This window comes from Sarcophilus harrisii, chromosome 3 (assembly GCF_902635505.1).
Source record: "Sarcophilus harrisii chromosome 3, mSarHar1.11, whole genome shotgun sequence".
In the NCBI taxonomy this organism is placed as follows: Eukaryota; Metazoa; Chordata; class Mammalia; order Dasyuromorphia; family Dasyuridae; genus Sarcophilus; species Sarcophilus harrisii.
This window is the reverse complement of record NC_045428.1, coordinates 126,710,826-126,782,914: the sequence shown is the minus strand read 5'-3', so window position 1 is coordinate 126,782,914 and position 72,089 is coordinate 126,710,826. Positions and strand designations below refer to the sequence as shown.

Below are 72,089 nucleotides of genomic sequence, written 5' to 3'. Positions count from 1 at the left end.
GGAAAGTGAAAGCCTAGATTACTTTAAACCACAGAAAATCTTGAAAATATGCAAATTATTCACCCAAGTATGCAAATAAGGCAATTCTTTTGTTGAAATAGTTTCTCCTAGTAAATAACTCCCTGATTCTTTAAGTTCACTTGTAAATTACATTTACTTTTTTTAGATTACTAGGTTATCTATGTTTTTTTTTTAAATAACATCTTATAATGCCATAGCTTCTATTTGATTTGAAACTAATTTGATCATTTAGTGAATGTAGATGTATCAAAACTAAAAAATGCTGCTTTAAGTGATTATGAATTATGTTCTTCAGTAGTTTAGGTTCCATGAATATGCAAAGAATGGTTCTGGCCAATTGAACTTTGATGGTCTCAGCTTCCCAAAGGAAATCTGTACTGAAAAAATTCTCTCTTTTTTGATTCCCAAGTAGTAGCATTATTTGGATTTGTACTGCATATTTTCATTGACATGGAACCAATTGCCATATTTCCCATAGATACTGAATTCTTTGAATAGTATGAATCTGAATAATATAACCACTTCACAGAATTAATTATTCACACTAATTTGGACTTCCTGTAATCAAAAGCACTAACTCTGTAGTCTAGCAATTGCTATTCTCTAAACCAAGTTATCTGACCATCTGGCCACTTAACCAGTTATTATACTTCTTGAGTTCAGAGATCATTCACACTGCAGTTCCTAATTAGCTCTTTCTCTCCTGGAGAGACATAACTAGGTTAGAGTAACTAGGGTGGAGCAATTGAGATTTGTCACAAGGAACAAAAATGTAATGGGCAATGGAAACAATTACATTTCCTCTGAAGCAGAGGAAAAATCAAGCTTTGCATCTTGTTAGTAAGAATAATTACCTTAAAATAGGAAGCTACCAGATGGCATTATTCTTTTGCCAGACTGATATCCACCTGGTGAACTCCATTTCTTTGGTAGAAGAGGAGTATCTTTGCTACATCCTCAATCCAACTGGAGACTATTAAAAATCAATTATAATATGTGTTTACCTGGGCAAGGGTGCTACAAATATTGCCTTAAGCATAAAAACTACTGACTACAATTTTGCTCTCTTTTATATTATATTTGGTACCACATGGAAAGAATTGTCTAGGATGCGCTGAAAGCCTCAGATTTTAGTTCCAGATCTAAGGACTTTTCCCTAACACACTCTTAAATCAATATGACAGTAAAGTGAACTAAGGAAGCAACCACATTATACTGAATAGATTATTTTAGAAATAGAATTCTGGTGACCTTTATAATTATATATACTTCAATATATTTTTACTCTTTCCTTTGTTTAAGAAATTCTATAAAAATCATATTTTTGGTAAAGAGCAAAGACTCTAAAAGAAAAGAATACTTTCTTTTGTGGGTTGCAGGCAGGGCACCACAGGATAATAACAATGCCTAATAAAGGGAACCTAAAGGTAAAATAAGATCTGCTTTCCTAAAAAGAATGATCTTTTAATGACCAAAAATATAATGAAATGAATAGTGTAGTAGAGCTAGAAAAAAGCTTAGAGTTTGGAACATAGCAGATAAAACTCTTCTGCAACATCTCTAAGAAATGGTCTATCAGAAAGTCATTATAGCTTGAGACATCCTAACTATAAAGATAAAGGCTTTAAGTTTAAGGACTGGGAGTTGGGGAGAGTTTTATTTAAAAGAGAAAGAAGAAAAGTAACCCTTATTTTAGTTCCTTTCTCTTAAATCCAATGTCAATTCCAATTCTGTTTTCCTTTTCTCTAGGAATTTTTTTTTTTTTTATCTCTTATAGTAACAGAATAGCAAAGATAAACAGATAACTCTATACCTTTGATGGACAAACATGACAATTTGTGAATCTATCAATAGCCGTTAGCTATTTTTTTAAAAGGAAAAGAAAAAAAGAGAGAAATAAGCCTTCTTACATGAGATGGAAATAAATATAAAGGACAGCTTGAAAAAGAGCTTCCTCCTAGCACCAAATCAGTATCACCTTTCACATAGTCATTACAAGTTGCAAAGAAACACCATTCCCTCCGCACGCATTCTAAGCACAAGTCTCCAAATTTAAAATAAAATGAGCTCAGTGAGCTTTCTGAGCCTTGAGCATGATGTATGTCATTAACAGGTGAAGTTCAAACATCAAATTATGAGCGCTACTGCAAATCTCTGCTGGCAAGAACAAAATTTAGAAGCTTAAACATGTGTGGAATGGAAAAGATAAGAGTTCTTCCCTACAGAGACATCTTTCTGAATGTAGAAATATGTGAATAATCTGCTGGAAGTATAGTACTGTTGCTTTAAGCTAGTAGTCTCATGCTGTCTGCATTTAGATGTGCCAAACACAGCTGTCAGGGTAAATAAATGAATATTTTAAAAAGCAACAATAAAGAGGGGCAGTACCCATTTCTTACACATATTAATAAGAATTTGGAATGTGAAGGTAGAACACTGTAAATGTGAACCTATCAACCATATCTTTAACTGGTCCAATCCAAATACCTTTACCTATACCTATCATTCCCAATAAAGAAAGCACATAAAATTAAAAAGGAAAAATAAAACAACAATACCTAAATAAAGAATGCTAGCACATTTCTTTGTTTCTACCTCGGAGCTTTATCAGGGTTAGAGTCACAATGTACTTCCCAAAATCAAATCTTTTTCCAGGCATCCTTCCCAATTTGGGTGGCAGTGATGTCAGCAATAGAAGAATAAAGAAGGTAGAATAACTCTAGAGTAGCCTGAGGGGAGAAAAATGTAACTCAAGGTTTGATTGGCAGATGAAAGACAAATAAAGAAAAAAGATAAGGGCCTCAGGCAACTCTTTGATGAGTTAATAGCCTCTCAAAGAACATTTTGTTTCCCCAATAGACCAAATTTCTGTGGGACCACTGCTTTTTACCAGATCAACAATTCAGAGGATTGCTACCAAAGCAGAATTCTTAGCAAATAGTTGAATGGGCTAACAATTTTTCTTAGTGAGCAAGTTTTATGAACAGATTTCTTCTCCATCAAAGAGTTTATAATCTAAGGGTAAATACAGATACACAGACACACATGATTGATCAGGAAAGTTAAAAAGAGAGTTTTTTTTTTTCCTTCTTGATTCCTTGCCCAATCTCTTATCCCCCAACCTTTGAAAAATGAAATAACATATTCAATCAAAATGATTTTGTAGAATGAAAGGAGGAAAATACATTAAAGCGGAGTAAACTTTTTTCTTTTATTGATAGCATACTAAAGCAGTTTTGTATGTGTCAATGTCAGCTCAGGCATTCATGCATTAAAGGATAAAAACAAGAAAATATCAATTAATAGCTTTCATTTTGTACATACAAAGGGATGGCTGTTTTTTATAAATTTATTGTAAGATTAGCGAAATAGTCAAAAAGGGGAGGTAATCATCATAGTGTCAGTGACTTTTTAGCCCAATCATGGAATACTTTTCTTAAACTAAATCTCATAGAAAGGAAAACTGTATTGATATGAATTGTGTGCATATGGGCTCTGACTAATAACCATTTATAAATCAACATAGATTTTATATATCAAATTTGGGAATCTATATTTGGATTTTCTCAGTAAATCATTTTCTATGGGTTTGATACACTTTTTTAAAGGATATTCAGGAGATAGTAGCAAACAGAAAATACTGAGTAAATTAATGGCTTTTTATTTTTTAAAAAGTATAGCCTTCACCCTATAGGATATTGATGTGATCCACGGTGTGAGGTTTGTAACCAAATGATGGCAAGCACCAACATTTGGGGTTTTGTCATGTGAAGAATTCACAATGGCCATTCTTTTTGACAAAAGGTAGGTTTATTTAGTAGAATTGGTTACAGACAAAATGAAGGGATACAATAGACACTAAGAATGGTAAATATGAAATAGAATTGGGGGAGTATTTGAAAGACAAGTTCCTCAGTGGAATTACCTCACAATTACCAGTAGAAAGAAAGCACCCATGAGATCCCTTAGCTGAAAGGGACTTTGCATCCTAAAAACATTAAATAGATGTAAGAAAAAGAAGTGGGGTTGGAAAGCATAGGGAAGATACCATGTGGCAGGGGAGAAAGGGAATGACACCACAAAGCAGTGTGGCAAACTGACTCAAAGGAAGAGAGCAGCTATGGGATGGCCCACAAGTAGGTTTTTCAGGAAACACTTAACCTCAGGGACATGACTGGGATTTCTATAGAGGGTGGGTCTCAGGAATTTGACATAGCTTGGATTTCATATTGGACCACCTACCCAAGATATCTCCATTATGAGAACCCTCTTTCTGCTTACCTAAGTAATTAATTTTTATCAATTCCTCTGCTAAGCATATTTAACATTGAAGACTTCATCAATGTAACAAATATCCATTGTGTTAAGTAAGGATTTTTTATTACTTTTAATAAAATGGATAGCCATGATATTGAATAACTATATTATTGAAATTTTAATAATAGATTCATTATATGTTGGATCTGGAAACTATTCTGTTCTATCCCTTTTTATGCTTTTCTTATCATTATGTATAAGGATGATATTTACCAGTATATTAGGAAGCAGAGAGAGATTAAGCTTCAGAAGCAGGATATTTTTTGTGTTACTTTAATGCAAAATCACTAGCAATACATTACCAATGTGTGTCATGACAATTCCAATTTGTTCTTTAAAGTAAAGAGAAAAAATTGAGAAGACTTTCATTTAAAAAACTTCTACTTCACTTTCCAAGTAAACACAGGAAATAAACAGGCTCTGAAATAGTGTTTTTAAATAAAGTTAATGCCCTGGGTTGTTTCTGATGCAATCAGTGATGGCAAGATTTTCTGACACAGTGAAGAAATAATCACGTTTAATAAAAGCTATTAGAATTACATGGGATGGTTTTCAAATTTCATTCAAAATGAAATCAAATCATAACTCCAGTAACTGAAATCTTATCTTGTCTCTTTCCCATATGTATTTACACAGTGCATTTTTACGGTATATTACCTAAAACTCCAAATGGTTATAACTTCAGTTTACTAAATTATGCTATTTCACCAATATAAGACTCAAACATTTACTGACAATTTAACCTTCACTATATTCAGACAGTTAAAATTTTTCTATATTATCAGCCATCCATGAATGATTATAGGTAAATTGGATTTTATTCTAAATTTGCAAGGATTCCTAGCAACAATATAGAATGTTGAGTCTCATATGATTTGTGAAATTTTGGCATTATACCTAATGTATAGAAATATAGTGAATCCAGAATTCTAAGGAAAATAGTTTTGCTGAAGAAAAAAAAAAATAAGCACAGCTATATGAAACTAAATGAAGGAGTACTAAAAGTTAATAATAGAATCTAAAGATAATTAAAATTAATATATATGTACATATCTTTCTCTGTCTCTCTTTATATATATACATATATACATACATATATAAATGTCAATTATCTAGATATCCTACCTTCAAGGTTCCTCAATCCCTTATCTCCATTTTACCTCAAGCATCCAACTATATGAACACACTTCAAATGGTTTTTCCCTCAGAACAATTCTAATCACAAGTTTTTAAATTCTGTAATTTCCTGCCCTTTATTGCATTTTTTAACTTTGAACTACACCCATTCTGAGGATAGAATTTTGTTAGGTGATGGAAAATCCATACTTATTTCACTTTACATTACAGTGTGTGTGTGTGTGTGTGTGTGTGTGTGTGTGTGTGTGTGTAAGTTAGAAGGAAAAAGTGGAAATCAAACAGCTAAATTCTATGACATAATATAGGTAGGGAACCATATGCCAAAATGTTCTTGAGAGGGTCCCTAATAGTCTTAGTGTAAACCTGAGATCAATCCACAGAGCATGGATGAATATAGCCCAAATTTGCCTATACATGCTCAAATGAAATCAACAGTGGTAGAAGACTCCTAAGCAAGAGAGGATCATAGACCAGCTAAAGCCTAGATAAATTTAGCAAAAGATAAGAGTCTGTTAAACATGGGCTTGAGTAAATTTATTGTATATGGAATTTGAAATTACTTTATTCAATAATAGTATTATCAAATTTTATATAATTTATTTCTTATTAAAATATGATCTGAAGGGACTTCAGAAGTTATGTAATAACTAGCATATGCATGGTGATTTAAGGAAAATTCTGTAAACACAACAAAAATTTCCATAATATTATTTCATTTTATTCCCAGGACAGCCCTGGGAGAATTAGGTGCTCTTATCCCACTTCATATAAGAGGAAATTGGCAGGCCAAGGCTCTGTGACATCCCCAGAGTCACATAGTTAGAATGTCTATAAGGCTAGATTTGAATCAAAATTTTCTTGACTTCCAGGTCTAGTGCTCTATATGCTATACCACTTAGCTGTCTAAAAACAGTATTGCAAGTTAACAAAAGGTTTATCTGTATTTGGAATTCATGGAATTTATCAAAGGCAAAGATAACATCCTCCTTTCATTTTCCCTCCTTTAGCAACAAAAGAAATAATTTTTTTTAGAAACAAAACAAAACAATCCAATTATGTAATTTATTATCTAAAGCCAAAATTCAAGAACAAAATTCAGTAGTTAAGTGGCCTGGCTTTTTTTCTTTCTGAAAGACACAAAGGAAATGATCCAACCATTCTGGAGAGCAGTTTGGAACTATGCTCAAAGGATTATCAAACTGGGCATACTCTTTGATCCAGCAGTGTCTGTACTGGGCCTGTGTCCCAAAAGAGATCATAAAAAAGGGAAAAGGTCCCACATGTACAAAAATGTTTGTATAGCCTTTTTGTAGTAGCAAGGAACTGGAATCTGAGTGAATTCCCATTGGTTGGGGAATGGCTGGATAAGTTGTGGTATATGAATGTAATGGAATATTATTGTTCTGTAAAAAAGGATCAACAGGTTGATTTAAGATATACTTAGAGAAATGAGCAGGACCAGGAGATCATTATATACTTCAATAACAATACTATATGATGACCAGTTCTGATGGACCTGGGCATTCTCAGCAATGAGATCAACCAAATCATTTCCAATGGAGCAGTAATGAACTGAATCAGTTACACTCAGAGAAAGAACTCTGGGAGATGACTAAAAACCATTACATTGAATTCCCAATCCCTATATTTATGCCCACCTGCATTTTTGATTTCCTTCACAAGCTAATTGTACAATATTTCAGAGTCTGATTCTTTTTGTACAGCAAAATAACGGTTTGGTCATGTAAAAAAAAATAAAGAAATACTTAGAGAGACTACATGAACTGATGATGCTAAGTGAAGTGAGCAGAAACAAGAGGATATTATACACAGCAACAAGATTATATGATGATCAATCATGATGGATTTGGCTCTTTTTAACAATGAGATGATTCAAAACAATTTCAATAGATTTGTGATGGAAAGAGTTCTTGTCATCTAGAGAAAAAATTATGGAGACTGAATGAATATGAACTGAACAATAGTATTTTCTGTTGTTGCTTGTTTGGTTGTTTTTTGTTTTTTTTTCTGTCTTAGGGAAGAAAGAGATAAGAAAGAGAAGGAGGAAAACTTGGAATACAAAGTTTTACAAAAATGAATGTTGAAAACTATCTTTGGATGCATTTGGAAAAATAAAATACCATTAAAAAAGAAAGAAAGAAGGACACAGGACACTGTGTATAAGCACTTCCAATTGGGTATATGTTCTGTCAGAATTTAGTAGGAAGGGCACGAGACTATCTTTGAAATCGGGGTAACTAGATGACCATCCTCAGCAACGAGATCAACCAAATCATTTCCAATGGAGCAGTAATGAACTGAACCAGGTATGCCCAGAGAAAGAACTCTGGGAGATGACTAAAAACCATTACATTGAATTCCCAATCCCTATATTTATGCCCACATGCATTTTTGATTTCCTTCACAAGCTAATTGTACAATATTTCAGAGTCTGATTCCTTTTGTACAGCAAAATAACGTTTTGGTCATGTATACTTATTGCGTATCTAATTTATATTTTAATGTACTTAACATCTACTGGTCATCCTGCCATCTAGAGGAGGGGGTGGGAGGGTAAGAGGTGAAAAATTGGAACAAGAGGTTTGGCAATTGTTAATGCTGTAAAGTTACCCATGCATATATCCTGTAAATAAATAAAAGGCTATTAAATAAAAAAAAAAATCGGGGTAACTAGATATCCCAATACTACATTGATTTTTTTTTCTACTCTCCATGGTCCTAATCCCAAATTAGTATCTTTACTAGGTACTTGCTTTATCCTCAAATTGTTTTTAGTGTCTGTATTTTAAGCAGGGAAAGTACCTTGAATTCAGTAAATGCTCAATAATTATTTGATTTAGAAAATTGACTAGTTAAAATTGAAATATTGCTTAGACAGATTTTCTTTTAGTCATTGTAAAAAACCTGAAATAATTTATGCCATCCCACTATTGCCAGGAGAGAAATTAATACTGACAGAGAAGTTTTACCTAGCCATTGTGACAGAGCACTGAATGCAACTGGTCATTCTTTACTTACTCTCTTGAGGAAAATACATTTGTAAAAAATATTCTCATGAGGGTAAATGGAAAGCGAATTCAAGTTTGGAACTGATTATAGTCTCCTTCAAATTAACTCCATATTTCCTGATTATTCATTATTTCAACACACTTAGAATTATGTTCATCATTAAAGTACTAGAACATGGAAACAGAACATTATATGAATGTCATTGGATTATAGGAAATCATGATGGACTTAATAGAAGAAACAGTTACTGTAATACTTCAAGGATTGACTAAGATGGCACCCTTTATAACTTACTAGATGGACTTTTAGAGTTATTGTAGTCCAAAAAGTCTTCTCTCTCTAGTCAATCTGATGATGAATTTTTCCAAACTTAACTGGGCTAGTTCCCAGATAAAAGCTATATCATCTATTTTGAAGCCACTACAATAAACTCCTATTCTAACATCTCAGCTTATTGTGAAGGAGACCTTGGACTCAAAAGTTTTGACAGAAAAATGTGAAGATGTGGAAGGTCATATAATACCCAAGTGAAAATTCTGTAAACACAGCAAAAGTATAGTATTATAGGTCTACACAGGATTCTAGAATTCATTATCTGTCCTGTGAGAAATGGTTCACTTGGATTCTTACTGTATTCCAATGTGTATTAATTAGTTTAACATCTTACACAAATTGTATAAGGATAATTAAATAAAATAGGTTCTTACAGAAAGCATTTATAATAGACCTCAAACTTCAATGTATTATTCACTGTTTATCATTATGAAGTTCATCTGCACAATCACAATAATGCTGAGAAAGATATGTCTGTCCTAAACCCACTTCCAAACCTATCATGGGTGGGATGCCTTGATACTTTGGAACTTCCCCCAACTTATTTTTGTACTTTTGAACCATTCTCTTTTGTCTAACATGAGCAGGTAGCTATCCTATGACCACTTAGAGCAGATTTCCCTTGTTTCATGCAACCCATGGTCCCTTTGCTGTTATGTCATTTTTGGCCCTGAAGAGCAAGATCTATCAACAAATGAGATTCTGTATTTTACTATGTCTTTTTTGCATATTTGGGTAATAGAGCCTATAAAAACAAGGGAGACCTAGGACATCTCAGACTGCAACAAGGTCTGGGGTTCAACAGGAGACCATGGACTTTTTAATAAACTACCACTGGCTCAGAAATCTGCCTCAGTGGTCTTTCTTGTAGATTGGGAAATTATAATTCCCCAAATCCTCTAGCTTCAAAGTAAATCAGAGTTTTAATTAATTTACTCAAAAAAGTGTCTCTTTTTAGCTACAGTGGCCTCCAGAAAAACAGACTTCATTGTTTTCTTCAGTGACTTAAGCCCAATGCTGCACAATCAACAATTCAAAACTGTTCAGTGGTTCTCAAAGTATGGTCTAGAGAATCCTGGTGATCTCTGAAACCCTTTTAGAGGGTCAACAAATTCAAAAATAGTTTTTATTTCCAATATGGTAAATGTCTATAAATATAATCCAGATAAACAAAAACTCTTTGGAGAGATCCTCAATAATTTTTAATAGGATAAAGATACTGAAAACAAAAGTTTGAGAACCACTACTAGTTAATACCATTGTAATAGCAATGAAAATGGAGAGGGCTTAGTCATGCTTACAATTCAGGCATAAAAATAACCAAAAGATAAGGCAGCAAAAGTGGGCAAAGGAAATATAAAATTAAGGGTAAGGGGGAGAGAGGAAAATGTTGGACTGAGGTGAAGAGGGAAATTTGGAATTTAGATTTCTGAAGAATAATAAATTTCAGGCAATTCTCTAATGATCATTATTATTATCTATACCCTTCTTGGACTCTCAGCTTCCCGATAAATTTAAGATAGGACTTAAAGTTTTTTTCAACACCTCTTTGAATACCCTACTTCTCAATTCTTCATTATCTTCAGGGCAGCTGGTTGTTAATCATCCATTTGTTCTTTCCTATGTAAGGACCATACTAAATTGTATAATCTATCACAAATTGTATCTTTGTCCAGAAATAGAATCTTTCAGGTATCAATCAATCAAATCTTTCCATTCTGGACCCAATTTACTTGATAATTTCCACCTTCATCTTTTCCATTTCTTTCTCATTAAAGCATTTTAATTACCATTACTTTAAAGGTTTTAATCAAAGTAGCAACAAAAGCATCAACATGTATTTTTGAAAGATTTGTCATACCATGCACATGCAAAGTCTTAATCTACCTTTTTGATGACAGTGCTAGACTTGGAATTAGGAAGAGCTGAGTTCAAATCCGGTCTCAGATGCTTGTTAGCTATCGACCCCAAGGAAGTAATTTATCCTTTGTCTGCCCCAGTTTCCTCAATTGTAAAATACTAACACTTATCCAACTTCAATTCAAATTTATATAATCCACAGGCAAGGGCAGAGTAAAGTACTCAGTATGTACTGACAAAGGCAGTAACTGTTAGGCATCCTACACCTATCGCTGATTTCAACTTTGCTGGCTCTGTGTGAATGACCTGAATCACCTGTGTTGATCACCTGAAATCAGTGTGCCCATTGATATATATCTCTTTCCCTTTAGGGTTGCAAAAGAGCCTGTTAGGCTATCTCTAAAAAAGAGTTATCTTTGATCAGATAATAAAATATTTCTAAAGCAAAATTCCAAAGGAGAAATAAAAAGACTACTTGGCTCCTGATTACCACTGACCCTCCTTTTTTCTATGAATTCTTTTGTATCTTTCTCCACTATTCTGTCACCTGAATAATTGTTTGAACCAAAGTATATTCAATACTACCCAGAAATGACACACCCACTACAATCTTATTAGATTTAATTCATTGTTCTATCCTACCAAGATCTTTTTTGGATTCTGACTTTGAACTAACATATTAGCTATCCAACTCATTTTTGTCTAATCTGAGAACTTGATATAGATGCCATTCTTCATTACCTCATGTCACTGTTAAAAATATCTAATAGAATAGGAATAACAAAGGACTGATCTTTGCTTAGAACAGTGCCTCAAACATAGTAGGCATTTAATAAATACTTGTGATGTTGTGCCACAGTTCTCTTTTATTTTTCTGCCTCAGTTTCCTGAACTGCTCTGCCTAGAGATTATAAATTGTCAATGTGTAAATTCAAAAAGGGGAAGTCCAGACTTTTTGGCTCTAGCCAGACACTTTCTTACCTCCCCATTAGTAAGAATGTATGGTCCTACCCCTCAACTTGTCAGAACTGAATTAATGGTTTCTGCCTGGAGATTCCTACTCACCAGAATTTGGACACCACCCCCCGACTTTGTTTACCTACTGTGTACAAATTTGTCATGGAGAACTCACATTGGCTGCTGAATGCTGGATTCTTGGAAATGATAACCTCATTCAGCCCTGAGACCAAACTATGGATCCATTTGGCCCTAGTAAATCTCTCCCTTTTTTATTTATTTATTTATTTATTTATTTAATAGCCTTTTATTTACAGGATATATACATGGGTAACTTTACAGCATTAACAATTGCCAAACCTCTTGTTCCAATTTTTCACCTCTTACCCACCCCACCCCCTCCCCTAGATGGCAGGATGACCAGTAGATGTTAAATATATTAAAATATAAAATAGATACACAATAAGTATACCTGACCAAAACGTTATTTTGCTGTAGAGAAAGAATCAGACTCTGAAATATTGTACAATTAGCTTGTGAAGGAAATCAAAAATGCAGGTGTGCAAATATAGGGATTGGGAATTCAATGTAATGGTTTTTAGTCATCTCCCAGAGTTCTTTTTCTGGGCATAGCTAGTTCAGTTCATTACTGCTCCATTGGAAATGATTTGGTTGATCTCGTTGCTGAGGATGGCCTGATCCATCAGAACTGGTCATCATCTAGTATTGTTGTTGAAGTATATAATGATCTCCTGGTCCTGCTCATTTCACTCAGCATCAGTTCATGTAAGTCTCTCCAGGCCTTTCTGAAATTATCCTGTTGGTCATTTCTTACAGAACAGTAATATTCCATAATTTTCATATACCACAATTTATTCAGCCATTCTCCAACTGATGGACATCCATTCAGTTTCCAGTTTCTAGCCACTACAAAAAGGGCTGCCACAAACATTCGTGCACATACAGGTCCCTTTCCCTTCTTTATAATCTCTTTGGGATATAATCCCAGTAGTAACACTGCTGGATCAAAGGGTATGCACAGTTTGCTAACTTTTTGAGCATAGTTCCAAACTACTCTCCAAAATGGTTGGATTCGTTCACAACTCCACCAACAATGCATCAATGTCCCAGTTTTCCCGCATCCCCTCCAACAATCATCATTATTTTTTCCTGTCATCTTAGCCAATCTGACAGGTGTGTAGTGGTATCTTAGAGTTGTCTTAATTTGCATTTCTCTGATTAATAATGACTTGGAGCATCTTTTCATATGACTAGAAATAGTTTCAATTTCTTCATCTGAGAATTGTCTGTTCATATCCTTTGACCATTTTTCAATTGGAGAATGGCTTGATTTTTTATAAATTAGAGTTAATTCTCTATATATTTTGGAAATGAGGCCTTTATCAGAACCTTTGACTGTAAAAATATTTTCCCAGTTTATTGCTTCCCTTCTAATCTTGTCTGCATTAGTTTTGTTTGTACAAAAACTTTTCAGTTTGGTATAATCGAAATTTTCTATTTTGTGATCAGTAATGATCTCTAGTTCTGCTTTGGTCATAAAGACCTTCCCCTTCCACAGGTCTGAGAGGTAAACTATCCTATGTTCCTCTAATTTATTAATAATTTCATTCTTTATGCCTAGGTCATGAACCCATTTTGACCTTATCTTGGTGTACGGCGTTAAGTATGGATCAATGCCTAGTTTCTGCCATATTAGTTTCCAATTTTCCCAGCAATTTTTATCAAACAGTAAGTTCTTATCCCAAAAGCTGGGATCTTTGGGTTTGTCAAAGACTAGGTTGCTATATTTGTTGACTGTTTTATCCCTTGAACCTAATCTATTCCACTGATCAACTAATCTATTCCTTAGCCAATACCAAATAGTTTTGGTAACTGCTGCTCTATAATATAATTTTAGATCTGGTACAGCTAAGCCACCTTCATTTGATTTTTTTTTCATTAATTCCCTTGAAATTCTTGACCTTTTGTTTTTCCATATGAACTTTGTTGTTATTTTTTCTAGGTCATTAAAATAGTTTTTTGGGAGTCTGATTGGTATAGCGCTAAATAAATAGATTAGTTTAGGTAATATTGTCATCTTTATTATATTTGCTCGCCCTATCCAAGAGCATTTAATATTTTTCCAATTGGTTAGATCAGACTTAATTTGTGTGAAAAGTGGTCTGTAATTTTGCTCATAAAGTTTCTGATTTTCCCTTGGCAGATAGATTCCTAAATATTTTATATTATCAGTAGTTACTTTAAATGGAATTTCTCTTTGTAACTCTGACTGTTGGATTTTGTTAGTGATATATAAGAATGCTGATGACTTATGTGGGTTTATTTTATAACCAGCAACTTTGCTAAAGTTGTGGATTATTTCTAATAACTTTTTAGCAGAATCTCTGGGGTTCTCTAAGTATACCATCATGTCATCGGCAAAGAGTGATAATTTGGCTTCCTCATTGCCTATTCTTATTCCTTTAATCTCTTTCTCAGCTCTTATTGCTATAGCTAGCGTTTCTAATACAATATTAAATAGTAACGGTGATAGTGGGCAACCTTGTTTCACTCCAGATCTTATTGGGAATGGTTGCAGTTTGTCTCCATTACATATGATGCTTACTGATGGTTTTAAATAGATGCTGCTGATTATTTTAAGGAAAAGTCCATTTATTCCTATACTCTCAAGTGTTTTTAATAGGAATGGATGTTGGATTTTATCAAATGCTTTTTCTGCATCTATTGAGATGATCATATGGTTTTTGTTAATTTGGTTATTAACATGGCCAATTATATTGATAGTTTTCCTAATATTGAACCAGCCCTGCATTCCTGGTATAAATCCTACTTGATCATAGTGTATTATCTTGGAGATGATTTTCTGTAGTCTTTTTGCTAATATCTTATTTAAGATTTTAGCATCAATATTCATTAGGGAGATTGGTCTATAATTTTCTTTCTCTGTTTTCAGCCTACCTGGTTTAGGTATCAGTACCATGTCTGTGTCATAGAAGGAATTTGGTAGGACTCCTTCATTCCCTATTTTATCAAATAATTTATATAGCATTGGGGCCAATTGTTCTTTAAATGTTTGGTAAAATTCACATGTAAATCCATCTGGTCCTGGGGATTTTTTCTTAGGGAGTTGTTTAATTGCCTGTTCTATTTCTTTTTCTGAAATGGGACTATTCAAGCAATTTACTTCCTCCTCTGTTAGTCTGGGAAGTCTATATTTTTGGAGGTAGTCATCCATTTCACTTAGGTTATCAAATTTATTGGCATAAAGTTGAGCAAAATAACTCCTTATTATTTCTCTAATTTCCTCTTCATTGGTGGAAAGTTCTCCCTTTTCATTTTTAAGACTACTAATTTCATTTTCCTCCCTCCTTTTTCTAATCAGATTTACCAAAGGCTTATCTATTTTATTGGCTTTTTCATAGAACCAACTCTTAGTTTTATTAATTAGTTCAATAGTTTTTTTACTTTCAATATTTTTAATTTCTCCTTTTAATTTTAGAATTTCCAATTTAGTATTTGATTGGGGGTTTTTAATTTGGTCTTTTTTTAGTTTTTTTAGTTGCAAGCCCAATTCATTAATCTTTTCTTTCTCTGTTTTATTCAAGTAAGCCTCTAAGGATATAAAATTCCCTCTTATTACCGCTTTGGCTGCATCCCACAAATTTTGGTATGATGTCTCATCATTGTCATTATCTTGAGTGAAATTATTAATTGTATCTATAATTTGCTGCTTCACCCAATCATTCTTTAAGATGAGATTGTTTAGTTTCCAATTACTTTTTGGTCTATTTCCCCCTAACTTTTTGTTGAATGTAGTTTTTATTGCATCATGATCTGAAAAGAAAGCATTTACTATTTCTGCTTTCTTGCATTTAATTTTGAGGTCTTTATGTCCTAATATATGGTCAATTTTTGAATAGGTTCCATGAACTGCTGAGAAGAAAGTATATTCCCTTCTATCTCCATTCAATTTTCTCCAAAGATCCAACATACCTAATTTTTCTAATATTCTATTTACTTCTTTAATTTCTTTCTTATTTGTTTTGTGGTTTGATTTGTCTAATTCTGAGAGTGCAAGGTTGAGATCTCCTACTATTACAGTTTTGTTGTCTATTTCTTCTTGCAACTCTCTTAACTTCTCCTTTAGGAAGTTGAGTGCCATACCACTTGGTGCATATATGTTTAATATTGATATTGCTTCGTTGTTTATGCTACCCTTTAGCAGGATGTAGTTTCCTTCCTTATCTCTTTTAATTAGATCAATTTTTACTTTTGCTTGATCTGAGATAAGGATGGCTACCCCTGCTTTTTTGACTTCACCTGAAGCATAATAGATTTTGCTCCAGCCTTTTACCTTTACTCTATATGTATCCCCCTGCTTTAAATGTGTTTCTTGTAAACAACATATTGTAGGGTTCTGACTTTTGATCCAGTCTGCTATCTGCCTCCTCTTTATGGGGGAGTTCATCCCATTCACATTTACGGTTAGAATTACTAAATCTGTATTTCCTGCCATCCTAATAACCCCAGATTGTGCTTTACTTATTCTTGCCTCCCCCAACCCTCTTTCCCCCTTTTAAACTTATGTACCCCTCTTGTATCACGATACTTATCCTCTTTATAATCCCTCCCTCCCCCCCTTTGAGTCTTTCCCCCTTCCTTCCCTTATTACTCTTTTTCTTTTCCCTTTTCCTCTCCCCCGTTTTTAATGAGGCGAGAGAGAATTTTCTCTAAAACAAATGTCAATTATTTTTTCTTTGAGCCAACTCTGATGAGAGTAAGATTCACACAATGTTCCTCCCCCTCTCTAAATTCCCTCAGATATGATAAGTTTCCTTAGCCTCTTTGTGGGATGTGGTTTCCCTCTTTTTATCCCTCCTTCCCACCTTATTCTGCCATCATCCCTTTTCCATATCTACTTCCCTTTTTTATGTTATATCAGTACAATCAAATTATACATGTATTCTTTTTGTATATCCACAACAGAAATACAATTCTCAAGAGTTATTTTTACCTTTTCTGCATCTCTTGAGTTCTATTCTTGGAGATCAAATTTTTTGTTTAGTTCTGGTTTTTTCTTCAGAAACAAATGGAATTCATTTGTTTCATTAAATGTCCATCTTCTTCCCTGGAAGAAAATGCTCAGCTTAGCTGGGTAGTTTATTCTTGGCTGCATCTCAAGTTCTTGTGCCTTTCGGAATATCATATTCCAGGCCCTTCTTTCCTTTAATGTAGAGGCAGCCAGATCTTGGGTGATCCTTATTGTGGCACCTCGGTATTTAAATGGTTTTTTTTTGGCTGCTTGTAAAATTTTTTCCTTAATCTGATAGTTCTGAAATTTTGCCACAATATTCCTTGGGGTTTTTATTTTAGGGTTTCTTTCAGAAGGTGTTCGATGAATTCTTTCAATGCCTATTTTACCTTCTGATTCTATTACATCTGGGCAGTTCTCTTTGATGATTTCTTGTAAAATAGTATCTAGGCTCTTTTTTTCATCATAGTTTTCAGAAAGTCCAATAATCCTCAGATTATCTCTCCTAGATCTATTTTCCAAGTCTGTCGTTTTTGCAAGTAGATAATTCATGGTTTTTTCCAGTTTGTCATTTTTTTGTTTTTGCTTGACTGATTCTTGCTGTCTCAATGAATCATTAGTTTCTATTTGTTCAGTTCTAATTTTTAAAGAATTATTTTCTTCATTAGCTTTTTTTACTTCTTTCTGTATATGTCCAATTGAGTTTTTGAATGTATTGTTTTGGTCTGTGGAATTTTTTTCCATTTCACTAATTTTTTTTTTTAGTGAATTATTTTCTTTTGCCAATTCACAGATCCTACTTTCTTACGTGTTCTTTGTCTTTTCCAATTCACGGATCCTGCTTTCTAGTGAATTCTTTATGTTTTCCAATTCACAAATCCTACTTTCTAGTGAATTCTTTATTTTTTCCAATTCACAATTCTTACTTTCCTGTGATTTTTTTATTTTTTCCAATTCACCAATTTGCACTTCCTGGGAATTTTTTAACTTTTCCAATTCGTATTTCAGGAAGTTGTTGCTCTCTTGTAAGGCTTCTCTTTCCTTTCCCCATTTATCTTCTAACTCTCTTTTGAGACTTTTAATGGTTTCTTCTATGAGAGCATTATGTAAAGGAGGACAGTCTGATGCATTTTTGCTGTTTGCTGTCTCTTCAGGTTTGCTGTCCTGCTCTTTTTCTGCATAGAAGCTGTCGATGGTTCTTTTCATCTTTTTATTCATGTTTTAAAGCCTTTAGGGTAGGTCTCCTAGGCAAGGGGGTTACCAGCTTCCTCTGCAGAGCAGGGAAAGATGTAAACCGATTTCCGGCTCCGAGGTATGGGAGTGCTCTGAGTGAGAGTTTTCCCTTCCCCCAACAGGAAGTGGATTCAGCACTGGCTGAGCTATCAAACTGCTTAGTAGGGCTGAGTGGGTTAGCGATTGCCCTTGGCTAGAGACTAAGGGGTGAAAGTGTCACTGCCCCAGGCAGTGCCTCTTGTGGGACTGTGAGTATTAGCAGCTGACAGCAGACCACAGACCGCAGACCGCAGACCGCAGACAGCAGACCGCCAGGAACTCTGCCCCAGTGTCTCTGCCCAATGCAAATCGGCCCTGGAAAAGCTCTATGGCCCCAAGCCGAGCTCCCCACTGCGCAGAGGCTAACCCGGGCTGCGTCCTCCTGCCGTGCAGGATCACAACTGCCCCAAGGAAAAGCCCGAACTGCGGGTTGGGGCTGCGTGCTTGTGCTGAGATCTGTGCCTTCACCCTCGGTTTGAGACTCTCCTTGGAACCTATTTTCTCTCCCAGTCTGTGCCGATCTCCCCCCTGGCCCCGGAACCAACCTTTTTTGGCGAGACTGCAGATTTTCTTCGGCCAGTGAGTTGTTCTGCTTCTTATCTTTACGAATTGTAGCAGTCAAGACTATTTTTGAGGCTCGATATAATATTGATAAAGAGGGTAAGAGAAGAGCTTAGAAAGTCGCGTGTGTCTTCTCCGCCATCTTGGCTCCGCCCAATCTCTCTCTTTCAAATAAAATATTAAAAACTCTCTAATCTCTATCTTGCCTCAGTTTCTCCAGCATTACAGTGAACTTGACTTGATAATCTTTGAGTAAACTATTATAGAGTTTCTTGACCCATTCATCACTATTCTTCAACCACGATCATTCTAACAGTTACTAAACAATATACATTTATTGCTATCTGCTCCATATTCCTTCTACCTTGTCAACAAAGCTATAGTGAGATACTGCCAAATAACAAAAAAATTTGAGTTTTGTAAATTTTTATTTTGGCATTCTAAATAGATATCATTCTGAAATGATGACAAGAATAGAACAGGAGAAAGAAATCAATGGGTCATATGTACTCATAAACATATGCATATACAAAGTATTTTTATGACAAGCTTTTTCCACATGGCCTATTATTATACTTATGTATCCATGTCTATGACTACATGGTACCACACAGACATTGTATATGCCAAACTGAACCAATCCCCATACTTCCAGGCTATTTTTCCTTTCCTATTTTTTTCTTAATGGCATAATCATTTTCTCACTCAATCATGACTAAAACTAGGGAGTTACACTTGATTCTTCTCTGTGACTCATGCATTTATCTTGTTACTGAACTCTCAATCATTTATTTCTCCATTACCCAACCAACCTAATTTAATTTAATTATTACATCTGGCTTTAAATATTGCAAAAGAGTACTAACTTCTCTTTCTTCCTACTTTCTGTCCCACTTCTAATCCATTCCATGGAATACTGTCGGTTTAATCTTTCTAATGTATAGGCTTATCATATCCTATTACTTTTCAAAACATCTAATGACTTCCTATTGTTATATGTCAGATTTAATCCACACCCCACAAATTAGCATTCAAAGCCTACAATTTCACTTGCTTACCTTTTCAGCTTAATTCCCTTATATCCTTTTATTTATCTCACCTGAACTTCCACCAAAAAGACCTTTCCCTAACTGTGTATATTGTTCTCCCATCTGTTTTTTCTACATAATTTATGAGAGACAGTTTACACTAAATGATGCTCCCAAGTCTTTTTATTTATTTCTTACCTAACCTTCAAGACCCAACTGAAATTTGATTTCTCTCTGAAGACTTCTGTAAGTCACATTCCTCCTTCCCCACTAATAAACAAGTACATAGAATGACCCTTACCTTTCAATTCTTACAACACATTTCACCTCTCTTAAATAGTTCTTCAAATCATATTTCCCTCTTCTATTTGATAACTCGGGCCCTTGGAGGAAGAACTCATTCCGTGTGTTCCTCTTTGCACCAATTTCACTTGCTTACCTTTTCAGCTTAATTCCCTTATATCCTTTTATTTATCTCACCTGAACTTCCACCAAAAAGACCTTTCCCTAACTGTGTATATTGTTCTCCCATCTGTTTTTTCTACATAATTTATGAGAGACAGTTTACACTAAATGATGCTCCCAAGTCTTTTTATTTATTTCTTACCTAACCTTCAAGACCCAACTGAAATTTGATTTCTCTCTGAAGACTTCTGTAAGTCACATTCCTCCTTCCCCACTAATAAACAAGTACATAGAATGACCCTTACCTTTCAATTCTTACAACACATTTCACCACTCTTAAATAGTTCTTCAAATCATATTTCCCTCTTCTATTTGATAACTCGGGCCCTTGGAGGAAGAACTCATTCCATGTGTTCCTCTTTGCACCTAGTGCCTTTGGTAAAGTTCATATTTAATGTTTTATCTTTGTAGATACATTTTAGCCTAATGTTAAATAAAGAAGATTGGAATAAAAAACCTTCATTTTTATTCCAAAGTCTGGAATTAAATGACTAGTAGAATCTGAATATTTTAATTGAGAACTTTGAAATGAGAACATTTTCTATTATTTTATTTAGATCATTGGCTTATGGAATTTCAGTTCTAATTCAGGAATAATAAAAGAAAAGAAGAAATACAGAACCTAGCACATTGTGGTTGCTTATCCCAGGAATGTTATATGCTATCTGGAACAAACTGGGTTTGGCTCTTTATGTTCACAGTTTAATTGAATGACTCTTAGGTGATTTGGGTCACAGATTGATTTGGGGTCTGAGCTTTCAATATGAATTCATAGTCTTTTGTAACTATGTGTTAAATTTGTCTTTTCCTATCTTGATAAATTTTTTTCCTATTTTTTCAATGTTAACACTGCCAAATCAACACAAACAGCAGATTAATTACTAATATTGTGATTTTTTTCTTCTGAACCTTCTGCATGAAGAACGAAACACTAAGAACATCAGCTTTTTATGTTTAATTTATTACTGAGACCTATATATTTATGGGTGTATATATAATATACATATGTCATTATCAAAACCTCATAGTCAGTGAGAGAAGTCATTAATTAAGGTAGTACAAAAATATTTGTATTCTTTTAAGCTTTCCTAGATTAGAACTGCACAAAGACTTTTTGGATACTCTGTATGTTATAAGCAAGATATGAATCTACTCCTTCTTTACTCTGAAATCAATTGTCATCCAGCTTCTTTCTGTCCATCATCATCACCATCATCATCTTAACAAAAACAATGACAAGAATAGACTTTAACATAATGTTTTCAATTTTGGCAAAAAAAAAATTATCCTATGTAATTTTGTATCTTTGTAAATGAGAATCAGAAAACAACAACAGCATTCAATTTCATGCTCTGCTTCTTATTATGTATATGACTTTATGATTTGTTGTTTTATCACTCATTCTTTATGGTTAGATTATTTAGTTTTCAATTAATTTTTGGTCTATTTTCCCTGGTATTTTATTACATGTAATTTTATTGCATCTTGATCTGAAAAAGATGCATTTACTATAATTACCTTTCTGCATTTGATTTTGAAGTTTTTATTCCCTAATAGATGATCAGTTTTTTTGTAGATTCCATGTACTGCCAAGAAAATAGTATATTCTTTTTTCCTTCCCTTTTTACCTTGTTATGTTTCTCTTGAGTTCTGTATTTGAAGATCAAATTTTCTGTTCAGCTTGGGTCTTTTCATCTAAAACAAATGAAAATTCCTTATTTCATTGAATGTCCATTTTTTTTCCTGAAAGATAATGCTTAATTTCACTGGCTAGTTGATTCTTGGCTGCAGTCCAAGTTTCTTTGACCTCTGGAATATTATATTCCAGGTCTTTGATCCTTTAAAATGGAAGCTGCTAGATCATAGGCAATTATGGCTTCTGAACCAGGACAGAAAAGCAAATGCTGCTTTATTTTGACTAAGAGTCTCCCCCCAGATTCTCCCAGCATGTGAGAGGCAAGGGAAGCCTCTCAACCTTGGGTCTCTTTTCACTGAACTGCTCCTGCCCTGGCCTGCAACTGTCCCAATTGACATAGACATTTTCTGAAGTTTTTCCAAAATATTTTCTGCTGGACATTTGTTACATTCCAAATATTTGTGTCACTCCAAAACCTATTCAGATACTTGATCTGGTGTTGGTATGAGGGAAGTCAGGAAGAGCTCGAAGATCTATCTACTCTCCACCATCTTGGCTCAAACCCTTAACTTATATATGACTTTAGACAAGAAATTTTCTCTCTATTACTCTATTTTTTAAATAAAAGGTTTGAACAAAGTGTTCAAGGTCCCTTCTGTGTCTAAGTCCTATAATTGTATTTTAAAATTATCTCTTCAAAACTCACTAGAGGTATTATTTTCATTGTTTTTATGTGAGAAGAAGTCCACAGAAGCCAAAGGACTTGCCCATGTTCACTGAGCCTGTATATATTTAGAGATGATAGTCAGTTCTTCCTAACTCCACGGCCAACAGTCTATTTGCTATTGCCTTTCAAAAGTGAGAAAGAGAAAAAACCTCAGTAAAATAGTTGAGTCATTAAATACTGAAAATTGTTGGTAAGCATAAAGATGAAGCTAAAATTGAAAATTCATCAGGACCCCAAGGAGATACTAAAGAAGGGAAAGGGACCCGTATGTGCCAAAATGTTTGTGGCAGTCCTATTTGTAGTGGCTAGAAGCTGGAAACTGAGTGGCTGCCCATCAATTGGAGAATGGTTGGGTAAATTGTGGCATATGAATGTTATGGAATATTATTGTTCTGTAAGAAATGACCAGCAAGATGAATACAGAGAAGCTTGGAGAGAATTACATGAACTGATGCTAAGTGAAATGAGCAGAACCAAGAGATCATTATATACGTCAACAACGATACTGTATGAAGATGTAATCTGATGGAAGCGGATTTCTTTGACAAAGAGACCTAATTCAGTTTCAATTGATCAATGATGGACAGAAGCAGCTACACCCAAAGAAAAAAACACTGGGAAATGAATGTAAACTGTTTGCATTTTTGTTTTTCTTCCTGGGTTATTTCTACCTTCTGAATCCAATTCTCCCTGTGCAACAAGAAAACTGTTTGGATCTGCACACATACATTGTATCTAGGATATACTAGGACATATTCAACATATATAGGACTGCTTGCCATCTAGGGGAGGGGGTGGAGGGTGGGAGGGAAAAATTGGAACAGAAGTGAGTGCAAGGGATAATGTTGTAAAAAAAAATTACCCTGGCATGGATTCTGTCAATAAAAAGTTACTATAATAAAAAAAAAATCATCAGGAAGAAAGTAACTTCAGTTAAGTTCCAAGGTGCTCATGTCTAACAGAATTACAATTAGTAGAAAGCAAAAAAAAAAAAAAAAAAAACTTAATGAATTTAATGAATTTAGGCTTTCCTTACATATCAGAGAAAAATTTTGTATGTTTCATATCTGCCATTGCCTTAGGTTTAGTATACTTTGCTACAAAACCAAAATAATGAATTCAATTCCTCAGGGATTTAGTTAACTTTTTTACCTCTATTACAAGAATACAGACTATGTTATTAACCCAGGCAGCTGTCTTCACAACATGTGCTGTGGGTTACAAAAATAAAACAACAAAGTGATAAAATTGGGAGAGATTAATACAAATTCATCAACACATTTGTTAAGGGTAAAGAGGAGAGCCAACTCAAAATATACGAGTGGATTGACAACATTACAATTTTGTAAATGACAGCTGTTTTTCATTTTTGTTAATCCACCATAGACAGACAGACATTGCTATCACTAGTATGGCTTTTAATTATTAAGTGCACAGTCACAGCTCAAGAAATTGTCACTTAGAAGTCCAAAAGAAAGGAAAGTCATTTTTATCCTGTTAATTTTAGTTCAAAAGCAAAAATGTAAGACAAAATATTGTTTTTATTTTCTTGTTTTATATATTTTGAGAGGCACTCCCATTATATTGGTAGGGTAGGTAGCTGCTTACATGGTATATCTCAAAGGTCAGTTAGCACAAAAGGTCTCCTTGTACCCCTTCTGCCTACATAGTCCCTTGCACATAGAAAGAATTAAATATTTGATGAATTTAATTTAGTTTTTTACCAATAGTCATATTTTAAAGCCTTGATATAAAAAAATCTTAAGAGCACTAACATAAAGGCTCAAATATCATCTGATAGTAGCAGGATCCTTTTGTTATTTCACTTAGCATATTAGCACCTATTGAACTAACCAGAAAAAACATTTTGTCATCTGCAAAGTTGATAAGTGCATGTGGAATGGAGAACAGGCTCAGCCTTGCTCCTAACATATGCTGGCTATGTGGACAAATCTATTCTAAGGTTACCTTCCTTTTACCTTTTATTTGCCTTGTGTTTTCTCATTCATTATATACTATTGCTTCTTTTAGAACCTAAATTCTTTGAGGAAAGAGGTTTTTTAAAATATCTTCAGGACTTAGCAGAGTACTTAGAACATAGCTAAGAACTCAAGGGACAGTTAGGTGGCACAGTGGATAGAGCACAAGCCCTGAAATCAGGAGGATCTGAGTTTTCAAATCTGGCCTCAGACACTTAATAATTCCTAGTTGTGTGATTCTGGGCAAGTCACTTCACCCCAATTTGCCTCAGGGAAAAAAAAAAAGAACTTAATGAATTTTTGTTTATTGACTTATTGACAACCTCCCAGTAGTCCAGGAAACTTTTTAAGACTAATTTGAAGAGAAAGTTTTTAGCACATTGGTAAAAGAGAATTTTTTCATCTGGAAATTCCCTAACACAATGAAATCACAAATCCAGTCTATATCTCCCCCATCCAAGCCATTATCTAAATTATTGAACAACAGAAGACCAAACAAAGATTAGGTAAGAGTGTTATAGTAAAAAGTATATTATATTTAGAGTAAGAAAACTCATGGGCTGGGAAGCTAGTCTTCATTCTACAATTCTTTAAATGTTACATCTTTTCTGGTTTTATATTTTGTGGGTAAAATCTATTTTTTTAGTTTCCCTATTAGTTAAAATGAGGAATTTGAATGGATGAAATTATTTCAAAGGCTATATTGCTTCTTATATTGTTCTGCTCAAGGTGATTAAGTTGCAATGAAGAGTTTGTTTTTTTAATAGAATTATAAGACTTAGAAGTGGAAAGGACCTTGAACATTGTTTGTTCAAAGCCTTTATTTAACAAATGAAGTAATTAAAGTGGGAGGGAGAACTTGACTTTTCTAAAGTCATATAAATAATAAATAGCAGATCATGGAATTGAAAGATGTTTGCTGATCCTCAATTCAATTCTCTTTCCCCTATAATTTGTTGCCCTTGTCATTGCAACATAAATCCAGATGAGGATTGAACAGGATAATTATTTGGTGACAATATTTTCTGTTTGGTCTATTTGGTGACAGAAAATATTGTGCAAGGAAGTATTTAAGTTTCCCTCACATTAAGATCATTGATCTAGAAGTGGAAGGCATCTCACCAATATCTGTTCAACTCCTTTACAGATAAAGAAACTGAGGACCAGTGAGGCTAAATGATTCCCCCAAGGTGACAAGTATAACAATTGTGAGAGATGGGATTTGAACCCAGGTCCTCTGCCTTCTGAATAAGTGTCATTTTCATTCTACTATCACTATGGAAAGCTTTTGAGAATTCTGCTTTTATAAGTGTGATAGCTTTTCATATTAAAAAGCAGCAAATTTATTTAATTCCCATTAAAGCACTTGTAACAACTAGTCATGCTTATAAATAAATACCCTATTGGGAAAATACTGACATTGTCAGAAAGACTCATCTTTGATAGTTCAAATACAGCTTGAGACACTAACTAGTGTGATGCTGGGGAATGTCATTTAACCCTATTTGACTTATATCCTCATCCATAAAATGAGCTGGAAAAGGAATGGCAAACCACAACAATATCTTTGGCAAGAAAATCCCAAATGACTCACAAAGAATCAGAAACAAGTGAAAAATGACTGACCAAGAAATCAACACATTTTCTGAGGGAGCAGAGTGAAGTAACTAAGTAGAGCTGGAAATAGATTGCTATACTTGTAGTTCAGAAACTAGATTTCAAATCCTATCTCTGATAGTTTTCTGGACAAGTCACTTAATTTTTCTCAGCCTCATTTTCCTCTGTAATATAAGAATAACAGTAACTACTTTCTAAACTTATTAGGAATATTAAAGAGATTATCTACCTGAAGATCTTTGAAAACCTTAAAACATTAGGTAAATTATTGCCAGTAGTAGTAGTAATAGTAGTAGTAGTAGTGGTCATAGTAGTTTCAGAAGTGGTGCCAAATCTTTCTTTTATTGAGTAACATTAGGGATTTTATACATTATTTTGATGGGAAAAATATGAAGATGAAGCTAATTTACTTTAAGATAATAACACCAAATATAGTGAAAAGATAAATAATCAATAGAATTTACTTACTTGGTCATAGGAAGAAAAATCTACATCAACTTATTTTTAAATAAGAAAAACTAAACAGTAATAGATGTAACTGAAAAAAACTTTAAATGTTAATGAATGTGATAAAATATTTATGAATCTGATTGAGTAGGAAGGAGAATTGAAGTTAGAGGTCACATCTGCCAATTAAGTAATTTAGATGCATCACTACAGCATATGTGATGAAGTCTGTCAGAATATTGCAAATATCAATTTGCTTTCTGCGATTCATGATCCCCAACAATAAACCTACATATTTTTATTCCCATAGCTTTTTGACAAATTCTAAAAGAGAAAGCTGAGTGAGTTGAGGTAAATAAAAAAAAGGATCAATACTTTCAAGAATACACTGATAGTTCTGGGGGTAGAGCCAAGATCATGGAGTAAACCCAGGAAACTGCTACAGATTTCCTAGTTTTCTTCAAAAACCACGTAACACCAAGTGTCTGACCAAAGTCTTATGGAATGAAACCATTCTCCAACTTAAGATAGATAGAAAGGACTTCAAGAAAGGTCAGTTTCACTGGGATTAAAGGAGTGTTCAGCTCAGCTCAGGTGATGTCTAGAAAAGTCAGTGAGAGTGTTTTTAATCACACTGGATCAGAAATAGAGACCCTATTGTTGATGGTGCAGCTGCCAGTCTCAGCATAGAAGGCAAATTGCCAGTCCAGAAAAATGAAGATGTTGTCTCAAGAGAGCAGGTAAAGATACTCTTTGCTGTAAGCAAAACACCAAAAACAAGGGGTCCCTATGCTCAAACCTAAGACTTAGAGCTGCACAAGAAGCCTGGAGCAGCACTGTATTGTAGGAGCAGAGTTTGACCTTAAAAGCCACAAAATAAGAAAAAAGAAGGAAAAATGAGTAAGGAACAGAAAAGAATCTAAAGGGACTATGGTGACAGGGAAGACTAAAATACCAATACAGATGAGGACAAAATGCCCACATACAAAATCTCAAAGGATAACATAAATTGCTCTCAAGACCAAAGAATCTTCGTGGAAGTACTCATAAAGGATTTTACATGGCAATTAAGAGAGGTAGAAAAAAAAAAACTGGGAAAAGAAATGAGAGATTTGTAAGAGAGGACAAAAATTGCCTGAAGAATACAATTCCCTAAAAAAATACAATTGGACAAATGCAAAAAAAACAAAAATCCACTGAAGAAATTGTATTTTTTGGCCACTGAAGAAAACAACACGTTGAAAAGTGGAATTAATCAAATGTAAAAAGAGATACAAAAGTCAACTGAAGAAAATCATACATTAAAAACTAAAACCAAGCAAATGAAAGCTAATGAATCAATAACAAATTAAGAATCAGACAAACCAACTAAAAGAAGAAAAAATGCAACATAAACAGTCAAGTTGGAAAAGAGATTCAGGAGAGACAATTTTTAAATTATTGTTATACAAGAAGGCCATGACCAAAAAAAAAAATAATAATAATCTGTAGAGCGTTCTTTAAAAGATCATAAAGGAAAACTGCCCTGACATAATAGAACCAGAGGGAAAAATAGTCATTGAAAGAATTCATCAATCACCTCCAGAAAGAGATCCCAAAGGAAAACTACAAGAAACATTGTTGCAAATCTCCCAAACTATAAACTCAAGGGGAAAAAAAAAAAAAAAAAAAAAAACTGCAGGCTGCCTGAGAAAGAGGAGAAAAACAAACAAACAAACAAACAAACAAACCAAAAAAAAACAAGTGTCTAGGGGTCACGGTTATGGATCACCATAAGAAAGCATCAGAGGGCTTGGAATACCATATTCTGGAACACAAAGAACCTAGGATTATGATCAAGAATCAACTACTCAACTAAGTTGATAATTTTGCAGGGGAAAAGATGGATGGATCTTCAATAAAGTATGAGACTTTTAATATTCCTATTGGAAAAAAAAACAGTACTAAATAGAAAATTTAATCTTCAAACACAGTACTCAAGAGAAGCATAGAAAGGTAAGCAGGGAAGAAAAAAAACATATTTAAACATTAAACTGTTTAGATATCTAAATAGAAAAATGATACTTATAATTCTTGAGAAGTATATCTTTTATTAGGGCAGTAGAGGTGAGGAGTATATATGAGTATAAGGTGTGGGCATGAATTGCTCTGATGTGATGATATTAAAGAAAAAAGACATTTAGGAGTGGGAAGAGGATTGTACTTGGAAAAAAGAAAAGGGGAGATGAAATGGGGCAAATTAGATTACATGTAGAGTGGGGGAAAAGGGAGATGGATGAGAATTATCTGAAGCTTAATCTCATCAGTATTGGCTCAAAGAGGGAATAACTTAATCACTGAGGTAGGTACAGAAATTTATCTTATTATATAAAGCAAAAGGAGGAGAAAGAGGAAATAAAAGGTAGGGCTAGATAGAAGGGAAAGCAGAAACACTAGAAGAAAGGGGTAATAGAAGGAAAGAAGGACAATAGAAGGGAGAGCATATTGAGGGAAGAATAGGTGAGAAACAAAACACTACCAAGGAATGACAGGGTGGAAAGAAAGAACAAAAATATGTAGAGGGGAAAAAAATAGGATGGAGGGAAATACAAAGCTAGTAATCATAACCGGGAATGTGAATGGAATAAACTCTCCTATAGAACAAAACAAGGCATTATACTAGATTAAAAGTTGGAATGCTACAATATATTGTTTACAACAAACATATTTGAAAAAGAGATAGATACATATAGAGTAAGGGTAAAAAGTCTGGAGCAGAATTTATTATGCATCAGTTGAAGCAAAAAAAAAAAAAGCAGATATAGCAATTCTGATCTCAGATAAAGCAAAAGCAAAAATAGATCTAATTAAAAGAAATAAGGAAGGAAACTACATCTTTTTAAAGGGAATTATATACAATGAAATGGTATTGATACCAAATCAATGTGCACCAAGTCGTACAGCATCCACATTCTTAGAGAAGAAACTAAACCAGTTACAGAAAGAAATAAACAACAAAATTATACTAGTGGAGTACCTCAACTTTCCCCTCTCAGAATTAGGTAAATCTAACCAGAACATAAACAAGAAAGTAACTATGGAAGTGAACGAAGTCTTTAAAAACATTCTAGACATGATAGATCTTTTGGGAAAATTGAATAGGATAAAAAGGGATACACCTTTTCCTCAGCATTACATGGCACCTACACAAAATTTAACCATATATTAATGTATAATATCATTACATCAAATATTGAAAGGCAGACAAAGCAAATGCTTCCTTTTCAGACCACCATGCAATAAAACTGCATTCAATAAAGAACCAGGGAAAAATAAATTAAAAACCAATTGGAAATTAAATAATTTCATTCTAAAGAATTGATTAGATGAATTTTTTTTGTTTTATTTTGGTTCATTTATTTGTTTGTTTTTTATTTATTATAGCTTTTTATTGACACTTTTTATTGACAAAACATATGCATGGGTAATTTTTCAACATTGACCCTTGCAAAAAACTTCTTTTCCAATTTTTCCCCTCCTTCCCTCCACCCCCTCCCAGATGGCAGGTAGTCCCATACATGTAAAATATGTTAAAGTATATGTTAAATACAATATATGTATACATATTTATACAATTGTCTTGCTACACAAGAAAAATGGGATTTAGAAAGAAGGAAAAAATAACATGGGAAGTAAAACATAAGCAAGCCAATAATAACAGAAAGAGTGTAAATGCAAGGTTGTGCTCCACACTCATTTCCCAGCGTTCTTTTGCTAGGTGTAGTTGGTTCTGCTCATTACGCATCAATTAGAACTTATTTGGATTATCTCATTGTTGAAGATAGCCACTTCCATCAGAATTGATCCTCATACAGTATTGTTATTGAAGTGTATAATGATCTCCTGATTCTGCTCATTTCACTTTGCATCAGTTCATGTAAGTATCTCCAAGCCTCTCTGTATTCATCCTGCTGTTCATTTCTTATAGAAAAATAATATTCCATAATATTCATATACCATAACTTACTCAGCCATTCTCCAATTGATGGGCATCCATTCAATTTCCAGTTTCTAGCCACTACAAAGAGGGCTGCAACAAACATCTTTGCATATACAGGTCCCTTTCCCTTTAATATTTCCTTGGGATATAAGCCCAGTAGTAACACTGTTGGATCAAAGAGTATGCACACTTTGACAACTTTTTGTGCATAGTTCCAAATTGCTCTTCAGAATGGCTGGACTCATTCACAACTTCGCCAACAATGCATCAGTGTCCCAGATTCCCCATATCCCCTCCAACATTCGTCATTATCTTTTCCTGTCATCTTAACTAATCTGAGAGATATATAGTGGTATCTCAGAATTTTTATGTGCATCTCTCTGATCAATAATGATTTGGAATACCTTTTCATATGGGTAAAAATAGTTTAAATTTCATCATCTGAAAATTGTCTGTTCATATCCTTTGACTATTTATCAATTGAAGAATGGCTTGATTTCTTATAAATTAGAGTCAATTCTCTATATATTTTGGAAATGAGGCCTTTATTGGAACCTTTAACTGTAAAAATGTTTTCCCAATTTATTGCTTCCCTTTTAATCTTGCCTGCATTAGTTTTGTTTGTACAAAAGCTTTTTAACTTGATATATTTAAAATTTTCTATTTTGTGATCAACAATGATCTCTAGTTGTTCTTTTGTCATAAATTCCTTCCTCCTCCACAAGTTTGAAAGGTAAACTATCCTATATTCTTCTAATTTACTTATAATTTCATTCTTTATGCCTAGATCATGAACCCATTTTGATCTTATCTTGGTGTACACTGTTAAGTGTGGATCAATGCCTAGTTTCTGCCATACTAATTTCCAATTTTCCCAGCAGTTTTTGTCAAATAATGAATTCTTATCCCAAAAATTGGAATCTTTGGGTTTGTCAAACACTAGAGTGCTATTGTTATATGATTATATTGACTTGTGAAACTAACCTATTCCACTAATCATAGTCATCATAGACACAATTAATAATTTCATCCAAGAGAATGACAATATGGATACAACATATCAAAACTTATGGGATGCAGCCAAAGCAGTTCTTCAGGGAAATTTTATATCCCTAGTTAAATGAATAAAATAGAGAAAGAGGAGATAAATTAATTGGGCATGCAACTAAAAAAAGTTAGAAAAAGAACAAATTTTAAAACTCCAATTAAAACTCCAGTGAATTAGAAATTCAGAAATCAAAGAAGAAATTGTTAACTAAAAACAGTATTGACCTAATTAATAAAACAGTTGGTTTTATGAAAAAAATCAATAAAATAGATAAACTTTTGGTTAATTTCTTTAGAAAAATAAAAGGTAAAAAATAACAGCATGAAATATGAAAAGGATGAACATATCACCAATAAAGAAGAAATTAAAGCAATCATTAGTGGCTATTTTGCTCAGTTGTATGCCAACAAATCTGATAATCTAATTGAAATGGATGAATATTTACAAAAATATAAATTGCCCATATTTAACAGAAGATGATATAAATTACTTAAATATTCCCATTTTAGGGGAAAAAAAAGCAGTTGAACAAGCCAACCAAAAAACCCCTAAGAAAAAGTCTCCAGGGCCAGATGGATTCGCAAGTGGATTTTAATAAACATTTAAAGAACAACTAATTACAATACTGTGAAAACTATTTGAGAAAGTAGGCAAATAACGAGTCTTCACCAAATTCCTTCTATGACACATATGATACTGATATCAAGAAGAACCAAAACAGGGAAAGAGAATTATAGACTAATCTCCCTAATGAATACTGATGCAAATTTTTTAAATAAAATATTTGCAAAAAGATTACAAAAACTTATCAGCAAGATAATATATTATGATCAAATGGGATTTATACCAAGAATGCAGGGCTGGTTCAGTATCAGGAAAAAAAAAATACTGACATAACTAACCATGTCAATAACAAAACTAATAGAAATCATATGATGTCAATAGATGCAGCACCCATTCCTATTAAAAACACTAAAGACCACAGGAATAAAAGGAGTTTTCCTTTAAATGATAAGCAGCATATATTTAAAACCATCAGCAACCAATATTTGTAATAGGGAGAAGCTGGAAACATTCCCAATAATATCAATGGTGAAATAAGGATGCTCATTTTCACCACTATTATTCAATATTGTACTAGAAATGATGACTTTAGCAATAAGAAAAAAAAGAAATTAAAGGAATTAGAATAGACAATGAGGAGATAAAATTGTCCCTCTTTGAAGATGATATAATGGTAAATTTAGAGAATTCTAGAGAATCATGCAAAAACCTCCTTGAAATAATTAACATTTTTAGCAAAGTTGTAAGATATAAAATAAATCAACACAATCATCAGCATTTCTATATATTACTAACAAAAGCCAGAAGCAAAAAATAGAAAAAGAAATTCCATTTAAAATAACCATTGACAAAATAAAATTTTGGGGTGTCTACCTGCCAAGAGAAACCCATAAATGCAATGAACACAATTACAAAACACTTTTCACATAAACAGTTAGATTTAAAGAATTGAAAAAATATCAATTGCTCAAGGATAGGGTGACCTAATATAATAAAAATGGCAATGATACCTGAATTGGTTTACTTGTTCAGTGCCAAACATTCAAACTGCCAAAAAATTATTTTGTAGAGCTAGAAAAAAAAGTAACAAAATTTGTCTTGAGGAACAAAAGGTCAAGAATATCAAGGGAATTAATGGAAAAAAAAAATCAGTACCAGACCTAAAACTCTATTAAAAAGCAGCAGTTGTCAAAAACATTTGGTGGTGAAATAGAGTGGAAGATACACATGGCATAATAATCAGTGACAATTTTGCAGCCATTCCCCAACTGATGGGTTGATAAACCCCCAAACTTTAGCTTCTGAGATAAGAACCCATTATTTCACAAAAATTGCTGGGAAAACTGGAAAAAAAACATGTCAGAAACTCAGTGTTAACCTACATTTTACACTTCATACCAAAATGGCTATATGATTTAGGCATAAAAGGTGATATTATTAACAAATTAGAAAAATAAGTTTGCCTGTCAAATCTTTGGAAAAGGGAGAAATTAAGGGTCAAAGAAGAAATAGAGCATATTATAAAATGCAAAATGTACAATGTTGATTACATTAAATTAAAAAAGGTTTTGCACAAACAAAGCCAACAGATCCAATATTAGAAGGGAAATAGAAAGCTGGTAGGAAGGTGAGGGTAAAATTACAGCCAGTGTTTCTGAGAAAGCCCTCGTTTCTAAAATATATTAAAAATTATGTCAAATTTATGATATAAATCATTCCTCAATTGACAAATGGACAAAAGATAATTTTCAGATGAAGAAATTAATGTTATCTATAGACATTTGTAAAAATGTTCTAAGTCATTTTAATTAGAGAGACATATATTAAAACAACTCTTAAGTATCACCTCATACCTCTTAGATTGGCTAAGGTGACAGGAAAAGATAATGATAAATGTTGGAGGGCATGTGGGAAAACTGGGACACTAATGACTTTTTGGTGGACTTATAAAATGATCCAACCATTCTGACGAGCAATTTGGAATTATGTCCAAAAGGCTGTAAAACTGTGTACACGCTTAGATTCAGCAGTGCCATTACTGAGCCTATATCCCATGGAAATCATGAAAGAAGAAAAAGGACCCACAGGTGCAAAAATGTTTGTAGAAGCTCTTTTTGTGATAGAAAAGAATTGGAAAATGAGTAGATGATCATCAATTGGGGAATGACTGAATATTGCTTTGGTATATAAAAGTAATGGAATATTATTGTTTTATAAAAAATGATGAACAAGCTGATTTTGGAAAAGCCTGGAAAGATTTACATGAACTTTTGTGGAGACAAATAAGCAGAACCAGGAAATCATTGTACACAGTAATAGCAATACTATGTGATGATCCATTATAATAGGCTTGGTTTTTCTCAGTGGTTCAGTGATCCAAAGCAATCCCAATAAACTACTTTGAATGGAAAATGCCATTCACATTGAGAGAAAGGGCACTAAGGAGACTGAATGTAAATCTGTACTCACAGACTACTACTCAGTAGTAACTGCCCCATTAGAGATCCCACTGATCAGTTCCAGTTGGGTAAAACAGCTCCCTCCTTCCCTCCTCTCTTCCTTCCTTCCTTCCATTCTCCCTCCCTTCCTCCTTCTGTTCCTCTGCCTCATCCTTTTTTCCTCCTCTTCTTCCTTCCCCCTTTCCTCCCTTCCCTCTCTCCTTCCTTCTTTCCTTTCTTCCTTCTCTCCTCCCTCCTCTTTGTCTCTTTTTTCTTTCTGTCCGCTTAGGAAATAATAACCTTACTTATGGGTACTCTGCCAAAGGAATATAAATTTTGATTGCTGAGACTCTTTTAATGAGCTATATTCCTTTCTAAGGACCAAACTTTAAAATAAAAAAATTCTGGATCTCATTAACTGGCCAATAATAGGTCCCAGCCCGAACCTTACTTGATCACTGTTTGAAGTCTGATGGCTCAGTGACTGTAAATAGCAATTGTTTCATTTTTAGACAGAAATCCTCAGGGCTTTCCTATCTCAGATATTTTTTTTTGATTAGGTGAAAGAAACCAATCTTTGCCTTATTTTTTACGTAGCCTTAATCATTGAATGGATATTTCCTCAGACAAACTAAGACCTAGCAGATTCTTTAGTTTAAAAGGGCAAGATCTCCTACTGCATCCAGGGTCATCTCCAAGTTGTCCTGATCAATAACCAGATGATTCTTGAGGTTGATGACCTTACACAGCCTCCCTTCATTCAAATCTAATTCACTTGTAGGTCATGACATTACCTTCCTTTTGTCATGTTCTTCTTTGGGATGAAGGACAAACAACAATATTATAATAGATATTCTTCAGTTTCTCTTCTGATTCTGAACTTCTATGGAATAGACAGAAATAAGAGAATACAATGGTAATAAAATTGAAATGAATAAAATTATGAAGAAAAGGATCCCTAAATCAAGGACACACCCATGAAACAAGTATAGAAAATAAATCTCTAAGATAATCTAGTTGGATATATATATTTTTTTATTAAGCTGGCCCTCTTAACCAATTTTCTTTCAGAAAAATTAACTCATTTCAAGTTTTATTGTATAATTTCTACTCTTCTGTTCAAACATTCAAAGATTTATTACAGAAAGGTATTTTTCCTCTAATTTGTTTTTTTTTAACATAACTTTTTATATTTATGGTATCAAAGAAAGAGAAAAAGAAACTACACAGATACCCTATTTTTAAAATTATGCTTTTTTCTGGTTATACATGTATATTCTTTTTTTAACACATTTCCTTATGAATCATGTTTGGAGAGAAAAATCAGAACAAAAGGGAAAAAAAAACACGAAAGAAAAAAACAAGAAAAAGGGGGGGGAAAGTGAATATAGAATGTGTTGATTTTTATTCAGTTTCCATAGTTCTCTCTCTGCGTGCAGATGGCATTTTCTATCCGAAATTTATTGGAATTGCCTTGGATCACTGAACCGGTGAGAAGAATTAAGTCTTTTATAGTTGATCATCACACAAACTTACTCCTACTGTGTACAATATATTTCTGGTTCTGCTTATTTTGCTCAGCATCAGTTCATTATTCATGTAAATCTTTCTAGGTCTTTGTAAAATCAGCTTGTACATCATTTTTATAGACCAACAACATTTCATCACTTTCATATACCATAACTTATGCAGCCATTCCCCAAATGATGGGCATCTACTCATTTTCCCATTCTTTGCCACCACAAAAAGATCTGCTACAAACATTTTCACTCATGTAGATCTTTTTCCCTCTTTTATGATTTCTTTGGGATATAGACCTAGTATTGGGAGACAGATCCAAATCTACTGAATCAAAGGGGATGTACAATTTTATAGCCCTTTGGACATAGTTTCAAATTGCCCTCCAAAATGCCCACTAACTGCATTAGAATCCCAGTTTTCCCACTATCACCTCAAAAATTTTATCATTATCTTTCCTATCATCTTAGTCAATCTAAGGGCTGTGATGGGGTTTATTCAGAGTTTTTTTAGTTTGAATCTCTCTAATCAATAATAATTTAGATCATTTTTATACGAGTATGGATGACTTTAATGTCTTTATCTGAAAATTGTTCATATTCCTTTGTCATTTTTCAAGGAATGATTTATATTCTTATACATTTTATACAGTTCTTTACATGTTTTTAGAAATGAGGCATTTTTAAGAAACAGACTATAAAAATTTTCCTCACTGTTCTGCTTCCTTTCTAATCTTGGTTATATTGATTTTATTTGTGCAAATGATAGTATATGAATATAATATGCTTGTGTGTCAAAAACAACAGTAATGGAGTAGATAATAGTTTCAGAGAAACTTGAGAAGATTTGTGTAAACTGTTGAAAAGTGAAGTGAGCAAATCCAAGAAAATAATTTCCAATATAAAAAATAAAATTGTAAAAACAAAACAATTTTGATGATTTTAGAACTCTGATCAGCATAATGTTTAAGCATGATTCTAATGGATGGAAATTGATACTTTCTGACAGAGAGGGGACATATTAACTATACCACATGAAACATGCATTTTTGGATAGAATCATTGTAGGAATTTTGCTTCACTATATATTTTTAGAAGGGGTTTTACCCCTTCTATTTTGAGAAAGAAGAAATGATTCCAAAGAGAGAAAAAACATGCTTGTTAATTTAATAAAATGGGGACAGCTAGATGGCACAGTAGGTAGGGCACTTGCCGTGAAGTCAGGGAACCTGAGTTCAAATGTGGCTTCAAACACTTAATACTTCCTAGCTATATGACCCTGGGCAGGTCACTTAACCTCAATTGCCTCAGGAAAAAAAAATTAATTAAAATGAATTCAATAAAAATGAAAACCATTATGACTTTTAAAAAGGGTCATTTCTAATAACATTTTAAAATGTTAATAGATTTATATCCATAAAGTGATGATTTTTTTTGGCAAAAATACTGGATCATTTATTCATGGCTAAAAGTTCTGTCCACTTAGTTCACAAAAGTATGACTTTGATTAATGAAGTTATTTCTCTGAAATCTCTTGTGTAGTAGAAGTAATTTTATTCTTGGTGAAAAGGGATTCCTCACATGGAAAACTATAGAATAATTTGAATATTCACATAGTCTTTTACACTACTATAAAATCTTCATTTATATGTATATATATATATACATATATATATATATATGTGAGGAGGAAAAACAATACAACTTTACCAATGATTTTATAGCTTTGAATATTCTGATAATTTCTTAAACATATATGATAAATAAGAAATATATAACCAATAACTATATATAACTAATGATGACTAATATACATGCATAAAAATATAACAGGTATATGTAAAGTTACTGAAATATGTAGCATTGTTAGTCCCCCCCCAAAAAAAAAAGAAATTTGAATAACTTAAGAATAAAAGAAAAAACTGAATTGTGTCAAGAGCTCCCAATGAAAATAATTTAAAAAAATATTCTGCCAGAACTTCAAATAAATAAGATATTGAATATTAGTAAAGAGTCTTTGTAGTTACTCTATAATGTTCTCCTCATGCTGCTCATTTCATCTTTCATTAGCTCACAGAAGTCTTTGCAGGTGTTTTTAAATTTTTTCCTGAAATTGCTCTGTGTGTCATTGCTTAGAACAAAATACTGTAGTATTCTGTTAAAATAATTCACCACATCTTGCTTAGCCATTCTCCAACTGATAAGCATCCTCTTAACTTTTGATTTTTTGCCCCCACAAAGAGAGCTGCTATGAATATTTTATGCAAATAGGTCTTTTTTTTTTTTTTCTGTTGATCTCTTTGGAGTAGAACCAAATAGGGGTATTACCGGATAAAAAAGCAGACCTTTATAAAACTTTGGAGATAGCTCCAAATTGCTCTTTTGAATAGTTGGATCAGTTTACAACTCTACCAATAATGAATTAATTTTCTAGTTTTCCCACATTATTTCCAATATTTGTCATCTTTTTTCTTTCTTTCTTTTTGCTCCTATTAACCAATCTGATAGATATGAGGTGGGTATATCAAAGTTGTTTTAATTTGCATTTCTCTAATCAATATTGATTTAAAGCACTTCCATATTACTATAGATAGGTTTGTTTTCATCTTATCTATATCCTACTACAACTTATTTAACTTTCCTTTAAGAATTTGGATGCTATATTTTTTGAAGCATATCTGTATATTATTTTATTGTCTATTGAACTGTTTGTTTAACAAAATGTATTTTCCCATCTTTTAATTAGGTTTATTTTTGCTTTTGCTTTGTCTGAGATCATTACAACGCTTAAATTTTTTTAACTTCATCTAAGCATAAATGATTCTACACTGGATTTTGGTTTTAAAGCCATTTCATTTTATGGGTGAGATCATCCTATTCACATTCAGTTATTATTGCTAAATGGAGATTTCATTCCAAGCTATTTTTCCCTGTCTATCCTTTTCTCTGTTGTCTGTCTCTGTCTTTTTCCCTCCACCTCTCTCTCTCTCTCTCTCTCTCTCTCTCTCTCTCTCTCTCTCTCTCTCTCTCTCTCTCTCCTGTCTTTGTCTGTCTCTCCTCTCCATCTCTGTGTATCTCTCTTTGTCTTTCTTTCTGTGAATGTCTGTCTCTCTCCCTCTGTCTCTCTTTGACTCTCTCTCCATCTCTTCTCCCCTTCTCAAAAGTCTATTTTGCTTCTGACCACTGCCTCCTTTAATCTGCTTCTTTCTATCAATTCTCTCCTGTCTTATGACTCCATTCCTGGCCCCTAGTCCTTATTGGGTAAGATAGATTCCTATACTCAATTAAAGGCTTACATTATTCCCTCTTTGAGCCAATTCTGATGAGAGTAAGGTTAATATCTATTGCCCTCTGTATCCCTGCCCCCCCGGGTTCTCTATATTGTAAAAGCTTTTCTTTACATGTTTCTTTAATGTGAGATAATTTTCCCCTTCTTCTTTTTTCCTGCTCTCTTTTAAGTGACAAGAATCACTCTTTCTTACCCTGAAATTGTGACCAGAGTCACTGCATTCTTGCAGCAACAATGCTAGTTCTTCTCATTGCCTTGGAAGTGCTACCTGAAACTCTATATATGCCATACAACAGGGTCCTATAACTGTGCCAGCAAAAGGACTTCTGTTAACTCTTTCTATTGGTTGTCTGACCTCTTTACATAATGTGGGCTGAGAGTTGCTGTTGCTGTTGTCATAATAGCCTTCAAGGCTTGATGTCATGACTGCAGTATAGAATTCGCTGGCTTATACTGCAGTACAAGCCAACCATCATTCTGGCATGCATATCTTTCCTGCTGCTCTTCTAAATTACCACGGACATGAAAAATGTCTCAATCCTTCTTTTTTGTTTGCTCTGCTCCTCCAGAATTGGATTTGAGGTGTTATCTTAAAGTAGTTTGGAAGGGAATGCTGGATTTTCTGATTTGCTGACCATGTTCTATAATTTTTACTGTATTTTCCTGAGTACACAAAGGCAACATTCTTTTAAAAATTATGAAGAAACAAAGAAAAGACATTTAAATGCAATATTGGGAAGCTGTAAAGTGATTTGTTTGAGGTTTTAATAAAGATATGAAAATGGTAAGTGTTTCAATGCTGGTTAATCTCAATGTAAAAATGTTTCTGTATAATGTATTTGTCTCAAATATCTAAAATCTAAATGAATAAGTGGATTCACTCTAAAGTACTTAATATCTTTCAGGGACTCAATAAATAATTGTTAAATTGAATTGAAATTTGCAAGTAACTATCTCTTTTGTGATTCCATTTTAAAGAAAAGAGACACTTCATAAGCTTATTATCATATGGTCTTTAATCCATAGACACTTTTGAGTAAAAATAATAAAAAATTATTTTAATATCCTATTTTTCTATCCCTATCTGGAGAATGAAGCCCCTGGTACATTGTAAAAAATTCAAAGTTCAAAGAATAGTTCATGATCACTGAAATACAATGACTAAAATTTGAAGGAGAAAGTTTTTGGAGATGAAAATTAAATAAAAAAAGACTGCTTTATTAGTATCTACCATTATAAATGTATTATATATATGTATATATATAGTTACACACACATACTTGTATTTGTGACTGTATGTGTATATCTATAGCAATTATCTATCTATATGTATGTATATGTGTACATATAAAATGATTTTTTTAGGTCAAGATTATATTGTATATAAAATATATTTTCCACTGAGTTATATATTTTTATTATGAGATTTTAATATGTATTTCATTAATATAGCATATTTTTCCTCTAATGTTTAACATGAAATACTAATGTCCTTCAAGTTATTAAGACTGATACTTAGAATATCCTCCTGACCCTTCCTACTGTCACATTCTAATTTCAATCAGAAAGTAATCCAAATTATAAATTATAATACCAATTGCCATCACACTTCCTAGAATAGAACTTTAACAATTTTGTGCCTCAGCATTTCAGCTCATTCTAGGTAATAGTCCAAGAACAACCTCCATTTGCTTAAAAATGTTTATTGTTTCTCTAATACTCATAAAATAAACTTCTTTGTCTAATATCGAAAATTTTACCTTTCTTATTCAACTATCTCCTCCTTCACAACATTCTTAGGCAGTTCAATTTTCATTTTCCTTTGAACATTTCAATGTCTGTTCTCTTGCTGGAGCTATTTTCCAGGACTTTCTTTACCTTCTTTCATCCTTAATATAATCCTACTCATTCTTTAAAGCCTGTCTTTGGTCCTTCCTTTTCCAAGTTGCCTCTCCCAACCAACTAATATGAGCTCTAAACTCTCAGTTCAAATAGAAATAAACTATTTGTACTGTTTATTTGGTAGGATTTTTCTACCTTTAGTTATAATATTAAGCTATCTAGGCTTTCTGCCTTTTTATGATATAAGGTTTTATGAGCAGAACCATATTATAACCTTTTTCTATTCCCTTCTGGTGCAGGAGAATATCCTAACCCCTCCTTCCATGCCATTTAGGTTAGTTTTTCCTCAAAAAGTTTTTAAACATCCCTTGAAAATTGTTTGTCAGATTGTTGACATCACTTCATTAATACCTGAGTGCAAAGCAGCCAAAAGAACTTGGGATTAGAAGTTTGTCTGAGGGATCACAATGTATAACAGATTAGGAAATCCTCATTCAACCAAATCAACTTGAAGTATCTTCCAAGTTGTTTCCTTTTGCTAACTCTTGAATAACTTCCAAGTGTTTCACCTTGATTCAGTATTGAGACTAAATCACTAAACTATTTAATATTGAACCTACACTACCAAGCCACCCAAACCTAGAAGCCAAGAACATGGGGCTTTATAAGCAGAACCTCATTAAATGACTATATGATTAATTAAATTCTATTATATACAACAAACATATATTAAGTACCTACTACATGGGAAGCTGTGTGCCAAATACAGGAGAAATAAATTTCAAAAAATTAAAATGTTCCTTGCCCTTAAGGAGCTTACAATGAAAGAAGGACAATTCTGGTTACTCAGAACAGATAATGGTTAATGCCTGTGCAGATGAGTACTGATAGTAAGAGAAATGTCAACATAATTAAATTATTAATGGCTTTTTCTAAAGGTAATTAGTTTATGGTCATGCAGAAGCCTGATTATTTAGCTATTAACATAAGGACTTGTTGAATTAAGAAAATGCTTTTATGATATCTCACAACTCGATTCTTCCTTGTACATCTATCTGATGAGGCAAGACTTGCCAAATTGTGCTGCGGTCCCTTGTGATTATTTCCTGATTTACTTGTTACTTCAAGGAACAGGCAAAAGATGGAAAGAATGACTTGAAAGTTAAGTGATAGTCTCAGAGGACATTTCTATATTCAGTCTATGAAATTAAAGCTTCTATATCAAACTGAAAATCTACTTCTTTAGGAGGTCCTTTGACCTGGAAATAGAATCTATGAATTAGTGACGTTATTTTCTCCATTTTACAAATGGAAAATCAATTGGATATCTAGGTCATCATTACAGAAAAACAGAGCCTAAATTTCATTCTCCTAATTCCCTATTCATGGCTGTCAAATCAATGATGTTTTCTTAGATATTATTTAAATGTATCTTGCATGTATAATAAAGAGATTCTATAATCAAATTCAGCTTTTAGTATTCATTCATATCAAAAGTTGTAACAGTGAAATATGTATAAATAACATAAAACATTTATATTTTCTTAATTTTAACCAGTGAAAATTTCATCCTAACAATGGCAATAACATTCCAGATGCATATGCAGTTGGCATTGGATTTCTATTACTTCTATATTTCCTAATAATTAAGCTTATGTAGTAAATTAAAAAAAAAAAAAACTTTGTTCTTATTGAATGTCAAGTGAAGTTTCTGATTTAATCAAGTACATTATTGGCATTTAGTAAAAACTTTCAGCAAATTTGCGACTTTGTAAGACACATAGAATAAATACATGCTTTCAAGAATCTCAAATACTAAGTAATATATGCATATATCTATGTAGATATACATATATAGATGCAAAGATATGTACATACATACATACACACATATGATCAGGGCAAAAGTCTAGAGCATATGGTATCACCTCTGGGTACAGATTAATTGCCAGTGACTATCATTACCAGTGATAATGAGGAAAGATCACTATACTAATACAATGTTCTGATCTTTGGTCTGAGAAAGCTTTTGCTTTTTGGTAAATTATAGAACCTCTTTAAGGAACAATTTATTCAAGTGTACAATTGGGATGATAATATGTACTTTTTCAATATATTCTTACATCTTCATATCCTGTGAGATTCTTATGAAAAGAGTCACTGCTTCAAAGAGAATCTTTTTTATATTCTGATATGTGTATGAAAAATTTTTTAGTATTTAATAAATAAAAAATGCACTTTTAAAAAATGTAGATTCTTAGGAGCAAAAGATGGGAACTCATCCTCAGACAAATAGACACAAATTCTTTGAGGTCAAAGAAATACATAATAGAGTCTTTAGGGAATAATGGTCTTTTAGTTCACTTGACTATGAGTATTTTTAAATTATGAGAAATTAAAGTAGAAGATTAAAAATTGGAGAGTTTATGAATATTAAATGATGCTTGTTGTTTCATTATTGAAAGTTAGATTTTATGAATTAATGTACTTCACAGAGGAACAAAAAATTACCTTCTCACTATCAAGAGGCTCTGAATTGAGCTGATAGAGGCAGTAAAGAACTCAAGAGTTAAGGATTCTCCAGGAATAGAGTTTAAAAGAAAGTTTAAACTGTATTAGTCTGCATACTGGGTGAAAGAAAGCCTGGGGCCTTGATCATTGGAAAAGAAATAAACTTTGTATCAGTTTAATCTATGCCCCTTCAGCACCTTCTACAATTTGAGAAAGATGAAACCTTTTATTAGTTCCTAATTGCTCTCTCATGCCCCTTTTGGTTTGAAAGGGAAAAGCAACACAGAAAAAAAAATACAGGCTTTGTGAAAGTATCTGATTTTAATTATAAACTAGGAATTGATTGAATGATGCATCATCTTGTTGAATGAAGGCTTGAGTACATAACTCAGAGCAGCAATCTGAGGAGTTCTGCAGTTCTTTGACTTATTGGGAATTTTTCTTTACTTTTAATAGTCTAACACATTTCTTAATGTTCTCAACAGTTTTTTTTTTTTTTTTTATTGTTGTTGTTTTTGGTCCAGTTGATTGTGAATTTGACATTATTTCATCTGTCTTACAACAAATAATATTTGCCCAGCTATGGAATACTGAGGCCTAAAAAGAAAGTAGCTAATAGAAAAGTAGCTTCATTTGTTGCAAAATGAACCAAAAAGGAGCAAGACTAGCATAATTTTACATTCAAAGTTATGATATGCTCTAAGGATACGCGTGTATTTTTTTTTCATTTACATACTTCTCTGATATATTTTGGTACCCATTCACATTGTGATATATTGATTATGACTGGATTTGCTTTGTCTTATATAACATTATTATTGTTATTTTTGTTTTAAGGTTAAACACTGATTTTTAAGATTTGGGGGTATCATGAAGAGTGATTTTGTGTAAATAAGAAATATTTTGATGATGGTTTTAATACAATATAATCACATTTCCATTCAGATTTATTAAAGGAGAAATACATATACTTATCACTTTCATTTTTCCTTAGTCGTTACTGGGACACTGGACTAAACTGGCTAAGAATTAGCTGGAAAGATTGAGGAGAGAATGACTAGAAAATTGGTAATATGCAGAACTTGTGATATCAACCAACCATTCTAGGTTTGTTTATAAGGAAATCTTTCCTCTGTGCCAATTAATGCTAGTGATTCTGTGATTGTAGTAAAAATGACAGAAGAGGTCAGGAGAAGTTGTGACAATGATTTTTCTTTTCATGAATAAGTTTGAAGTAGTGATCATTTTCCTAATACATAATCTAAAATATATTTTGTGGCTGTTAATGCTATGCTAATGAATTTAACTTGAACTTCTCGAGACAAATCATAAGTCTCATAGAATTGCATTTCTGAATTTTAGTTATATAGTTGACTTAACAAATTGAGAAATGTTTGTTTAAAAACATCTCACATGTATTATTCTATTTAATTTGTATAATAACTTTGAAGGATAAGTGATATTGTTATCCTTAATTTATAGATGAGGAAACTGAGTCTGAGAGAATTTAGGGACTTACTTAGAATTACTTATCTACAAGTGCCTAAGGGAAGTTCAGAATGTAGCTAAACATGTATAGCTTTTCCCCAAAGGTATTTACTTTAAAAATTTTTAGAATTTTTAAGAGGTGGGAGAATGGAAAAGGTCCTTTCAAACATGTTTTTGCTCTTGCAGTATGTTCAAATTATTTTTTCAAATTAAAATGATAAAAAATACATAAAAAAGTAAGTGTCCAAACTTAGAGGCAAACCTAGGTCTCAGGACTTTAAACCAAAGATTTTTTTTTTATTAAACTTTATTATGAGTTGTGATGGAACAAGAAAGCATCACTAGTAAACTATCAATAATATACAAAATAAAGTTTATGTACAAGATAAAAAAATTTGCTCTTTCAACAACTTTATATGATATTAATCAATGATAGTGTTATTTTCTAATTTTATTTTATTTTAACAACATTTTGTAGTCATCTATTATGTGCAAAAATTTCGTGCTAAAAGCAATAAAATGCTAGTCCTTGTCCTTGAGGAAGTTAAATTCTATATTCTAATACAAGATTCAATATATCTGGATGTGTACAATGCAAGAGATAGAATGAAGGTGACAAGATGCACTAGAAATATTCTTTTATTTTTTTATTATTAAAGCTTTATTTTCAAAATCTATGCATAGATAATTTTCAACATTCATCCTTGCAAAACCTTGTGTTCCAATTTTTTCCCTCCCTTTGCCTGACCATCATCCCAAAATGGCAAGTAAGCCAGTATATATTAAACATGTGCAATTCTTCAAACATTTTTCCACATTGATCATGTTGCACAAGAAAAAAAAAAAAAACAGATCAAAAAGGAATAAACTGAGAAATAAAGCAAAATGCAAGGAAACAGCAAAAAAAAAAAAAATTGAAAATATTTTGCTGTGATCCACATTCAGTTCCCATAATTTTCTCTCTGGGTGCTAATAGCTCTCTCTGATAACTGGACTCATCTTAGTGTTGAAAAGAGTCATGTTCATCAGAAGAGATCATTGTATATCATTGCTGTTGCCATGTACAATGTTCTTCTGCTTCTACTCACTTCACTTAGCATCAATTCATGTAAGTCTCTCTAGACCTCTCTGAAATCATCCTCCTGATTGTTTCTTATAGAACAATAATATTCTATAACATTCCTATTCTATAACTTATTCAGCCATTCTCCAACTAATGGGCATCTGCTCAGTTTCCATTTTCTTGCCACTACAAAAAGGACTCCTACAAATATTTTTGCACATGTGTGTTTCTTTCCATCCTTTATGATTTCTTTGGGATACAGGCCCAGTAAAGACATTGGTGGATCAAAGGGTATACACAGTTTGATAATCCTTTGGGCATAGTTCCAAATTGCTCTCCATAATGGTTGAATCAGTTCACACTTCCACCAGCAATGTATCAGTGTCCCAATTTTCCCACCTCCCCTCCAACAGTCATCATTATTTTTTCCTGTCATTTTAGCCAATATGAGAGATGTGTAGTGGTACCTCAGAGTTGTCTTAATTTGTATTAGAAATATTCTTAAGAAGATTAAGAAATAAGAAACTTTTAGCTAGAGGGATCAAAGAAATTTTCATGAAGAAAATAACACCTCAGCTGGGTCTTGAAGGAAGATAATCTCTCAGAAAAAAAAAGTAAGAGTGTCTACTAAGAATAGAGGACAACATTAATGAATGCACAGAAGTGTGAAATGACATTATATTTGAGGAAGTTAGTTGGTCCATATTACTAATAAAGCAAAATAAACTTACTGTAAAGGAGGGAAATAGAAAAAAAATCACTTCAAGGATACATTTTTACTCAGATGGGAGAGAATTTTAACTGATTTTTTAACTGATTAGGCAAAAAAATGTGTTTTTTATCAGAGATATGATAGTATGGAAATAAAATTTAGTAGGAAAAACCCTTATTTGAAATCAGAGGACCTAGTTTTGCATCTAAGTTTGTACACTTATTTTTATATACATGACTTGAGAGTCACAACTTCTCAAAATCTTATTTTTCTACTCTAAAAATGAATGGGTTATACAAATGACCTCTAAGTTTCCATTAAATTCTAAATCTGTAACTCAAAAGCACAAGCCTTTGAAAGAATATTTTGTAAACATTTTAGAAAAAAAATGAAACGTAAAGGAAGGAAATAGAAAACAGGATTGTATTTCTGTAACTCAGGTGACTTGGAGTAATGAATGAGTGGATAGAGAAACAAGATGTGAAAAATTCTCTCAAGATAGAATAAAAAGGACTTGGAAGATAAAAATCACAGGAAAGGAAGTGGAACTAAGACTAGATAACCCTTCAGTTTCTTTGAATTTAAGCCCATTTTATTGAAGCCTTGCTTTACTATTTCTTTCCTTTCTGATTTTTATTTTCTTTAAACTGTGTAGGCCTATGTTGTCTATAACATTTATATACGGGACAGTTTTTCTGATTTTAGGAGCCTCCAGGTGGGAGTGGGGGAAGGAGGAGAGAGGGAATTGTCTTGATTTCAAGTCATTCTGTAGGTCATCTCCCACTAAAAATCACAGTTCAGTAGCTTTCTTCATAATGCTTATATTTACCAGCAAGCTACAGAATGAAACTGCACAATGTAAAAGACATTTAATAAAAAAAAACAAGGCAAATAAAGGAACAAGAAACTATCTCTCTCCTACAGGCAAATAGGATACGTTATAATAATTTAATACCTGGCTAGCAAAGGAAAGTCTAGGGGAACTCAGGCCTGCTATTTTCTGTTAATATCTGTATTTTACTACCACTTTCTGGTAGGCATACCTGTATCAGATAAGAATTTCTAGCCACTGGGCTCATCTCTGCTTCTGGCCTCTGGGTTTCAGGACTGCAGGCCTTTAGGCTAGAAATCCTTTTGCATATTTTGCTCAGAGTGAAGTCTTTTGATATAGTGTGAACAAGCCCTTGGGACACAGACCAGAAGAGACAGCCAAGGAAATACCAATCAAATGTTTCCAGGCTAAGAATCAATCAGTATTTATTAAGCAGTTATACTATACTAGGAATTTTTAACTATGTCGACTGTTGATTTGAAGCCCATTTTCCAAGAAAATGATCTGGTCTATGGTTAGGAATTTATTTCAATTTCTGCTACATTCCAAACCCATTTCTGGGATTTTATCATAAATTACTATCTAAATGGACTACAAAGCTACATCTCAACTCATCATGTATTTCCCATTGACTTATAATTAAGTTGAACAGGAAAAAGAGTGAACTAAGCATGGAAGTCCTTTTCCACATCATTAATCTACATTTCTGTTGTTATTGTATACCTCTTCCAGAACCTAATTGCATTGTATTTTGACCCAGTGCAACAGGCCATTGGGACATTCTAATTTTGGAAGTGTAATGCAGTGAAAAATATAAGTGTATATATATTCAAATGGCTTGGAGGTAAGTTATGGGTAAGTTCATACTAGCTGCTTAATCCTAGGAAATTCACAACTCCCAAGCCTTCCTTTCTTCTCTTCTTCTTCCTCCCTTCCTTCCTTCCTTTCCTTCTTTCTTTCCTCTTTTTGTTTGGCTATGGAGATAACAATACTCACCTTACTATTCAGTAATGTACTCAATGTCTCAGCATGACATGGATGTTACACTAGATTCTTAAAAGCCAGGCCAGAAAAGTATTAGTGTTGCTTGACCCTACCAATCTGAAATGTCCTTAAGTGCTGAATGACCACAAATACATTGTTGTACAAAGATGAATCAAAAACTTTAGAGAATCTTATCACCATCCATTAATTGATTATTTTATCTGGACACAGAAAACAATTGAACTGTCTATTAAAATGTGCAAGAGTTGTCATTGGGATCATGCCTGCAGGTGAAAAGGAAATTTCACTGTTTACTATTATTACTAAGATGATTTAGAGAAGAGAAGTGCACACGATGAAAGAATGAAGAGAGAGATTAATTAGAAACTGTTTTTGGCAAAGAAAAATGTTGATCCAGATGTTGCAAAAAGAAAGGGACACATACTGTCAAGGAAAATATTTCAGATGATGGAATTTGCATGGACATATATCAGAAGAACTCAATAATTTGTAGTAGGCAATAGGTTGCTTTGCCCGGAGTGCAAAGACCCATTGGGAAGTAATAAAAATAAGGTTTTAAAGATATCTCTACTGTAAAATAAAATGATCTTAATTATAGAGAAATTAAAGGAGAGAAAAGAAGGAAAAATCTTTCAGGTTTATAGTCAAAATTTATTCTCTTGTACTTACAATTCCCTGAATTACCTTTTCAGCTCTTGCATGTATTCAAATTACCATATAAATATAGTGAAATTCTTTTATATAATTTCATAGAGAATCAAGAAAATACTTGTTAAGTTCTAGTAAAAGTGCTCTGTAGACCCTTTCAAAAAGACTTTACCTCTTGAATGGAAATACATAAAAATGCTAAATGAACTATTTTGATCTGTAAGTCTTATACTATTTTTATCTTGTAATGATAAGATATAACTATAAAGAACATGTTTTGGCACTAATATTCAGCATCATTTTTCCTTTCATAATTCAGTCTATTTCTTCAGCAATAACCCTTTTTACAAGCTTTCAAAAATTCGTATCTCCCCTACATAGAAGATTATAAGCATCATGTAAGGGATTGTTGTTGTTCAGCTATTTCACTTGTTTCTGACTTTCTTGTGACCTTATTTGAGGTTTTCTTTTCAGAGATAATGGAGTTGTTTACCATTTCCTTCTCCAGCTTATTTTATAGATGAGAAACTGAGGTAAACAGGGTTAAATGATTTGCTCAAGGTCACATAGCATCAAATCTAATGCTTGATTTGAACTCAGGAAGATAAGTCATTTTGGCTTCAGGTCCAGAACTCTGTCCATTGTGCCACCTAGCTAATCCTATGTAAAGGATACCTATATGTAAACATCCCTATATGTAGAAGCTGCCTATATACAAAGACATATGAGAGAGAAAAATAGATGAATGTGTATGACATGGACTGCTTAAAAAAGAGCTATGTAGCTGAAGAAGGAAATTATAGACCATTTTAGATTTTAATGTAAATAGAATAATGTTGATGTGTGATAAAGAAAAAAATGAATTACTCATTTCACATTTTGTTTTTATAATCCCTACTAAGGAAAAATGATCCTCAGATTGTAAAACATGTGCCCTAACTTGTTAACTCAAGATAAGAGAGGAGTTGCTACATTGATATCTGACTTTTCTAAATGAATTTGAGTCACCAAGTCTAGATAAATGACATATCAGGGTACTGAAAGAACTTTCATGAGAATGCTGAAATGTACCTAACAAATTTTTTAAAATACGATAATCAGAGATAAAAATACATTATTTGATAAATGTGGCCTTGATTTTTAATAAGAGGTAGAAGGTAGATTCATTTAACTGTACACCAATCTTCAATATCTGGCAGAAGTTGTTATTCCATTGAATCATCCTGTCAAACTAACCTAATTTCCTTTTTTGACAGAGTTATAAAATTGGATTAGAGATTTGCAATAAACTTGACATACCTCAATTTTGGCAAGATGTTAGACAATCTTTTGTAATATTCTTCTGAATCGGATGAAAAAGTACAACCCATATGATATTTTCCTCAGTTGGATTCAGAAATCTGTACAAACCAAAGTAAAGAAATCTTTAAAGTCCTTTCTAGTAGCCACATAGAATTCTGTCTTTGATATTATTCTCTCAAGATTTTTCTCAGTTGCTTAAATAAAGACCATGCTGTTATATTTATAAAGTTTGGATAACTTGCAGTAAAGATTGTATGGCAATGTCAAAAACTTAAAAAACAGTCCTTGAAAGAGTAGAATGATGCACTGAATAAAAGGAAATGAGATTTATTGGTGACGATCAAATGTGTAAAGCATTTATTAAGTACTTATTACATATAAATCATCATATTTAAGTGGAGGATTCAAATAGAAAAGTAAAAGACAGATCTGCTGTCAAGGAGCTGACATTCATATGGAGGAGAAATCACATGTGGAAAATTTTGCCTTTAAGTCATATGGAAATAAATATTCTTTGTTCTTTCAATAGCAACAACAAATATCTTTTTATATGTCATTTTCACTAATGAAATCATAGTTTCTGATGCCAAAAACTTTTGTGATTAGTAGATAGAATGCTAGAGCTTTCATCCTCCATGTTTTTTTTATTTTCTGAATCTTGAGAACATGATGTTACATCTTTCCTGCTTAAACAAACAGACATGAACAATGGCTTTTTCTTATTTGGCACAAATGGAATGCAGAATTCTAATCAGACTGTGCTCGTGTGTGTGTGTGTGTGTGTGTAAAAGAGAGACAGACAGACAGACAGAGAAACAGAAAGACAGAATGTGTGCACTTGAGCCTCCCTAAAAATTTTAACGTTTATTAAATAACACCATGAAAACAGTGGGAAACAATTCATTGAGTTTAGTCTGAGGAAATTTTTGAGTTAATAATGGGCAATCTTTATATTCTCTAGGGAGAAGTTCCTTCTACTTAATTGCCATCAGCTCAGTCACCCATTCAAAGCCCATGGTCTGTACCCCAGATAATCAAATTTAAGATCAATTTCCTACCAAGTACAACATGTTTGTCTATGACCTAATAAGAACATTTAAATATCATTTCATATATAATTGCAGCTTTTTCATTATTGAAATATTTTTACATAGAACTTTGTCTCGCTAAAATTATATGTTTTATGTTTTCTTCTAAAATATTTGTAGGTCTTATAGCTATTCTTCTATAATATATATATATATATATATATATATATATATATATATATGTTTATATACATATATGTGTGTGTAATTTTCTTACTGTATTACCATAAATTAATGATCTGCCTTTTTTTTCTTGTAAGATTCTAAATTCTATTTTCATTTTTTGGGATCCACTTCTTTACCTAATGATGCATCTTTTTTCCCCTTTTGCTACTGTTGTTGTCATTTTTTTAAAGTCCTTTATTCACATTTTTTCTTATGGCCTTATGACCTGTATGAAATGGTAGAAATGGTGGTAGAAAGAGTGATTTTTCTTTCAATAAAAAAAAAATGATCAGGTTATATCAGCAAAATATAATAATGATCATAGAATAGTATAGCAATAATGTATTAATAATATATAATAATATCAATGCTAATGATCAAAAAAGATGCAATTATACTGTAATGTGCTTTTTAGAGCCCCATGTTGGGGAACCAAAATGTATCATCTAGACTAACTAGCTCTTTGGAGAATCTCAGGACCAGCTTGAATCCTTGGTCTTAGAGGAGGAGTGATGAGGCAGGAACCCACTTGGATGATCAAATATGGAATCCATTTATTTCAAGTTCTCTCAGCCTTAAATACTTTAGTACAATTATATCACCTCAGCACACTGAGCATGTGCTAACTATAAGCACCCTGCTATTATTATGTAAATATATCTTTACTGCAAGTATCTCTGCTTCAAGTAGAACACAGGTTGACATGTCTCTCCTCCCCTCTCCCAAGACCCCTAACATTCCTCTCCCCTTCCCTCTCTCCCATTCCGTCCCCCCCCCCATTGGCTCATTGGCACACATCTAATTCCTTCTCCATCTGTAGAGATATAAACAAACCCTCTGCCCCAGGCAGTTAGTCTGTCTGGTCCCTTCCATTCACCACTTCCTGGATCTCTCCATATCACCTGGTGATTATCTAAAGATATTGGAGCTGTTCACACTGGCCACTGCCTTCCCAGTGGGTTATAAAACCTGTCTGCTGGAGCCAGTGCATCATCAAAAATAAAAAAAAAAATTAATAGTATATAGAGTTAAGTTTAGAAGTTTTCTAGGATTACCTGTGGCTCCCCCTTTCTTTTGTTTTTGGAGAAGCATCTTGATGTCTCTGTTTCTCCTCTCTATCATTGCCTGTTCTTGAAGATTAAAAGATATGCCAGTGGTATGCAAAATCTGATACTGTGTACAAATGCGTGCGAAATATTTAGAAGTATATGCAAATCCATTATCTGTTTTTATCATAATTGCAAAAGCTTGTATAAGGAATTCAGTGACCACTCAGGCTTTTCTTTTGCTTCTAGTACTGCAAAAGTAAATCCTGAAAAGGTATCCATCATAACATGGATAAAAGACAGATGACCAAAAGATTTATAATGAGTCACATCTATTTGCTAAATTTCATTTTTATAGTAAATATAATGGAGTTCCAAGAATTTAGAGAAGGTTGTAAGTGTCCGTGGTCAAGTTGTTCCTGCACTATATCTAATAAAGCCTGATTTTTTTTTTCACTGGTTAAGGACCACTATTCCACCCACACTGGTGTTTTAGTTTTCCATTGAATGGGAACAGGTGAGAGTGCTGGCAGACCTTTGACAACAGCTCAACCTAAAAAGCCAAAGTACTCCCCACAGATTGATGGGGATTTTTTTTTTTTTTTTTTTTACTACAAAAGCAGTAAAAACTCCTGTTTTATCTTCAAATTTCCATCTCAAAGGGATAGCACTAAGTTCAGCCCTATACCAGACATATGGGTGTTTGCCATAATCTTTGGCCAGTGACTGGACCAGCTGGTACTTCTAATGACTCTATGATCTGCACCCATGTCTACCATCCTTTCAGTGGTATATATTTTACATAGATAGTGATCATAGGACGGTCAGCTGTCAAAATCTGGGTTAATATCACCAAATTGCATATCAAAATTGTGTATCAAAGCCTGATGCTACTACTTCTCCTGGGTGATAGATCACACATTGTTAACCTATATTAGTGACTAGGATATTAGCTACACATTCCCCAGTTTCCCAAATCAGTATATTGATAGACACTGGTTTGTAAGCACTGAGGTGAAATGGTTAAGCCTCCTGTGTATGGAGGTAGTACTCCAACATGATCAGTCAGTTGAGAAGCAAGCCAATGGGGGAAGGGGATTACAATTAGGAAAAACAAGGTTGTATGCCACTAGGATCACTGAGATATCCCCTGAAGAGTTGAAACTTATCCCTGTTCAACCTATAGATCCCTTACCTCCAATTTTATTATATTGTACATAAGGAATGTTTCCTCAGGAATTAAATCAGGACTCATAGCTTTGTAATACCAAATTAATTGTTTTTCCCACAATTTTCCACATCTTTGGCTCTAATCTTTTTTCCTTAGAGAGCCAAGGAGACGTGCACTCTATTATATTTAAGAAATTGATCTGCTTCTAAGTTACCAACAAACTTTGCTTCTCTATTAACCTAAGTTTTCTTCAAATGTCCCTCAGGAAGCAAGCTATTTTGTTACTATTTGCCCCATTTTGGCTGAAAAACCAAAGTGACTAGTTTAGCCCTTACAAAATCTTCCTGTTTGCCTATTTTTATACTCACTTTATTCCTAAAGTCACAGGGACTCCTCCCCCAATCGCATCAGTAGAGTTGCTATGTCTAGGGCCTCACATCTAGAGTCCCATATTGGGCGCCAAAATGTATTGTGCTTTCTAGAGCCCCACATTGGGATACCAAAATGGAGCATCTAGACTAGCTCTCTGTTGGCTCTCGAGGCTAGCCAGAATCCTTGGTCTTAGAAGAGGAGTAATGATGCAAGGATCCACTTGGATGACCATCATCAAACATGGAGTCCATTTATTTCAAGTTTTCTCAGACTTAAATACCCTAGAACAATTATATCAACACAGCACACTGACCATGTGCTAACTATAGTGCCATTACATCATCATATCACCACAGCATACTGCACAAGTGCTAACTATAAGTACCTTGCTATAGATATGTAATGCCTCTTTACTGTAAGTATCCCTTGCTTCAAGTACAACACAGATGGTCAAGCCCCCTGCCTTGACTTCTCAGGAAGGATGAGATACCCCAATGGGAGATGGGGAACCGAGCCAGACATTGTCAGCAGGTTCCCTCTGGGCTGAAGGGTCTTATACCTCACTGTTCCCCCACCATCTGTGGCACTCTATATTATGCCACAAGGAAAATATACTTTGTAAGGCAAATTAAAGGGTCAAGGGCTAGGAAGCAGCAAGTTAGATGACTTGTTCATTATCACATAACACATTAACTTGTGATATGATGAAAAATCCCCATAGAGTGAAAATTTTGATAACTTCTACATTATACTTTGACTCTCTAATCCCTCCCAAACATAATTCCTTGCCACTTTAGCTATAGAATTGTATAGGGTACTTATTTAGGCAACTCATTAATAATGTTACATAGAGAAATAAGATAACTTTGTTTTCTTCTGGAAATAGTGTGACTTTAGGCCTTTTGTCATGAATTTAATATATTCATTAGTTAAAAATATTTATTTGGAACTTACTATGGGTAACATTAAGCCAGGCACTATGGAAAATGCAAAGAGTGTTCAATTTAATAAGAGAGATAAGAAATATATGAAAGTAATTATAATGGGTTATCAAAACTAATAAAAATCATAATAATATAAAAAAGACAACAACAACAACAACAACAAAAATCTTCAACCTGGGTTTTTATAAAAGAGATAACATGATAAGAGCCCTGAAGGACAGATAGGATTTTGACATGTAAAGATGTTAGAGAAGGAACTTTCAGGAAAAGGAAAAAAAAAATGAGGAAAGAAAAAAAGAAAATACAGGTCATATATGAGAAACACCAAGTAGTCAAGTTTGATTAGAGAAGATATAATGAAGAGTAGTGAGAAAGTTTATTGACAATAAACTCTGAATACCTGACTAACACATAAAAGGGCTTTTTTGTTTGTTTTGATTTAATTTTTTTCTCTCCATGAATCAATGGGAATCCATTGAATGTATTTTATGAGAAAAGTGATGTGATCACAGTGGTATTTAAGGAAGCTAAGTCTGGCTATATTGTATAAGATATGGTGATGGTAGGAAAAAAAATGGAGGTGGGGACAAAAATCAGGAAGATCCGTTAAAATCTATTGTAACAAAATGGACAATGATAAGGGCTGAAATAGGTTGGTAGCAATATAAACATAAATGTTTTGTTTAAAAAATGTAAAGTAGAATTTAATGACATTATTTGATGAGGGAAGCCATAGAATCATAGATTTAAAACTGAGGAAAATTTTATAGGCCATCAAGTTCAATACTTCATTATATTCTATAGATTTGTAATAGATGCCTAGAAAAGTGAAGTGACTTATCCAAGTTTGTTGGTTGATAGTCTAATTTAAAAGCCTGTACATGTGCACATCCACGTGCACCCTCTTGCTTGTTTTCCTAGAAACATCACAAAGGCAATGATTCTTCCATTAGCTTTTCCACCATTTCTCTGGGGTTTCATTCTCTCCACCCATTATTGAAAACTTAAATAGTAATTTCTTCCTACCCAATGACAAGAAAACTTCCTGATTCCTCCTCCATCTTAAAATGAAGCAGAGAAAATGTTATTTTCTATTCCCACCCTGAGAGAGCCCCTTTATAGGCCTCCTATGCTGTGCCCACAAGAAGCAACATCTCTCTTACATCCTTACATCAAACTTTTTGGGCTTCCCCATTTGATCATCATACAAATCTCAAATCTTGATCTTAGAAGTATAATCAGTTAACTATCAAGATTGATTCTAAAAATGGTATCTCAATTGCACTATGGGTATCATCTACCATTCCATGACTTCTAAAACAAAAACACATTCATATAGTCCAATTTCTCATTATATATTTCCTCCCCTTTTACTGTATAAGCTCCTTGAGATCAAAAAATGTTTCTCATATTTGTATCCCCAGCATTTAGTTGGTGTTGACGATGTTCATTCTTTGTTTTAGAAGAATACAAATGATATGACAAAGTTGGTATCTTAATTTGTCAATGAATATGAGTTGATTTAAGTGAGACTGAGTTGTACAGATTCAGAATCCTTACTCTCTTTTCCAGAGATATTGAAATCCACTGACAAGACAAAAGTTAGGGAGTCTGGCAATAGCTTGGTATGCATCTTCATTATCTGACCAGCTGCTAAGCACTCCATAGTTCCTGTCTAATTGCCTTCATGATCATTGGAATAAATTTTTTTCCTCTGCCCATTCTACCAGGGAAAATTTTTACACACTTGGAGTAGACAATACCCCAAAATCATGGTAAAGTTGGCTCTCCGTTGGTTACTCTCAATTGGATTTAATTTATCTGCTGAGACAGTTTTACCACTGTGGTGTTATCCCTGTGCATGTTATACTTTCTTGGAGTCTCAGATGACAGTTGAATGAGAAGTGAACACCAAAAATGGATAAGCAGACCTGAATAGGGCTAGGTGCTAGTCCCTCCTTAATATCTCATACACCTTCCTTCTTCCCTGAATTTGGCACACTGATAGGCACATAGTTAAAAAATTGAGAAAAAAAGATTTTTAATTCATGCATTCATTCATATTGGTGGAAAAACCCCCAACATATTTAAACTGAAAATTATATACTTATAATGGTCAAGCTTGATTTTGAAGAAGAGAGAAGAAAATGCATATTGCTCTCATTTATAGAAGTTTAGAATGATGGATGTAAAATATCACATATATTATGAGATGGTTGATTTGTTGGCTAGTTTTTTTTTCCTGAATTTTTCTTTCTTATACATTACTATAAAAGATGCTTTACTAAAGAGAATTTGAGAGTTATGTTTGAAAAGGTGATGTAAAATCAAGAAATGTCATTGTTTTAAAGAATAAAATGGGACAATAGTGGGATGAAAGAGAAGGAATTATAAAAGTTGCATAAATTATGTTAATTAAAAATGGTGGAAAGTGAGTTAAACTTATATTCATGTATAATATATAAAAAGAAATGAAAAAAGAATTGTGGAAACTGGGAAACTATAACTGAATAATTCAATAAAATAAGTCAAGCAAAGATCAATAAATAATAACAATAAAATTGAAAAACCAGCCTAGGTTATAACAGAGCTATATAGATGATTTATATGTAGAAGAAAATATAAAGTCACATTAATTGTAATCCTTGAAGAAGCAAAACATGAACAAATCTGAATAGGGTAATAGAGAATGACCTAATTAGAGAAAACATCCGATTGGAAAAGCCTAAGCAAAATTTTGTAGTAGAAAGATGTAATGGACACCAACAGATAAATCCTAAATAAAATTAACTATCATGTAATTGTAGAAAGAGAATTTATAATTATAATCCTAACAAAACTTGGCATAATCATGAAAAAGAGAATTTACTATAAATAATAACTAGAAAAATATCAACAACAATAAAAAAAAAGAAATATTTCTCTGGTAGCTGCCATTTACACATTTCAAAAACTTGATATCCATATTTTTTTAAGCAGTGATTAAAATATTGTTCTTCTTTTTTCTTAGAGAAACCCAATGAAATCATGAGCATAATGAATTGGCTTGCACTTGAATTGGATTTAAGTGAGGTAAAGCTGAATTATTAAATTACCTTACTCTTTCTTCCAAAGACATCAAAATCCATTGGCAAGACAAAAGTCAAGGATATTGTTCATGGCCCTGGATACAATGAAAACAATATTAAATAGCATAGGGTCATTCAATAAATCCTCTGTTACAGTTCTGAAAATTTTCCAAATTGACTTCAAGCCACCAATTACTAATTTATTTGTAGTCATTCAAATAATTCAGAAATCATTAACCAATTAGGTTTACACTTAGTCCACATCTCTTAAAAAGAATAGAGTGAATATATCAAATGATTTGCTAAAGTCTAGGTAAACTGTATCTATAGCAATTAACTAGCATAACACTTTTAGAAACCTGTCCTCAAAAATAAAAGAAATGGATAATGGGAATTGATTGGCCTAGAGTACAAATATATTGTGGCAGAGTAGGTATATTGTGGTAGGGGATTATGGAGAGAATGAAAACCATCTCCAGGTATTTGAATAGCTAATACATGGAAGGAAGATAAAACCTGTAATGTTGGCACAAGAGGGGAAAAACTAGTAATAATGATTAGAAAATAAGTGAAGCAGATTAATGTTGTAGAGTAGAGAAAAAAATCCCACAATTATGACATTCTACTCGTAGAATGAACTTCTGCAAGAGGTATGTTTCCCTTCCTTACTAAAGGTCTTTAAAAAAAAGCAGGATTTCTTGGTGATGTCACAAGGAAGGATTTTTCTTTACAGCAGGTTGCACAAAATGATCTCTAAGATTTCCTCTGATTTTGAGCTCATGACTTTTTGTGATTCTATGATCAGGTAAAAGAAAATACAGGAAAATAAGACAGGCACATTTCCTATTATACTAGAGGAGTTAGGATTGTTTTTTTTTTTGGGGGGGGTGTTTTTGTTTGTTTTCTCAGACCAAAAAATGCATGAAATACCGCTAGAATGTGTGATTTTTCAAAATAACATCTTATGTAATCACTGTCTCCAAGACCACTGTCACTATCATCATCATAAAAGATTATGTGGTATAGTTCTTTTTTTTAAGGTGCCCCATTTTCATTTTAGCTCTCCTACCCGATTGTTGTATAGCTTTGTATAATTATGCAACAAATTATCTTTATCTTAGTTCATAATCTGTAAAATGAAAGGATTTGGATATTCAATATCCAAATCCTTTCAAGTACCAAATATTTTGTAATTTTCATTTTATTACCATATCATAGTCTGGGGTCAGGGGACCAAATAGTCCAATTGTTAAGAAAATGAAGCTTGCTTTACACAAAATAACCAGATAAAAAAAGAATTTTAATAAGATGCCTTTGGAACTTAATGAATTTTATTCATTTCCAAGCATAATTTCTAACTGTGCATGGAAGAATCTTTTTAGACATTTTTTTCTTTGAAACAGAATCTGGTCATATAATACATATGATCTTTCTTACAAAGAAAAATTCATTACCAAAAGAATATAATATAGAGGAGAGGAAGGCTTCATGAAGGGGAGGGGGAGATTATGTTCAATAACTTGAACCATCACTTTCTTTGTAAGTGAGCTAAGAAATTGATTTGATAATTTTACCTGAATTTAAAGTCCTTTAAATGTCAATTTAAATATAGCTTAAAGTTTATTAAAAATAAAAAAATATTTCACTAAAGTTCTATTCCAAATCCTCATTGAGGAAAGAAGATGACCTTGAGGTATTAAATGTTATGCCTGAAATACACAGTTGGGTTCTATGGAATTAGAAAAAACTGTAAAGTTCTGAAAGTGATATCATCAGAAGAGTAGGTTAACATAACTTCAAATACTTAATAGCAACAAGAAGTTGTCTTTGAATTGATGATTTCTTTCCTTACATACATAAGCTAAGGAGAGACTTCAGCATCAATGAAATTAGTACATGCAACAATGAAAGTATCAGTCTTTTGAAATTTCAAAATATATTTCACAATTAAAAATTATTTTCAGAACAATTCTGAGATAAGTAATATAATTATCAATATTACTGTTTTACAGATGAAAACAAAACAAAACAACAAGTATCAAAGAAATTCAGATTTATTCAAGAGAAGGCCAGAACTTAAGTGAAAGATCTTCAGACCTGAAAGTTAGTTACTGCCCTGTCCTTCTCTTTCCCCCTAAACCTTACCATATCATACCATGTGCTGTAGCTAGTCCCAGTGTAATTGTGGTACAGAATACAGGAACAGAATATCTATTCCTGGTACCTATTTATTTTACTTCCCTTATCTTTTTTCTCTATTTGCTCTCTTGCTTTTGCTTAGAGGCACAATTTATTTATGACCCATCTACCCCCACTCTACAACCTTACCAAAATTTATTTTTTTTGAAACAAGCAGATGAACACATTCAGATTAAAGTATTAAAAAGAAATCAAGGTTTAGTATGATATTCCTACTGCATGGGACCAAATCACTCATATCCAAAGCAGGAATTTGAGAAACTAATTGACATTTTATGGGAGGTGTGTTGGTGGTGGCAAAATCTTTTGGCATCCCGGTAATTGCATCTTATTGGCAGTCACCACTCTACCTACCTATTCTTCAAAAATCATATTAAATGTCACTTTATTTAGCCTCATAGAATTAAAATTTAGAAATAAATTTTAGAATTAAAATTAAGAAATAAAATTTACAATCATAAATCTAGGAATTAAAGGGATGTCTGAGTTGATCTAATCTAGCCTCTTTGTTTTACAGATGATGGAAGTGTGAAATTTGAGCCTTGGAAAGTTAAATAATCATAAAAAGTAAGATTTAAACTCTCATCTTTTTACATCAGAGTCAGCCTCTTTTTAACTCCTTGATCTCATATTCTAAATGTGCATTTCAATTTGACTCATAAAATTTTACCTTCCTCTTATGCATTTTTTTGTTGTTCAGTTGTTTTCACTTATGTGTGGCTCTTCATGACGCTATTTGGTGTCTTCTTGACTGAGATACTAGAGTGGCTTGCCATTTCCTTCTCCAGCACATTTAACAGATGAAGAATTGAAGCAAATGGAATTATATGACCATGATCACATAGATAGTAAGTGTCTGAGGCTGGGTTTGAATGAGGAAGATGAGTCTTCCTGACTCCAGGTTCAGGGTTTTATCCACTGCAGTATAATACTTTACTTTTTACTTTAATAATACTTTCATTTTTATTTCATTATATTTGTACTTATTCTCTCTCTCTTCTCTCTCTCTTTCTCTCTCTCTCTCTCTCTCTCTCATGTGGATATATATATGTATATCCATATTTCTGTATATTTGTATGTATATATGTATACATACACTATATATCCATACACATATCCATACATATACTATATGCATATATATGTATGTGTATCTTTTAGAGAGAGTGGGAAATAGATAATAGCTAAATAAATAAGTAAATAAGAAGCATGCTGTAGCTACAGGTAGATAGAGAGGTGATAGGTACTAGTTATATGGCCCTGGACAAGTCAATAAGCTTCTCAATTACAAAGCCAATTTTTTAAAACTATGAGTTGAATAGAAGGTACATATCAAAATTGTTATAGTTTCTAAGCAGAAACTTCTTTTCCTAATGAAAACAACATACATGTGTATATGACTGTGCCTGTGCCTGTGTTTGGGTATGGGTATTTTATAGACAAAAACTGCCTAAGAACAATGAGATGAGCCCAGAAGTAAACAGAAGAACAGATTGAGATGCCTTTTTGCATGGTAAAGTTCTTTTAATGATTGAGTAACTGACTAATTGAATGAATTAATAAATGGAAATGTAGTAAATGCTTTTCAGGTACCAAACACCATGTTCAGTATTAGGAATACAAATAGAAAAATAAAGACAATTCCTGTTCTCTAATAATGGAAGAAACAACCAAAGATATTGCAATGATATATGTATGCCCATTGAATTATAGACTGGTATAGGTTCCAAAAAATAAAATTGAGTATCATTGAAATTTCAGTGATGGGAAAGAGCACATAAGTATGAAGAGGCTATAACACATTACAAACAAGTAATAATATAGAAAAAATGATGAAAAGTATACCATCAAAGAAATGTAAAACCAAAAAAAAATCGATTTCTTTGTAAGACAGTGCTATGAAGATGCATTTATATAAAGGAAAGTCATGACCAAAGAGAAAGCTACATCCTTTTGTGACATTTTCTAGACACTTTTCTATTATCTCCCACCCTGTGTTTGAATAGCCTTCTGAAACATACAGAATTTCTGATCCCACAATTGTTGCTATTATGTTTTATTCAGAATTGTGGGACCCTAGAGAAGCAGAAAATCTCTATGTCTTAAACCTCTCTGTTTTTCACTCTAATACACAGGTGGTTTTGCAAAACTTACTTTGCAAATTGGCTATTACTGGTGTTAAGAACTGCTAACCTGATTTAAATAAAGCTAAAGTGACATCAACATACAATTCCTACACCTTTAATCTACTGTGTACAAATGTTCAAACTACTTCAATCCCAAAGCATGGAACTTAATAACAATGACATATTTCTTCTTTAAAGATTACAGGGAAAGAGAAATGTTGGTCTTCTCTAATTTTTTTTTTTAGTTGACTCCTTCAATATGTGTTTTTGTGTATTCAATATAAAATCTTTCACTTATCTTTTTGATCCATCCCAAAGAGAAGGAAGGAAACTATCAGTGGAATATTTAAAAGAGCATAGTAAACTACTGGGAGATCCTACCCTCTGCCAGGAGGCGAACAATCTGCTTGTTTTCCATTAAATGAACAAGGATCTTTAAAGATCCTCGGGGTTACTATGGATACCAAGTAGAGCATGCTATTTGCAATAACATGACAACATAATAACAAAATATATTTCTTCAATATTCACTTTAAACAAGTATAGTCTTGTGTTATTACAATCTTTTAAATATTCAGAAACTCAATATTTTTAAAGATAAACATATTGTCCATGAATAAGGACATTTGCTCTAAGTCATCATTTTTTATCTTAGTCTATTCTTGAGCCAGTGCTTTTAGTGTCTGACTGATAATTTCATTTTCTATACAATAATTGCACTAATGTTTCCATGGAAACTCCTCATGGAAATATTGGAAGGCTAGCAAGTAGAAATAGCATACCCCTCAAGGCCTCATTTTGAGAGAATCTTCTTTCTTGATTGCAGAGATATTTTTAATACTGGGCTCCATGTACCTTTTTATGAAAATACTGTGAATTCCTTTTTCACAAAGGGTAAAAAGAGATATAAATAATTTATTGCACATCTATGAATGAATCTCAGTAAGTCTAAAAGCAATCGTATGAAATCTGTGTTCTTCCTGTGAAATTTGGAAATTATGCTTACACACATAGAAATATGTAGTATAAACACATGTCTTTTTCCATACTGATATTTTTATTAAAATTTGGCCATCATACAAAAGAGATGTTAACAAAGAGTCAGGTAGCATAGTGAAAACAAACAACAAAAACCTCCTGCTATCAGAAGAGAATTAAAACCTAAGTAGAATTCATTTCACTAGATTGGTTAGATCTGTTTCTCTCTCTGTCTCTTTTTTGCTATGGACTTTAAGGATAATACAAAGTCTAAGCTAGATAGTTTTTCATTTCTAGTGTCCTTAGAAAAATAACCTCAAAGATTTCAGGGGTGTGATAGAGCTAGTTTGTATTGGTTTTTGAGAGCCAATTGCTAAATGCTCAGTATGAGCATTTTAATCTTGGAAATTAGCAAATGTGACACCGAGTTCATTTGTTTTTCTGTTGATTGTCTACACTTAAGAAAGTGATAGAAAAATGTTAATAATGTATATTAAATTTAAATGTGTGACATGCAAAACTTTCTTTTTCAGAGAGATGATTATTAAGCATTTATCAGTACATTCTTGAATTTAGCTACCTCATTATACAAATGAAGAAGCAAATGATCAGGACAGGTGAACAAATTTGTCCAAGGTGACACTGAAAATTAGTAATGGTTATAGTAGTAGAACATACCAGCAGGCCTTCAGACCATTTTGATAGGTTTCCTCATGCTTTGTTAATTTTTTTCTTTGAGTCTAGAACTGGATTACCTACTAGAACTTATTCTATGACTGTATTTTTATAGAGAAACTAAAAGTTGTGAATGACTTATCCATAGTGTATTAATAATTTTTTTTCAGCAGTAGATGAAAGGATTGGTGAATTAGAAAGCTATCTAGGTTAAATAAAATATGCATTGGGACAATGCAAAGGAAAGTTTTTATCAATAGCATTTAGGTGTATTATTAAATCAATTTAGCATTCTTTTCATAACTCTATCTGAGCATTGTGTCACATCTTCTCATGGATAATACAAAATATTACAAATTTTTTAATTAATTAATTTAATATTCCCCCCCCCAGTTACATTCAAAACAATTTTTAACTTTGTTTTTAAATTTTTTGAATTCTAATTTCTCACCCTTATCCCTACTACAATTAAGAAACTACATGTGAAGTTATGCAAAACATTTCCATAAAAGTCACGTTGTGAAAGAAAACATAGATCTCCAACTCTAATGAAAAATCCTCAAGAAAAAGTAAGTTAAAAAGAAAGAAAGAGATAGAAAAAGCAATAGAGAATACTTCTATCTGAATTCAGACATAATCAATTCCTTCCCTGGGTAGGATTTTTCATGATAAGGACTTCAGAGTAGTTGTAGATAATTGCACTACTGAGAATAACAAAGTCATTTACAACTGGTCATTACAGAACATTGCTATTACTTTGTATACAGTATATTGCACTTTGTTCATGGAGGCTTTCCAATTTTTGTTTTTCCTGAGAGAATCTTGCTCATCATTTCCTGGAGAAAAATGATATTCAATCACAAAGCAAAAACCACAGTTTATTGAGCCATTTCCCAACTGATGAGCATCCCATCAATTTCTATTTTTTTTTTGGTTCTGAGGAGAAGTACAATGACTACTTTTTACATGTATAGTTCATTTTCCTTTTGTTATTTCTATTTTTTTCCTAAAATCTCTTTTGGTTTTCATGCCTAGTAGTGGAGTTGTTAGTTCAAAAGATAAGCATAAATTTATAGCTCTTAGGGCATACTTCATATCTTTTGATCATTTATCAATTGGGGCTTGGCCCTTATTTTTTACACATTTTTAAAATGTATTTATTTTTAATACACATTGCTATGTGAATCATGTTGGGAGAGAAAAATCAGAGCAAAAGGGAAAATCCATGAAAGAGAAAAGAAAAAAAACAAAACAGTATAGCCTGCATTGATTTACATTCAATCTCCATAATTCTTTTTCTGGATTGCTTTGGATCACTGAGAACTAAGTCTTTCATAGTTAGTCATGTCACATGCTAGTGGCTATTGTGTTTGTTATGTTCCTGATTTAGCTTGTTTTGCTTATAATCGGTTTGTGTAAATTTTGCCATGCCTTTAGAAAATCAGCTTATTTAACATTTGGGCATTTATCACATTTCATATCATCATTTAGGCAGAATATTTTTATTTTGTTATTTTATTTTATTTTAAGATGGCTTCTAGCTTCTCTCCATTACATATAATGTTTGTAATTGGTTTTAGATAGATACTCATTATTTTAAGGAAAGCTCTCTTTATCCCTATACTATTTAATTTCTTTAATAGGAATGGGTGCAGTATTTTGTCAAAGCTTTTTCTGCATCTACTGAGATTATCATATGATTTCTGTTGGTACTGTATTTGATGTGATCAATTGTGGTAATTTTTTTTTCCCTGATATTGAACCAGCCAGTCCTACATTATAAAACCTATGTGGTCATGGTGTACTATCCTGCAGATAAGACAGTGTAATCTCTTTGTTAATATCTTATTAAAATTTTTTGCATCAATATTCATGAGGAAGATTAGTCAGCAATTTTCTTTCTTTGTTGTGTTTCTTCCTGGTTTAGGTATCAGTATCGTTTTTTGTGTTATAGAAGGAATTTTACCTATTTTTCCAAATAGTTTACACCATATTTAAATTAATTGTTCTTTAAATGTTTGGTAGAATTCATTTGTTAATCCACCTGGCCCTGGACTTTGTTTTCTTGGGAGCTGCTTAATGACTTTTTCATTTTTTTTTCTAAAATTGGACTATAAAATTTCCTCTTCTATTAATCTGAGCAATTCATATGTTCTAAACATTTATCCATTTTGGTTAGATTGCCAGACTTGCTGCCATAGAGTTTGGCAGAACATCTCTTAATTATTGCTTTAATTTCTTTCTCATTGGTGGTAAATTTACCCTTTTCATTTGTGATGCTGGTGATTTGGTTTTTCTTTTTTTCTCATCAAATTAACTAAAGGTTTATATATTTTGTTGATTTTTTCATAAAACCAACTTTTAGTTTTATTTATTAGTTCAATAGTTTTCTTAGTTTCAATTTTGTTAATCTTTCCTTTGAGTTTCAGAATTTTTAATTTGGTATTTACTTGAGGATTTTTACTTTCTTCTTTTTCAAGCTTTTAAAGTTGCCTGCCTGATTCATTAATCCCCTCTTTCTCTATTATATTCACATAGCTACTTAGAGATATAAAATTTCCTGTAAGCACTATAATGTCTATCTCTTCTAGGTTTTGGTATGTTGTTTCATTATTGTCATTTTCTTCAATGAAATTATTGTTTCTGTGATTTATTGTTTGACCCATTCATGTTTAGAATGAGATTATTTAATTTACAATTGGTTTTTAGTCTATCTTTTCCTGATCCTTTATTGAATATAATTTTTATTGCATTGTATTCTGAAAAGGAAGCATTTACTATTTCTACCTTTCTGTATTTGATTGTGAGATTTATGCCCTAATACATGATCAATTTTTATGTAGATGCCATGTACTACCAAGAAAAATGTGTATATACATTTAGTAGCATTACTACTTCATTGTTTACATTCCCTTTTATCAAGATTTATTTTTCTTCCTTATCTCTTTCAATAAGATCTATTTTTACTTTTGCTTTATCTGAGATCAGAATTGCTACCCCTGTTTTTTTTTTTTTTTTTACTTTAGCTGAAGCATGATATATTCTGTTACAGCCTTTCATCTTTACTTTGTATGTGACTCTCTGTATCAAATGTTCTTCTTGAAAACAACAAATTAAAAGGATTCTATTTTTTAATCCACACTTCTCTTCACTTACATTTTATGGGAGAGTCCATCCCCTTCACATTCACAGTTATGATTATCAGCTCTATATTTCCCTCTATCCTATTTTATCTCCTTTTTATACTTTTGTTCTCTCTTTGAATCCTGTCCTTTGTGCGTTTTTCCCATTCCATTCACTATCTTTTCTTTTATTACACCTGCCCTACTTCTCTTACTTTTTCCCTAGTGTATCTGCCCTCCCTTTTATCTTGTCACTCCATTTTCTTTCCTTTTTCTCTTCCTACTTCTTTATAGATTTAGATAAATTTTTAAAACCCCAACTGAATGACAATGTTCATCCCCCTTCCTTCTCTCCCTTGATTGTAATAGGTCTTTTGCACCATGTCAAGTGTACTAATTATCCCATTATATCTCCTCTTTCTTCTTTTTTCCAGTACAAACCTTTTTCTACCCCTTAATGATTTTTTTTTCTTTGATGTCATTGCATCAGAGTCAATTTACAACCTCAATCCATGTGGTGCCCCGTTTGTCTGCCCCAGTGACAGATACAGTTCTCAAGACTTATAGATACTGTTTTCCCATCTAGGAATGTAAACAGTCCAACTTTTAAATAATATATATTTTGCCCTACCTTACTATGTTTTTCTTGACTTTCATGTTTGTAGATTAAATATTGGTTACTTCTGTTTTTTTTTTTTTTTTTCAAAGAAATGATTGAAAATGTCTTACTTCATTAAGGCTCCATTGTCTTGCCAAAAAATAATGTTGACTCTTGCTTGGTACTTCAATCCTGACTGTAATTGTAGGTCTTTTGCCTTCCAGATTATTCCAGTTTTCCTTAATAATTTCTCGAAGACTGCTATCCAAGCTCTTTTTTTTTAATCATGACCTTCAGATAGACCAATAATTTTTTTCTTTCTTTTTTTTTTTTTTTTTTTTTGTGTGTGTGTGTGTGTGTGTGTGTGTGTGTGTGTGGAGGCAATTGGAGTTAAGTGATTTGTCCAGGGTCACGCAGCTAGTTAGACCAATAATTTTTAAATTGTCTCTTCTGGCTCTATTTTCTAGGTTGGCTCTTTTTTCCAATGTGTTATATCATATTTTCTTCCATTTTTTTCATTTTTTTTAGTTTGTTTGGTTCTCACTGTCTCACTGAGACAATGAGGCTTCCATTTGCCTCATTCTAGTTTTTAATGTGTGCTTAGTTATCTTCTGTATCTTTTTTTCAATTTGATTAATTGTCCTTTGAAGATAGTGTTTTTCAGTAGATTTTACTTTATTTTTTGCATTTGGCCAATTGTATTTTTTAAGGAGTTGTTTTCTTCAGTCAATTTTTTCCCTTCCTTTTCCAAGTTGTTTACTCTGTCATGTACATTTCTCATTTCCTTTCTCATTCTTTCTTCTATCTTCTATTTGCCTTTTTAAAGTCTTTTATGAGCACTTCCAAGAAGCATTTTTGTGCTTAAAAGCAATTCATATTACTCTTTGACATTTCCTTTGTAGGCATTTTGTCCTTGTCTGAATTGGTGTTTTGATCTGCCCTGTCACCATAATGACTTTCTATGGTCAATGTTCTTTTCTGTTTCTTGCCCATTTTCTTTCCTTTTCTTTTATTTTTATGGTTGAGCTCTAATCCTGGGGTAGAGGGGGCATTGTCCCAAACTTCCTTTGCAGCTCTGAATATTGGCTTTGAGCACAAGTGCCCCTTGTGTTTGTAGAAGATAGCTTTACTTGCACTTTTCAGAAAACAACCTGGTTTCCCAGAGTTTGTCTTCTAAACTGGGACAGAAAGTCGCCCCACTGATTTGCTCCACAACTGAGACAAGTCTGAGGGTCTTAGTTGCTGATCTTCTGTGATTAAGACCCTCTCATTGGCTTTTCCAGAGTCTGTTTTAGCTCTCACTTCAGTGAGAAAGACCATTTTTGAAGTATTTCCAGGATACTTTGCGTGAGAAAGTAGTTTAATTCTGTCAGACTCTGTTCACAGGATTTGTTTCATGTGGTTTTTGCAGGAAACTGGGAGAGCCTGAGCAGCTTCCTGGCTTTATTTTGCCATCTAGGCTTCATCCCTGAAAGACCTATTCCCTTTTTTTGCTATGCATTTAGGCTTAACCATGTCACCCAAGTGTCACATAACATGTAAACAGTTCACGACCACAGTCCTTCATCTCTCAACTTAAAGGTGGGAAATGCATTTCTTCACTTCTTTTCTAGAACCAAGATCACTCATTACAAATAAATTCTATTCTATTTTATTGTACTGTTCCTTCTGATTACATTCTTATAGTCATTTTCTATATTCTGTTAACTTCATTCAACATGTTTACATGATTATTTCTATACTTGCTTTTTTTGTGTTACATTTCTCATAGTATAACAGAGACCAAGTAGAATATTGAGTGAAGAGCTGCCCTCAAACTTGAAAACAAAAACAAACCTGTTAAAGTTTTACTTCTGGAATCTTACTAATATCAAGTCAATGACTCAAGAATATTAATACTGATTTTTTTTCTGCAAGAAATTTGTATTTATATCCATGTGTGGGTAAATGTTAGTAATTTGTTTTCTTGTATCTTCAGTGAAGTTGAATCAAAGACAAAAATTCTGCATAAATTGAACATTATATTTACTATACTATGACTGTGATGACTCAATGTGACAAGTCAAAGATTATTAAAACAAACAGAAGAGCAGATGCTGATTTTATAAGGTCGATATGATAGAAGGGTTAATAATCATCATAACAATAAAATCTTGCAAAAACTATGGCACTGACTCAAGTGTGCCATACCCATGCTGGAAAGGTTACAGCAGCATTAGCTAATGGGCAAGTTTCAGGGCATAGAAATATCCTGAGCTTTGAACATGGCACAGATATGTCAGAGAGAATATTTTTGACATCTAATTTTGTTCCTTGCCATACTGCTTTTATGCTCATATGAAGTCAATTGGGAAGTAAATTTGTTTTGTGCAGGAATAATCAAAATCAAATAAATTTTTTTTAAATTCTGATATTTTTAATGTTTGATTGCTTCTTTAATGAAGAACATATTCGATATATATCAATTGTAAACATCTTCATTTTCCCCAGTAAGTTTTTCTATACACTTTCTTATTTTTCCTTATGTCATCTTAAACTCATTTATTTATGCAGTTATTTCCTTATTGAATTTTTTGGTAGGCAACTTAGGGATTTATTTTCTTTTTTTTAGATCTATTCATTATGCATTTATATTCCAGCTTCACTAATACTTATTTCTGTCTTTATTAGGTTGATATTTTTCTTTAGTTTTCATTTTTTTCAAGTCATACTTTAACCCTTCTGACTTATAAACTATTTGAGAATGAAAACATAGCTTTATTCTTTTTAAATGTTAATATTACCAGAAAATAATTCAATATCTTACACATAGTTAAAACTTTATAATTTCAAAAAGAGTAATAATTTAAAAGGTATGATTAGAAATATACAAATTTACTTCCTCAACATGTAGGAGATGATTTCTGGGGATGGAGCCAAGATGGCATAGTAGCCAGGAAGCTGCTTGACGTCTCCAAGTTTCCCTCAAAAACCACATAAACAAAGTCTTCGAACAAAGTCTGACAGAATGAAACCATTCTCCAGCTCAAGATACAATGGAAAAATTTCAAGAAAGTGAAAAGAGTGTTCAACCCAACTCAGACTATGAAAAAGAGGGTCTTAATCACAGCAAATCAGCAACTAAGAACCTCAGGCTTGACTCAGAAGAGGAGCAAATCAGTGGGGCTGCCTACAATCCCAGCTCAGAAAGCAAACTCTGAAAAACCAGGCTATTTTATGGAAAGAGTAAGCAGTTATCCACTTCAAACACAAGAGGTGCTGTGCTCAAAGCCAAGGCTGAGAGCTACACAGGAAGTTTGGGACAGCTTCCCCTATGTCCCGTGAGCAAAACTCAATCATGAAAGTAAAAATTGAGGGAATGTCAAAAGAAAAGGAAAGAAACAGAGCAGAAACTTGACCAAAGAAACCTGCTATGGTGACATGGAAGAACAAAACACAAACAGGTGAGGACAAATTGTCCATAGAAGAAATATCAAAGAGGAATATGAATTAATCTCAAGCCCAAAGAGGCTTCTTGGAAGTGTTCATAAAAGACTTTAAAATAAGAGAAATAGAAGAAAATAATGAGAAAGGAAATGACAGACATGACAGAGTCAACAGTTTGGAAAAGGAAGGAAAAAAATTGTCTGAAGAAAACAAATCATTAAAAAGTAGAATTAACTAAATGGAAAAAAGAGATACAAAAGCTAACTGAAGAAAATCACACATTAAAAAGTAGAACAGGGTAAATGGAAGCTAATGATTCTGTGAGACATGAACAATCAATCACACAAACTATAAGGAATAAAAAAAATGAAAGAAAATATGAAATAACTCATTGAAAAACAGCTGATCTGAAAAACAGATCCAGAAGAGACAA

At 32.9% G+C, this 72,089-nt stretch overlaps 1 long non-coding RNA gene across 1 annotated transcript; it reads left to right on the top strand.

The window, feature by feature from the left end:
- The first annotated feature begins 39,743 nt into the window (after positions 1 to 39,743).
- On the top strand, positions 39,744 to 61,409 carry LOC116423014. Its single transcript, XR_004233504.1, has 3 exons — positions 39,744 to 40,059; positions 60,545 to 60,635; positions 61,249 to 61,409. It is a non-coding gene; the product is annotated as an uncharacterized LOC116423014 (long non-coding RNA).
- Positions 61,410 to 72,089: the final 10,680 nt, after the last annotated feature.